General features: G+C 51.2%; 1 protein-coding gene and 1 long non-coding RNA gene across 4 annotated transcripts; one reads left to right on the forward strand and one right to left on the reverse strand.

Annotated features, from left to right (window-relative positions):
• Nucleotides 1-9745: 9745 nt before the first annotated feature.
• On the reverse strand, nt 9746-10879 carry LOC130683418 (uncharacterized). Its single transcript, XR_008997129.1, has 2 exons — nt 10227-10879; nt 9746-10176 (listed from the first exon to the last, which is right to left on the reverse strand). It is a non-coding gene; the product is annotated as an uncharacterized LOC130683418 (long non-coding RNA).
• A 211-nt stretch (nt 10880-11090) lies between these two features.
• On the forward strand, nt 11091-30105 carry EPHB3 (EPH receptor B3). 3 transcript variants are annotated; one of them, XM_036875279.2, is made up of 16 exons: nt 11091-11597; nt 19643-19707; nt 20909-21581; nt 23814-23969; nt 24761-25111; nt 25261-25385; nt 25565-25724; nt 25803-25911; nt 26259-26311; nt 27351-27473; nt 27596-27843; nt 28346-28561; nt 28673-28822; nt 28915-29108; nt 29212-29367; nt 29473-30105. In XM_036875279.2, exons 1-16 carry the CDS (start codon nt 11510-11512, stop codon nt 29579-29581), a joined length of 2976 nt encoding a protein of 991 aa, XP_036731174.2. In that variant the 5' UTR covers nt 11091-11509; the 3' UTR covers nt 29582-30105. The 3 variants fall into 3 exon arrangements, with proteins under 3 accessions (XP_036731174.2, XP_036731175.1, XP_057356729.1); XM_057500746.1 differs by lacking the exon at nt 11091-11597 and adding an exon at nt 11735-11942; XM_036875280.2 differs by lacking the exon at nt 23814-23969.
• The last annotated feature ends 39063 nt before the right edge of the window (nt 30106-69168 follow it).

A 69168-nucleotide genomic window follows, 5' to 3' on the forward strand; every position in this document is an offset into this window, starting at 1 on the left:
TTCAAATATACAATTCATTATTGTTATCTGTGGCCATCATGCTGTACATTATATCTCTAGGACTTATTTATCGTATAACTGGAAGTTTGTATCTTTTTGACCACCTTAACTCATTTTGCCCCCTGGCCTCTCCCCCAGTCTCTGGCAACCACCAGTCTGTTCTCTGTGTCTATGAGTTGTTTATTTTTTAGATTCCACATCTAAATGATGTCAGACAGTATTTGTTTTTCTCTTCCTGACTTATTTCACTTAGCATAATGCCCTCGAAAGTCCATCCATGTCACAAATGGCAGGATTTCCTTCTTTTTTGTCTGAATAATATTCCATTGTGTGTTGTGTGTATACATACACATATATATATTGCATTTTCTTTATCCATTCATCCATCAATGGACACTTAGGTTGTTTCCCTGTCTAGCTACTGTAAATTATGCTGCAGTGAACATAAAGGGTGCAGATATCTTTTTGAGATAGTGATTTCATTTCCTGTGGATAAATACTTGAAGTGATATGATTTACTGGATCATATGGTAGCTCTAGTTTAGTTTTTTGAGGAAGCTCAATCTTGTGTTCCATAGTGACTGCACCAATTTTACATTCTCACCAACGGTGCACAAGGGTTCCCTTTTCTCCATACCATCCCTAGCATTTATTCTCTTGTCTTTTTAATTATAGCCATTCTAACAGGTGTGAGGTGGTATGATAATGAATTGCATTTCCCTGATGATTAGTGATGTCAAGCACTTTTTCATGTACCTGTTGGCCATCTGTATGTCTTTGGGAAAATGTCTGTTTAGATCCTCTGACCATTTTTAAGTCAGATCATCTGTTGTTATCAACACTTCTTGAAATCTATGACTCTGTTAATGGAACTTTGCTCTCAAGGTTGCTCTCAATTTTTTATTATTATAGGTAATGCTGCTCCAGCCTTTTTTGGGGGGTACCCTTCTGCACACACATGAGAGTTTCTCAAGGGTGTACACCCAGGATATAAATTGAGCTGAGGGCATTGTGCTCCTCAAATCCACTCCTCAGTTTATGTATGAACAGCGTGCAGAGTTTCTGTTGCTCTATGCCCTCACCCCCACTTAGTATTGCCAGATTTTACACGTTCAAGTCTACTTTCTTGTTCTGTGTTTAATAACCTTTGTGGTAAGAACAACAGAAGAATTGTTACAAAGAAATGCATCTAGACTATGTTCTTAACTTTTGAGTCCTCAGCAAAGTCTGGATGGAGGTTGCTAAGGCAAGCTGTGCCATTATTAGTTCAGAACATCTTGCTATGAAATATGGAGCGAGAGACAAGAAGCACACTAGGAAATTGGACAGGCTCGTTGGCTATCTCCACCAACAATCTGCTCCAAGGCATCATTCGTTCATCTTGACCTTTTGTTCTAGGGAATCAAAAAGGGGCCCAGACTTCTAGTTTATCTGGGGTGATCACAGTTCATGACAGTCATCTCAGTGAAATCACCAATCAATCAGACTGCTCCAGGAGGAGGGATGACTCTGGCACCTCTGACTCGTCCTTGTGTTCAGGATTGAAGGACAGATTATGCAGTCACCCTAGGCATGAGTGACAATTCAGATCAATTTCCTTGCAGAGTAGTCACATTTCTGATACTCTGCTGTGGTCAGTGTGGTATGACTGAGGGCCAGAGAGCTGTGTATTACAAATCACAGGGGAAGAATTGTACTTGTGCCACAACAACAAGGCTTAAGTTGGCATTTGGAACCCTCAGGAACTCTCAGACAGTCAGTGGACAGCAGCCCAGAAACCCTTTCCCTGAGAAGTTCTGGTGCTCTCACTGTGAAGTCCTGGCTATGTTTCTTGGTCACTACCCATGGGACAGCCAGCTCCAAGGCAGGTGGTGCCAGGTAGCCTGGCAGGTATTCCCCCTCCCAGGCTCCTCAAGGTCAGAATCTGTTCCAGGCCACCAGACAGTGCTCCCTGCCAGCCCTTTCATGAAAGCAGTTCCTGGATGGGCTTCATGAGCTGTGCCAACTCCTGTGACAACACCTCCTGGAATAACAAAGGGATCCTTTGTGGGCAGCTGGCTCCAGCTAACAGCTTGTGGATGGTGGGACTCCCTCTGGCACTTTCTTTGCTAGACAGCCTCCACTCCCATCCATTCAGTTCAAGACAATCTGGGATCCTAGATAGATAATGGGGCCATTTGATAAACCTGAAGAGGTAGGTCAGGGCAGCCTTCCAATGTGAAAACTTCCGGAGGAAATGAAGGGCACAATGGGCGATCTGCTGTGGGAGACAGCTCAGCGGGTCCCTGCCAGCATTGTGGCACCTCCTGAGTGGAGGCCTCTGCTCAGCAATGTGCCCACACGACAAAAGTTCATCCTTAGAAATAAGTCCATGCTGGGCTTCCAACTGAACAGTCTCAGCAGCCTAGCCTCTTATTTTAAAAAGCAGGTCTGTTCAGGATTACTCCTACCAGCGGTGATTCAAGACTACCTTGGGGGTCACCACCTCCACGAAGTCTTTGCTGAGCTGTCCCCACCCATGCCTTGGCCCAGATGATCGTGCACTCTCTTGCTTTTGTATGATCCATTGTGAGTGTGTATGTGTGTTTGTGTACATGCACATATCCATGCCTATTACAGCACAATTACTCCCTCAAGGACAGTGGCAGTTTATTACTTATTTAATGCACTAGGAGATCAATAAAAGTTCGTTAAATGAAGAAATGAATCAATCCTTCACCTAGAAGAGGTTAGTCCCAGAAGCAGACTGGATAGAGGAACTCAAATGATATTGTCCAGTCTCTTTGCTTTCTGTCTTTTTTCTCTGTCTCATTTTATGTTATGCAGACAAACTATCTCCATGTTTGGGATGGATGGTCACCAGCAAGCCCCAGTTCATAGCATTTCAGCTCTGGGAAGTAAAGTCAGCTCCATGGTCTCCCCCCTAGTCTCTGGACCACCCTGGGGGCTACTGAGTGGGGCACACTGACTGGAGGGGGATCTGGTAGAGTCACATGATTGGACTGGTTCAGCTCCCCAAAGTGGGGGGATTAAGGTGATCCTGAAGAAGCAAAATGTCAGACATCCAGAGCCACAGCATTGAAGTTTGAGGAATTTCTAGGAAGGCAGATTCTCAACTGGAGACCAGGACTGCTCTACTTGGAGGGATGACTCTGGCCTCTCTAATAACTGCAGGCTGAGGAGTTTGGACCCAGCCAGGTTTTACAAGGACCATCTCTGCATGAATGGCAAGTGGTTATATCTTCAGACTCTGAACATCACTAAGAGGGTGTTTATTAAGGACCTACTAAATGCCAGGAACTGTGCAGGCCTGGGGTCATTCATCAGCAAACCAGATGCAATCCCTCCCCTGAGCACAGCCTTGCCTGACCTCCCATGCTTTATAACATTGTACATTTATTCTGCATACATTGTAAGAACTGAATCATGTCAAAAATTATTTTCCCTGCCAGATTGGAAGCTCCATGAAGGCTGGGACCCTACCTATCTCGCTCATTGTTGTATTCCTCTAGGAAATGGAAATCCTCCCACTCCCAGCTCTTTTCCTCACTCCCTGCCCCCAGGGATGCTCATTTGCTTAATCTGTTTCCAAGGTCCAATGGGGACAGGGTCACTGTATATTCAATCCCACCTACATCCCTGTGCCCTTCTTCTCTGTCCTTTGCATGAACCACTGGATCATTAAGACTGCTAGGCCCTCCCATGCAGGCTGACATCTTCTCCTCTCCTGTCTTTCCATCTGAGCACCAGGGCACTTGGAAGAGCCCCTCAGTTGGTTAGGGGTAACTGTCTGTGCTGGGTAAGGTTCCAGTCTGTGCTGGGAGGCTGAAAAAAGTGCCCCATCTGCTCAGAGAAGCCTGCCTTGGGGGAGTCATGCACTCACCCAGCTAATAATAAAGTGGCATGTTGGTTTTTCATTTATTTTTATCCTCACAGCCTTGGGAACTTTATGGAAAGAGGGATAACTGGAGCGCAAGGTTTGGCCATTCCTATGTCCTCTGGTCAATTCCATCTGCTGGACCTTTCACCTCATTTAACTCTGGCTCAGTGAATAAAGGAAAGAAGGAAGGAAGAAACGTACAAGCCAGAGCTGACTTCTACCCTGTAGTCCTGTCCATGATGAAGGTTTGTTTCTGGGGGATGTATAATAGCACAGTAAAAGATGGTGCAAACCCTTGCCTTTGTTCTCCTGCGCACAGTCCACACACCGTGCACTGGTTACTGTTGTCACTGCAGTTCTGGGCTTCATCTTGATGCGCTTTGAAAAGTCCCTATCAGTCTGCAAGTAAGTGGTGGTGTAAACTCCCATAGTGGAAGGTGAAGGGATGTCAGGTGTGCAACATTTTCTTGGCCCACAAGTAGTCTCCAGATCTAATAAAAAAATCTCTTAAGCTGCCCATACACTGCATTCACAGCAACTCTACAGGCTGGGCATTGTGCCTTCTTATTTTACCAAAAGGGTACACTAGAAATTGTGTAATTTCACAGAGCACCCAGCACTAGTAATGGTCATAATTAACATAAATTAATAATAGTAAACAGCACTGCCATTTATTGAAGACCTACTTAGAGTGTGCTAGGTACTCCGGTTGGCCTTTCACACATCTCCCTAACTTCATACTCCCAGCTGTCCCATGAGGTGTTGCTGTTTTACAAGTGAGGAAACTGAGAATCAGAGAGATGAGGTGACTCGCTCAAGGTCGCAAAGCTGATGAGGGGTGGGGGATCCCTCATATTGGAAGCCTCGCCGAAGCTGGTCCTCTCACACTCTTCTCCTTCCAGCTGGGAGCAGGAGGTGCGTGGAGGATCCTGTGAGGAGCAGTAGGACCCAGACAGGTCTGGCAAAATGCATTCTGAGAGGGAAAAAGTTGTTAGGTGTGAATCTAGCATGGTAGCTTCAGAAAACAGGGAGAAGAAAACGCCTCATTTGTACTGAGCCTAGGACCGATCAGGTGCCATTTTTGGCTGGGCTGGGAATGAAGCCTGGGATGAAACTGACCAGAGCCAGTCCCAGAGCAGCTGCTGGGGAGTGGGGACAAGTGCAGAGAAGGGGCGGACTTTCTGAGGACCCTTCCCCTCCTGAGGCAGGCACAAAGGCCCCGCACTGCCCAGAGACTGAGGCAGGGCCTGGAGAAGGCCTCTGGCTCTGCAGAGGAAGGCAGAGCCCCCGGCAGGACCCGCTGACCCTGGTGGTCCTGACTGGGCCTCTGTAGGGGTCTTTCTATGTCAGGTGAGGAGGGGAGGAGAGGGCGCAATGCTAGACTAGCAGGCATTGTTTTAAAAAGCAAATGTGACTTATTCTTCTGTTCAAAACCTTAAAATCCATCAGGGGCTTCTTATATACCTCTCGCTAAACTCCAAACTCCTTAACATGGCTGGGTAAGCCCTATGCAATGTGGCTACTGCTGACCCCACCAGGGACTCCTGGACTGTCCTCCCAACACATATTTTATGATCTCCCTATCTCCTCCCAACATTAGACCCACCTGTTCTTTTAAAATACATCAGTGCCCAGGCCATGCCCCAGACTCTTGGGGAGGCACCCCTCATTTTCAAAAATTCCCCAGTGGTTCCATTGTGCTCCTAGCACCAAGAAGCCCTGCTTTTCCCTGTGTTATCTTCTCCTGGCCCCGCTGTGGTCTCAGATCAGTGTTTGCCTCATTGGGAAGCCTTCTGTGACCCCTGTCTTGGAGTTCCCCTCAGCAGGGTGGGCCAGTACCTGTCTGTGCCTGTGGCCTATGGCACATAGGAACTGTCCAATAAATGGGCTGAAATGTTAAATAGTAGGTGAAAACCTGTCTCCCCAAACATTTCCTGTAGTCCCTGATATTACCTCCTTCTTAACTAAATGTGAAATCCCCAGTATTATCCATTTTTTAACTTTCCCCAAATGTCTGTGGGTATTGGTTCTTGATTAGCACTTCTGGATCCCCCTGGATCCTCACTGTCCCCTGAGCAGGAGCTGGCTCTCTGTTCCTGCAAACATTAGTGTTTCCCCAAATAGCTCCTAGAAAAGGAAGTGCGCTGTTCCACAAGAAAAGACAGTTTGCAAACAAGAGCTGTGCACAGGCTCAAAGGCAACTGAAGCGTCCCCTCAGTGGGAGATGTTTAAAGCGCCTCCACTGAAGATCATAGAGAGGTTTAGTCAATATGTCATAAATTTCCTCCTCTACCCTTCCTCGAGGGAAGCCGGAATCCAGCTCTTGTCAGAAGCCACTGACTAGCTGCAAGAGAGTGGTGGGGACGGTCCAGGTCAGACCAGAAGATGATGATGGTGAGGAGCAGCCGACAGGGCATTAACTGGCTTTGGAAGAGCTAAGGGCCTTGTCCTGGTCCAAACAACCTTTTGGAGGCAGTTTCCAAAAGCAACTGTGGAGGAAGAGGCCTGCATCTTTCTCACCTGTGAATGGATGCCTCAGAAATGGTGGAAGGAGCCAGGAATCCGTGGGGCATCCTTGTCCCACCAAGTGCGCAGGGCCTGCAGGGAAGCCATGCTGCCTGCCTCCTGGGGCTTGGGAAGGTGTCCAGGTGCAAGGAAGCTGCATTTCCCCGGCTCTGCCTCATGGAGAGGGGGTGCTGATGCCTGGTGGGGATCCAGGAAGAGGGGTGGCTGCCAAAGCACTGGGTGGGGACAACTAGGCTTTATTGCATTTCTGGCTCCATTGACTTTCCATCTCTGAGCTCAGTTTTCTCATCTGAAAATCAGACTTTTGTTGGACCAGGTGTCAACTAGCCTTGCCTTCTGGGGCTGGTGAGAATACGGGGTTAACAGAGGGAGAGAAAAGTGCAAGAGTGGTTGTGACTCAAAGAGAAAGCCAGGGACTAAAGGCTCTGTTGGGGGGTCTGGCATGTCTGCACATGGCATCAGGTTCTAGACTGGAGGGCCAACCCATCAAGGAGGGGCGGAAAGACTCCTCTGCGCCTTGAATGAGACCCAGATGAGGAGCTTTAAAAGTCTCACAAATAGGTTTCACTTCATGTGCCAAACATGATAGATAGACAAGGTAGACAAGGGCCGTCTGCAGCCTCACACTGAGGAATTAGCTTATAATCGATGAATGATGTCTGCCACAGGCTTGGAAAGAGGAGGTGGCAGCATGAATAACATATATTTGCTATACTCACTGATTCATTCAGTAAATTGTTATTGAGAGACTCCTTCATGCAGGGCACCAGTCTTTAAACTGGGGATTTAGTGGTAAATAAGACAAGCCTCTGTCCTTAGGAAGCTTACATTTTAGAAGGGGATGCAGGCAATACACATGTAGACAAATCACATAATGCTAAATAACAAGTAATAATTACATAATACTAAATGCTAAGTATAAGGAAAATAAAATAGTGCAATGAGATAGACAGTGATGGTGTAGGGGAGAAGGGAGGAGTGGTCTGGGAGGTGACATTTAGGTGGGGACCTAAATTCTGAGAGGAGGCAGCTCTGTAAGAGCTGGAAGAGCATCTAGGCACAAAGAACAGCCAGTGCAAGGGCCCTGAGGTGGTACCTCCAAGGGACAGAGACCACAGCTGAGGTTGCTCAGATGTCAGGGAGGGGGTCAGTAGAGGAGATGTGGGAGTGGTGCAGTCTGCTGTCTGCACAATGAACCCATTTGGATATCTGACAGACCTCCCACACTTAACCAGTCCAGAATGACATCCTCAGTCCCCATCTCCCATGCCCTGCAACCAAACTACTCCTCCCCAACTCTTTACTTCTCTTCCCATAAATGACCCCCTGCCCTATTGCTCAGACCACTGTGCTACAGCTGAAGCCTGTCATTATCAACTCTTGCCTGTGGCCTCCTCACTGGTCTCCTTGCCTCTATCCTGGTCTTCAATTGAAGCCCCAAATGCACTCATCAAGCCAATCCCACAGTAGCTTACTGCCCCAAAGCTCTCTTTTCCAAGTCTTGTCTTTCTTGAAACTACTCCCAGCCCACATATTTATTATCTTTTGAAAAGATAAGGAGATTAAGCCCCAGTGCAATTCATACTCATTCCCCTAGTTGTACTCAGACTGACAGTGTTTCCAGGGAATTTCTGGGGACTGGGCGTTAATTATAAGTGGGACTATTTATCAGGTACCTGCAGAGCTCCTGCTGCTGTGGGCAGAGCAACATAAGGGCTCTGCAAGGGAGGCATGATTATCATTCCACCTTCATCCCTGCAGACATTTGGACTCAAAAAGGTTTAACTTCTTATCATAAGTCCCCCAGCTGGTAAATGGCTGAGCCAGGATTTGGATGCAGGTCTCTCTGATGCCAAAGCCCAAGTTCTTGCTTCGACATGAAACTTCTTCCTTGGATTAAATGGGTGAAGGATGACAGTCTCACAAAGGGGCACCTTGACCTCAGTCCAGATGTGTTCCCTTCTATCCAAAGCAAAGAGCCTGCTCCCTGTGTTCTTTGGCTCCTCCTAGTCTGGAAAGATAAAAGGGTTAGGATCATGCTGCTGACTTAGCCCTGAAGAGAGGGAGGTAGCCCAGTCCCCTAATCTGGCCTGGCTCTCAGTCCTTGTCTCTCCACCTGCTCCCCTCTCACATCTGTTCTGTTGCCTGGTGGTCACCTTCCTGCCCTAGGCCGTGGTAGCCAGTAGGCAGGTGCCTTTCAGCCTGTCAGCCTCTTGACCAGGAAGCATTCCCGTGGGAACCATGGTGGCAACGTCTGGCGAGTTTGGGCCCTCTGTTACCTGCTGGCCCTGCTGCCTCTGCTATCAGTTCCAAGAACAAAGAAGCTCGGTGCCTGCCGTCCAGCAGGCTGTGTTTGTCCAGGGCGAGGCCTAGTCTGGCACTGATGCTGAGCAAACAGGAGTGCCAGCCTCACAGATCTGCCTTACAATGATCAGGGCTTCAACTGGGAGGTGTTGTTGCCAGGCCACCTGCCGAAATATACCTCACCCAGCTCCAAACAGCACCCCAGGCAGAGGGAACCGTAGGGCAAGCAGTCTCGGCCTTCTGGGCCCCAGGCTTTCCAGCTCTACAATGGAGGAGTTGAACAAGGTAATCTCTAAGATCCCTTTTGTGGTCTAGAGCTTTGAATGATGTTGCTGGAAGTCTCTAGGGCTTGAACAGATCTGGAGGCTGAAGTGCCTGGGCAGTGGGGATGGAATCTCTGTCTCATGGCACCCCCTCCACCACTCCAGCCTCACGTACCCACACGTTCCTCTGTCTCCAGCCAAGAGGATCGATGTCTCTTAGAGCAATGTCCTCAAGTACTGGATCTATGACCTCCCTTACCCTAATGGAGTTTCCAACAGTGGAACTAGGGTACTTCATGATCAGAGAATAAGTATGACTGTCTTGTTTCTGAGAACACCTAGAACCTGATCCCTCACTCTCTGCCCACAGAAATCTTAGGGTGGCTGGGAAAAGCTCAGAGGGATCATGGAGGGATGCTTCTCCAGTTAGGATAGTGAGAGGCTTCATGGTGATAGTGATTCTCAGATATTAGGGTACATCAGAGTCACCTGGAATGCTTATTAAAAATGCAGAACCATGGGCCCCGTAGTGCAGAGATTCTGCGTCCCAAAATCCAAGGTGGGGTGGATACTCAGGATTCTGAGTTTTTAACAAGCACCTAGGTGTTCCTTAGGGCTCTGGTGAAATTGAATGAGTGAGTCTAAAAACTATTAGGTCCTGGATTCAAATCCCACTCCTGCCACTTATTAGCACTGTGACTTTGGGCACTAAGATGTCAATTTTGCTTGTAAAATGAGGCTATAGAATTTACCTTTTAATAAATAAGACCTATTGTTTCATCGTGTTTATTGTGCTTTGTGAATGTTTGTCGAACAAATGGGGGACAAGTCCATTTGCCCAATCCAGAAGCTTGGGGGATTCTCCTTCATGTCTCCATCTACTACATATCTATCAACTGTTCATTCACAAACCTCATGAACCCTGCCTCCTAAAACATCGTAGACCTGCCACTTCTGTCCAACCCCACAGCCGTCACTCCAAGCCAAGCTGTCACCTTCCTCTGCCTGACCACTGCACAGCTTCCTCTTTGATCTCCCGTTTCCACACTTGCCTCCTCCCATTATCCTTCCCAGAGCAGCCATGCTAATCTGATAAAATAATACCTCTGCTTCAATCCCTAATTCTTAGGAAGGTGTTATGCATCTTTAAAAAATTCCTTTGGTCCCCTACACCTACTTCTAAGCCTTTCAGTCCCTTTCAGCCTCTAACTCTACACTCAAGATATTTTGAACTTATTTCAGATTCCTCCAACAAGTATCAGTCTCTCTTGCTTCTGGGACAAAGGTGTGAGCTTTGCCTGGAACAGCCACCCACCCTCCCCAAACATACATTCTTCAGCTACTGCTCTATCATATTTCAGCTTCAATGTCATTTCCTCAGGACAAAACATAGCCGCCCCTTACATGTGCTCTGGCAACTCTGTTATTCCCCCGTAGTAATACCTGTTACACTCTGCTGGGATGACTTCATGCCTGCCTCTACCACTAAGTAGCTCCAAGAGAACACAAACCTCTGTTTTGCCATTGCTGTAGCGCCAGCAGTTACTAGAGTCTTTGACTCAAAGAATAATTAAATACACGGCTGAATGAATGAATAAACACATAAACCAGCGGGAAGGCCCTGGTCACAGGATATGTCGCAGAGGGCGCTTCCCTGGTAGCACCTAAATTGAGTTTAGGGTCTGGACGTTCCTGGAGAAAAGACAGCCACACGGGGAAGACCCTGGGCACGTACAGGCCACACGGGGGCGCCCCAGGCTCGTTGTATGTGGATGGTACCTCCTCGAACTGAGGTTCTTTCACTAAAGGCCAATGGGCGACAGGAGGAGGGGTTCTCCCTCTGATGGACAGTATAGCTCCGCCCAATCTAATTCATCTTTTCCGTGGCCCCGCCCACCGCGGGCCTCGGGACCCTGAGGATGGGTCTGACAGAAGCACCGCCAATTGAACTCCCGCAGAGCGCTCTGGAGGCCGGACCAGTGCGCCCTGCTGACTGTGAACGGACGGCCAGGGGTTATGGGCGGGGCATCAGCGTTGACAGGCAGGCGTCCGGTCCCGCCCCTCTCGTCCAGAGCGGCCGCGCCAGCGCGGGAGACAGCAGAAGTGAGTACGTGAGCGGCGCCGCGAGATCTTCGCTCGAACCCCGGACGGCGCGCGCACCCGGAGCCCGGGATCCGAGTCCGGCCCGCGGCGGACCGCCGGATTACTGTACACCCGAACTACGACCACTTGAGCCCTCCCGCCCCGGCTCGCCTCCCCGAGTCCTCCGGCTGCAAGCTCTCCAGCGCCCAGGATCCTTCTGGACCGGTCCGTCCTGATTCCCTAGGGACCAGCCTTTCCGCATCCGCAGCACCGCTGGGCTCGCGGCGCTCGCTCGGACCCGGAGTCTCCCGCTGGGGATACACCGCCTTCGGCCCGGATCTCCCGGGATCGTGCGCGCGCCTCTCTCGGAGTCCCCGGAGCGGACCTTCTCCGGTGTCCGCAGCCCGCCGGCGCGGCCCGGCGCGGCCCGGCTCGGCTCCTGCAGTCGCCCGCCATGGCCCGAGCCCGCCCGCCGGGGCGCCTGCAGCTGTTCCCGCCGCTGCTCCTGCTGATGCTGCCCGCCGGCTGCCCGGCGCTGGAAGGTGAGCGGCGGGCGCGCGGGGCCGGGCGCACGTCGGGGACGCTCAGGTGCCGCGCCGCCCCAGGGCTCGAGGACGGGGTGGGGAGCACGTCCCCGGAGGCCCCAGCTTGCTCCCAGGCCGGCAGTCCCCGGGTGGCGCGCTCACGGGCAGCTCGACTGAGGTTGAGCGTCCCCGAAAGTCATGGCCCCGCCGTGAGCGTTTGTGGGAGTACCCCGCATCCCGGCAGAGAAGCGGTGCCCTCGGCACCTCGCGAGGAGGGAGAGAAGTGTGGGCGACCTACCGGCCAAGACGGGGGTGCTGAGGCTGCTGCGGGGCTATGGCGGTGGGGGCGAAGCGGGACCCCAGGTTGGGGGACGGTGTTGGCTAACCCGTTGGAGTTAGCCGAGAGTGCGAGTGCGAGCTCCCCGCTTTGTCAGGGGATGGCTGCGGGGGTGGAGAAGCGGGGGCCTCTGACTGTGTGTGGCTTACGAGCGCCAACTGCGCACAAGCGTTGCACATTGCTCGGTGGCTCTCCTCCGCCTGCTAGCAGGACTCCGGAGCGCCCGGGTCTCCCCTGAACCCCTGAAGTTGTGGCGTTTGTCCCGGGTAGCTCAGAAACCGGTTGGGTTTGCACACCAGAGGGGAAAGGGCCGGTTTCACAAAGGGTTCTGTGAAAGCTGTGCCAACGTCGTGTTGAGGGGGTAGACCGACTTCTAAATAACTGTACTTGGATGAACAGCCCAAGTGTTGTTGGCCCTGATGGGAGAGCTCACAAACATGCCAACTTGACATAAGCCTTTGGGGGACAGGCTCTGACAAGGATCACAAACAATAGACACACACACACTTCCAAAAACTGCCATTAAATGAAAGAAAGATCTTCCTTAATGTGGAGGGAAGGACATCATAAAAATTGGGGGAAATTGGAATATAGGCAGTGCTTATTTTTGGCATCTACAACAAATCTAGTCACTGTCTTAATTTAGAAACAAAAACATGAATTCTGTGTAACTTGGTTTGTTCATATGTTCACAATCGGTAACCTTAAAGGTTGGAAGGAAAGAATACAGTGCTGAGGGAAAGATGTCTTCTGATGCTTTCTAATTTTCTCCAGGGGAAAAATATTCCTATGAGTCCCCACCCCCTTTTATCTTGGGGCCCACTGGTGCTGACAGACCAATTCACACGGGGTGGACACATGCAAATCTAGACAGACACACCAAGGTCGCGCCCACATGTGTGTGATAGGATCACAGGCGTGAGAAACCAGTGTGGGGCTTTGTTGTTGATTGCCTCCAGGGTGTGAGCCAGGGAGCCTATTGGAGTTCCCAGGTTTGTGTCTGTGTCTAAGCCCACAAGAGGCACAACAGGCACACGCGTTTATGGGGTTGTGTGTGCCAGGCCCAGGGCCCTTGTTGTGGGGGGGGCTGAGAGTGGGGTGGGGGTGTGTATGGCTTGGGTCAGGTAAGCAAGAGCTACCTGAAGAGGCTCTCCGTCCTCCGTCCCTCCCTTTCCTCCTACTTCACACTCCTCACTATCCGCTGGACCCTCTAGACCTCAGAGGGAGGCAGGCCCTCACTGGGAGCTGGCAGTCCAGGCCTCCTGGCCAAGGAACTGAGGGCTGACCAGGAGGCAGAGACTGATCAGCGGTAGCAACCCAGGAGAGACAGGGCTCTGGAGCTGCTCTCCAGCCAGGTGGGTGGTGGTTGGGTGGCCAGGCCAGTGTAGGGTGCTCTGAGAAGGAGGAGTGCCTCCCGAGTGTGACTTTCACCAGCTCCTTCACTGTTGCCGTACCTCACACCTCAGGGTCTTCAGTGTGTGTGTGTGTGTGAGAATGAAGGGAAGAAGAGAGATGCTTCAGGGCGCTGACCCCAGCCCAGAGGTGCACTGCCTGCCTTCCAGTCCTCCCTCACTGTAAGACAGGATGGTAATAGCGCCTACCTCTTAGGGCCAGCGAAGTTAATGGGTGTCAGGTGCTTAGCATACAACCATTGTTATTCAGGGATTAATTTATTATTACCCTGGGTCTCCTCCTCGGGGAGCTTCAGAACCAAAACTGGTGTGTGCTCTTACTAGAGGGAGGACTGGTGTGGAGGGAAGGTTGGTCTGAGAAGGAAGTTGCCCCCCACCCCACCTCTATCTCCCTTCAGCTCTGGAAGGGGAAGGGATGAGATGGGACGAAAGGGGAGCTGTCACTGACTTCTTCCTGTACCCCATCCCCATTCTGGAGCTTGAAAGGTGGGATGGATGGACTTGGAGGTCCTGCACTGAGACCAAGTCAGGGCTAGGTGGAACCCCCAACACTGAAAATTCTCTTCAGCCCCCCAAGCTTTAAAGGTGGGGGATCTAACCTTCCATTTGGCTTTGCCAAGATTTGGTTTGCTTTTGGCACTTCACATCTGGAGGGCATTATATTAAGGCCGAGGGTCCCTGAGCTGTGTGTGATGCCCCTCATGAAAACACTGGTCAGACACTGTCTAGCATTGCTTTTACTCCCTGCACACTTGGGGTTCACCAAGACTGCATCCAAGGATCTCAGCAGTTTTCCACAAGGATGAAGCCTGGGTGGGTCTTTGCTTATCTTCCCTGGTTGAAGAGCTACCCGCACCCCATTGATCCCCCTACCTGGGCCCTCCCTCCCTCACTGCTCCCCCTACACAAATTGCCCTCTGATTATCCTCAGTCACAGGGAAACAGGGGCACCTTGTTGCTCACTCCTTTTGAGTGATATTCCCAGTCCCTCAATCTAAGACCTTTCTCCCCTGAGGACCACGGATGGGTGTGGGTGTGGAAGTGGGACCAGAAGGTGAGCAAACCAGGAGGAAGGGCATGGGGGCCATCAGTCTCAGAGGCAGCAGCAGTGGCTGCAGAGTAGGTGGCAACTGAGGAAGACAATGGGCCCTGATTTCTGGGGCTTGCTCACTTGTTTTGATTTGCCTCTGGCCCGCCCCCTCCCCACCCCATCCTTGTTTATTGTGAGCTGACACTTCAGAGCTACCAGTGAGGGACAGTGGCAGGTATTTGGGGGAACCAGTTTGCTTGTCCCTGCCTTCCCTTTAGCCAGAACTGCTGCCACTGCCACTGTGGCCTCAGCGGCGGTGAGCCGAAGCTAAAGCTGCTGTGGGCAAGGTCTCAGCCACCCTGCCTTACACTAATTAGACAGCATGAAGAGGCTGAATCACCAGGCCTGCATAGTTTGAAAATTGTAACCCTGCCTGTTGTGCTGAGTCAAACTGGTTTGTCGGGATTGGGCAGCTGGGGGGTGGGGGAAGGGAGACTGGGTACAGCTGGGCACCTGACAGGGTAGGAGAGGCCCCCTGCCCCAAGGGTTGGTCCTGGTGCCGGGTCTTCTATTGCCTCTGTCCCCAGACTCTTGGCCAGACCCACTGTGGCCAAGACCCTAAGGATGGGCTCAAAGACCTCACGTAAGGGCTAGCTGTCCATCGGTCCTCCTGACTGGCTGGCAGGGCCAGGATGGCTGGGGGCAGGGGTGAGCACTGAGGCTTCTGGGCTCCCTGCCCTGTGCTTCTTCCTCCCTTCTCCTCCCTCTCAGGTTGATTTAATTATAAAACCCCATGATCTGAGGGGAAGAATGAAAAACAAAATGTGTTCTCTGTTCCAAGATGCTCCCCTCTCCTCCATCCCAGACATGAGAGCCACGGGGCCATGGGGCCACGGGGAGAGGACGGGGTGGTCTTGGGCATGTCAGGCCTCTCCAGGTCCCATGGCAGGGTCCCCAAGACCGCTTTCTCTTGGGCTGACCCCCCTGAGTTTGCAGGTTGGTGTAGGCAATACCCATACCGCCACACAGAGGAGGGCAGGCTGGGAGGAGACAGCACCAGTCTTCGGGTTGGTTGGCTGAGGTAGGGACCACACACAGGAGGAAGGGAATTGACTCGGGATGGCATGGCATTCTCTTCCTCTGTTTGAAGGCAGGGCTCCAGGGTGTACCTTCTTGCCTGGACCCAGCCTCTGTGTCCTCCTGTCCCTTTCTCACCTTGCTAGCCCAGCCAGAAGCATGACCTTTCCTGCCACCTCTAAGTCCCTGGTCTGGAGTTTGGGCTGGAGGCTTCTTGCTTCTGTCTCTAGCAGTTTTGGTTCCTGGGGTCTCACTGACAGCCCTGTCCCCAGGGTGGGGTGCTCTGTGTGCCCTGGGAGCGTATGGGGTCTGGCAGCTCCATAACGCTGTTTGTGTCTGGCCCTTCATCCGAGCAGGTGACAGGCTCCCAGGTGGTGCCCCTGCACTGGGGGTGCCCAGTGAGGCCCTCAGACACAGGCTGGGTGCCCACAATGTTCTCCTCCTGCTGGGCTCCCAGCTTATATGTGGAATTTGCTTCAAGCTCCTGGGGCTAAATCTTGTCATGATGCTGCTGCCTTCCCAAGGGCTCAGTGCTGGGGACAGTGTCATTGTGCTGGCAGGGAACTGGCCTGCTGTTTGGGCAGGGGCTGTACCTGGGGAGGCTGCACCCAGCCACACCCAGGATCGCCTTCCTGTCCCCCACTCCTCCCACAGCCTCCTGACCTGTGACAGCTCCTGAGCCTCTGGCGGAGACTGCCCTACTACCTTTGCTTTCTTAGCAGACTCTGCCCTCTCCCAACTCTTCCTCTCCCCACCTGCAGACTTATCTCAGAGAAAGAACACACACTACATGCCTGTAGTGTGTGTGCATGTGTGTGTATTGCATGTGCATGGCGGATGCACCTCTGAGGCCGGACATTGAGGCTTACAGTGTCTGTACATGCCTGTGTGTGTTTCAGTGCAAATGGGCATCTCTGTGTGTAGCTGATGGTAGTTGTGTGTGCCTATGTGAGAGCATATAGAGTCTGTACAGGCAAACTGTGTTTGTACTTGACTATACACAGGACTGTGACTTGCGGCTGGTGGTATAGTCTGCAGGTTGGTGTGTAAGGAGAAAATACTGGTGAGTGCACATGCCCTCTTTGTATGCCTCTGTCTCAGGAAATGTGCACATATGAAGACTGTAAGAGTAAGCCTTTGCCTAAGGCAAGCCCAGTCTGTGTTAGGAAAGATTCATGTATGTGAATGCCTAAAGAAGACTGATCGGTTGTACCATATGCATCCGTGTGTCTGAGAAAGACTGTGGCTATGTGTGAAGCTCTGTGTGTGTTTGCAGGCAGCTGTGTTTTTGTCCACCATAAGGTGTTGAGTGGTCACTCTTTGGCCCTAGTGGCAGGGAATGAACACACCACGGAGAAGTGGGTGGCATGTGTGCACATGTGTGTTTGTATGTGGTGAGGGCACACACCTGATGCCACATGGCTGCTCTCTGTGGAAACCTAAAAGGGGTGTTGCTTCACTTCTGATTATCAAAAAGCCCCATCCCAGAAATCTCCCAGGCCTGGGGCCACTTCTCTGCTCACTTTTGGAGGGACGTGGGGGCACCCTGGCCGACAGAGCCCTGTATCTGGGAGTGGCCATCCGCTCTCTGGTCTCCCTCCAGCAGCTACATGGTGGGACAGAGGAGGGTGGGGTGCAGTTGGCAGCTGGGGGCATTTGGAGATTGCTCACTGGTTTTTTCGTCGTTATCCCTTGTACCTCATCCTTCACCCTAGTGCGTGTATGCACACACACTACTCATGCATATACCACACACAGCACAGAAAAGGTGAGCTCTGTTGGGCTCGGTCTTTCCCTCCTAATACTACAGACAGATGATTTGTGGGCACCCCCAAAACTCCCCCCACCCCTTCCTGCCACAAAGTTCTCCCTGAGACTGGGATGAAGGCACCTCAAGGTCTCCCCCTTGCTGAGAGAGCAAGCCCCCTCCCCACCAGGGTGACCGGAGCCCTTCCTCAGGCACACATGACTCGAAATCCAAGTCCTCAACTCATTAATGGGAAAAATGTGCCGAGATTGAGCGATGGCCAAGGCTGAGTGATGGCCAAGGGCTGATCCCCGCCCCCTCCCTTTCTCGCTCCCCAGAAACAAAGCAGAAATGAAGAGCCTACCCCCCCTACCTACCTACCTACCTCCCCTCTCCCCCCTCCCCACTGTCCCCTCCTCTCCCTCCCTCCCCCCAGAGCCAGCACAGGGCTTGTTTTAAACTGTGGAGGAATCTGGCTGGAGGGGGAGGGGGCTGAATATTTGGGTTTAAACAGTTCCAGATGGGTTTGGCACAAGCTGAGCAGAAGGAAGTGAGGGAGAAGGAGGAGGGAGGCAGCTCGAGGGAGTGGTGGGAGCCCCTGCCTGCTCAGGCAGCGGTGGGCAGCGGGCAGACAAGCAGGCGGACTGGCTGGCCAGCTAGGGGGAGGGGCTGCGCTTGGCCGGCTGTCTCCCGGGGAAGTGGCCACTTGGCAACCTCCCCGTCTGTCTCCTTGGGCCTCCTTGTCTTTCCATCTCACTGTCTTTTGTAGTTCGCCGCTGGCTGTCCAAGCTGTCTGGTCGTCACCAGTCGGCTCTGCGCATCCCTCCAGCGCTGGGCTGCCTACATCCACTTCAGAGAGGCCCCTGCTCTGCCTGCTTCTCTCCCTGCCTGTCTCTGGGCCCTGCTTCTGCTTGCCTCTTCCCTTCCGTAACCCCCTACCCTGCCCCCACCGAATGTCTGAGTCTGTCTGTCTGTCTGCCAGGGGGGCCTGTCAGGCCACTGAGGATGAGGCTGGGATAGCTCACCCTGTAGCCAGGCCCTCTGGGACCAGCTGCTGCTGCAGGAAGCAGAGGCAGCCTCACTCCCTAAAATGAATGGCTGCTGCCTACTGCCCCCTTGCCTGGGGCCACAAGCTGAGGGTCTGGGGCCACAGCTGCCTCCTCTACTATCCTCGGCTCAGACCCAGACTGCAGGAAACCAGTGAAGGCCACAGCCCGGAGCCTGTGGATTTGGGTCTTTGTCTTGCTGGGTCCCCCCACCTGCCCCACTGTTGATGTAGAGGCCCCTAGAAGTTTGGGGGCCTTCCTGCCCCATTCCAACTCAGAGCTGAGTGGAGAACTGCTGGCTACCCTGTGTTCCCAGCCATAAGAGAGGAGTTGGTGCCTCTTTGCTGCTAGGTCTGATTTGGGGATCACACTGTCAGAGAGTAGAGTTGTCCAGCCATGACCAGGTTCCTAGGGGGGGTGAGTTTATGTCAGAAATATCAATGGGCCCTTCCTATGGCTGAGCAAGGGCAACATAAGAAACTGAAGCTCAGAATAGGTTTGGTCGTGTTGCAAAGCGCTTGGCCCTGGATGTACAGAGGAAGGCATCCCAGCCCTGCCTTGGGGGTTCAGGGAGTGCTTCCTGGAGGAGGTGATAGCTTGGTTGGGATGTAAAGGACACACAGGAGCTTTCCCGGTTTTCTCAGTTCTCCCTTTATAGAGGGCATATTGCAGTCATATTGCAGCCTGTTTAAGGGGTTAGTTGTGAAGTCAGACCTGAATTTGAGCCACCTTTCAAACCTTCATCCCCAGTCCTAGCAGGTTTACCTGACGCTGCATGTTTATCTGGGCTTTGGTTTCCTCATCTGTAAAGCAGGTACACCACAATACCTTTATCTGAGGGTTGCAGGAGGAATTAAACTAGCCGAGTAGCTAGTCTGGGTCTTAGGCCCTCACCCACCTTTCCTGCCTTATCCCCTGGAGGTAGTTGAGTGGACGTTGGGTGGGGGCTGGCTCTGGCCTGTAACTGCCCTCTGCCTCCCCTGGGCATGTGTGGGGCTGGGCCTTTGTGTTGGGAATGGAGTCAGGGGAGGCCTGGGCAGCAGGTTCTGAAGCACATGGCCCTTTGTTTCAGGATAAAGGCCCTGCCGCCCCTTTGTGTGGAGATTAACAGAGCTGTAGGTGTGTGAACTGGCCCTGGATTCTACCTCATTAACCCAGGCCTGGGGTCAGCAGCAGATACCCACACCAGCTGGCCTGACCTGATGTCTTTGGGGCTGTGGCCTGTGGGGACCGATGGCCACAAGCCTTTCTCCAGGGCAGGGGAGCTGTGGGCTTTGGGGGGCTGGGGATAGGGTGGGCTGGGCGGTGCCTGGTGGGGGTCCGTCTCCGGTGTTCTGGCCTTGCCTGGACAACTTCCTCTTTCTCCCCATCCTGAGCTTGGTGCCTGACCTTTTTTCTTATGTTGCTCCCCCAGAGACCCTCATGGACACAAAATGGGTGACATCTGAGTTGGCATGGACATCTCATCCAGAAAGTGGGGTAAGAATTCCCCACCATTTCTCTTGAGTGTTGGTTGCCAGTCAGGGTACTCCAGCCTCCAGTATCTATTCCCCTTACATTACCTGGGCTGGCAAAGGGCTGTCTCTGCCCCCTGCCTGTCAGTTTCACCTCCTGTGGCAGCTCCATCCTCTTCACCTGTCACCTTCTTTCTTTTCCTGATGGTCTATCTCTCTGGACATTTTTAATTTCTCACCCTTCAGCCTGCCTGTGTCCGCCTTCCCATACACACATCATCTTTGTCCCATTCTCCCTCTGTCCTCCCCTCAGCCTGTCTTCAATCTATTCCCATTCCACCCCTGCCCTGCCCAACAGCCCTTTGCATGTCTCCCCCACCACCTCCCTCCTTCCTGGGTCCCTGGGAAGAGTACTGGCTTGGGAACCAAGAAACCTTGATTCCAGGTCCTTGGACCTGGAGCAAGTGTGTGACCTTGAGCTGTGGGACCTTGAGCATGGCAGTTTACCTTTCTAGGCCTCCATTTCTTGACTGTTAAATCCCTGTAGTCCTGACATCTACATCTCTAAATATTCTGATTAACCTCCATAGATGGCCTTCCTCAACTGAATTAAGCTCTGGAACACTGGGGTGTGGAGTCACCGGGCCTGACTGTGTGGCCTTGAGCAAGTCCCTGACTTTGTGAGCTTTGGTTTCCTCTTCTTGAGACTGGGGACAACAGAGGCACCTTCTCATGGAGTTATGAAGGCTAAATGTGATGTTGATAGTGAATGCCAAGATGTATTGAATGCTTGCTCTATATCAAGCATTGTATAAGCGCATTACATATATTAAACTAAATTCCTCAGCCTCATTTACTGCCAGTCAGCCTCATTTTACAGATGATGCAACTCAGGTATAAAGAAAATAAATATTACTGCTGGTACTCATATAGTGCATATCTAGTGCCCTTTTCTAAGTGTTTTATTCACTTAAATTCATTTATTCCATGTACATCTTGATTCTCACCATAGTACAGATGGGGAAAGAGAGGCACAGGGACATTAAGCAACTTACCCATAGTCACTCAGCAAGCAGAGAACTGGGATTTGAACCCATGTAGTTTGTGAACTCAACAACTACCCCACAGAAGTGTCTCTGAAATAACTATAGAAGATCGGGCATGTGGTAAGCACCTGGCAAATGTTGGTGCTCACTCTCTGTCTTTTTCACTTGGTCCATGCACAGTGGGAAGAGGTGAGTGGCTATGATGAGGCCATGAACCCGATCCGCACGTACCAGGTGTGTAACGTGCGTGAGTTGAGCCAGAACAACTGGCTTCGTACAGGGTTCATCTGGCGGCGGGACGTGCAGCGGGTCTATGTGGAGCTCAAGTTCACCGTGCGTGATTGCAACAGCATCCCCAACATCCCTGGCTCCTGCAAGGAGACTTTCAATCTCTTCTACTACGAGGCTGACAGCGATGTGGCCTCGGCCTCTTCCCCCTTCTGGATGGAGAACCCTTATGTAAAAGTGGACACCATCGCACCTGATGAGAGTTTCTCACGGCTTGATGACGGCCGTGTCAACACCAAGGTGCGCAGCTTTGGACCACTCTCCAAGGCCGGCTTCTACTTGGCCTTCCAGGACCAGGGCGCCTGCATGTCGCTCATCTCTGTGCGTGCCTTCTACAAGAAGTGTGCGTCCACCACCGCAGGCTTCGCACTCTTCCCTGAGACCCTCACTGGGGCTGAGCCCACCTCTCTGGTCATTGCCCCTGGCACCTGCATCGCTAACGCTGTGGAGGTCTCGGTGCCACTCAAACTCTACTGCAACGGCGACGGGGAGTGGATGGTGCCTGTGGGTGCCTGCACCTGTGCTACCGGCCATGAGCCAGCTGCCAAGGAGTCCCAGTGCCGGCGTGAGTGGGGACTGGCCTGGGGAGGAGGCGGAGGGGAGGGCTTGGGCCACAGCCACCTACTGCTCCCTACCCACCGCTTCCTCCTTGCCACACAAGGAGGTCTGGCATCAGGTTTGGGGCAGAAGGAGGAAAGGGAAGGAGGGTATCTGGTGCTGAGAATGAGGTGCAGGGAGGGAGATGAGAGAAAATGAGGAGAGACACTGGATAATAGAGAGACATGGGGAACCTGGTCAAAGACTCAGGAGGCTGGCAGAGATGCCCATTTTATCAGGCGGTACTCTTGAAGTATTAGATGGGCCCTGGAGCCATGGGCACAGGGCCTGTGGGCACCTTATGCTTGGCTCTTAACCCTGGGGTCTCATCTGCTCCTTGAGAGGCAGCATTTATAGCATAGTGGTTAGGGGCCCAGTCCCGGAAGTCTAAGTGCTGACTCTACCACTTACCCACCTGTGAGGCCTTGGGCAAGTTACTGTCCTCTTTGAACCTCACTTTCCTCATGTGCAAAGTGGGGACGGTAATGGTGATCTCTTTATAGAGTTGTAGTGGGACTTAATTGAGTGGGTGAATGTGAAGCCCTTGGAACAGTGCCAAGCACATGGCAAGTGCGACCACCATGCAAGAGTTAGCCATGGCTCTTGGGAGCCTGGGGCAGGGAGATGGGGGTTATTCTCTGTTCCACTGAGGCTATGGTTAGGAGGCTTGCCTCTAGTGGCCTGCCAAGACTCATGTTCTAGACTCCCCAGCTATGAAACCCATTCATGTAAGGTTCTCTCAGTGGAGCCTCACCACAATCTCATGATTTAGATTTCCAGTTACCTACCCTATTTTGTGAATAAAGAAACTGATTCTCAGAGGGGCCTTACAGCTGGGAAAGTGGGAGCTGGGACAATAGCCTCATCCAGTTCTTTGCCATGCAGGACAAGGTGTGAGGGCGTTGCCTTCCATTCCCGCTGCCCAGTTTTCTCCCCTGCTATTTGCAGCCTGTAACTCTGGGGGATGGGAGCTGGGTCTTAGCACAGCCCTAGGTTTTGGGGGACTGGCAGCCCAACCTGGTTGTGAGGCCCAGTGCCAGGTGTTGGTCATGTGAAGGTGAATAGTGCCTTGCCCAGCCCCTCTCTACTTCTCTGTGGGAACCTGCCCTCAGACTTCCTCTGCCTGAGTGGAGAAAGGGGGTGGGGGTGATGAGCCTGACAGCTTGAAGAGGGGCTGACACTCTGCAGGTCCCTGGCAGGAAGTGCATGCTTGTTCCCATGGCAACCAGCCTGACCTGGTCTCTGCCCCCTCCCCCACTGGCTCAAAAGAGCTTGGATGGAATATCACCTTAGTGAAGGGAGATTAAACCCCACAGAAGGACATAGCCCCAACTCTGGGCATTCCACACTCCGCATGACCTCCCAGAGGTAGTCATGTATGGATAGGTGACCATGCTTCAGTGTGTCCATGACAATCCTGGTTTATGCCCATTATCCGAACATGATTGGTTCTAATGCCCCCTTTCACTCTCAAAATATTCTAGTTTGAACAGTAAATTAAATGGTCATTGTAGATATTAGGGATCTACAGAGTGCAGTGCCAGGTGCCTAAGTATAGATGGCAAGAGAGGAGATGGAGGAAAGGGGATGTTCAGACACCCAGCTCTGGGCTCACTTGGGGGCTGGGGGTTTCCCTTGTGGACATTTTGAGGTGAACTCTGGGTGAACTCCAGCCTTCCTGCCTGCTTGCTTTTCTTCCTCACCCTTCTTCAGCCCCCACCCCTGCCCAAGGCGCTAGAAAGGCGCTACTGCCCTGCTCCTGGTTGTGAGACTCAGAGGTCCCACCTCCTGGCTGTTCAGTGTGGCCTTGAGGGTCCTCAGGAATGATTTTCCTCAAGCTTCAGAGAGAGGTGGGGGCTTCCCAGCAGAGTACAGGGCGCTGCTAGCTGGGTAGTGGTCTCTTCCCCACTCCCTCTTCCCTGCCTCAACAAACCCAGGCCAACCAGGTGATGGGGCTGACGTCTTCATCCATGAAGCCCCACGGTTGGGGCGGGGGGCGCTGGGGCGGGGAGGAATCTGCTGACGTGGGGTTTCCATGGGGCACAGAGCCTTTTGTCACTGCACTGGAGTGAGGCAATCCCAGCATGGCCCCCACAGGACAGGGGTGAGGGGCTGAGACCTGTGCTGGGGAAGGGCCAGGTCCTCAGGCAGGTGTGTGCAGGGAAGGGCATGAGCATGTCCATCCTCTTCTCCCCCGCAGCCTGTCCTCCTGGGAGTTACAAGGCAAAGCAGGGAGAGGGACCCTGCCTCCCCTGCCCCCCCAACAGCCGTACCACCTCACCAGCTGCCAGCATTTGCATCTGCCACAATAACTTCTACCGTGCAGACTCGGACCCCGCGGATAGTGCCTGTACCAGTGAGTGAACACATGCCCGCGCACTCTCCAGCTCCAGGCTTTCCCTCTGCGTCCGCCTGGGCCTGAGAGGTCCCAAGGGATCTCGCCACTCTCCAGCTGGGGAAACTCACTGAGGCTCAGAGAGGTTAGGTGTTGTGCTCTGCATGGCACAGCTAGGATGTGACCAGACCTGAGCCAGAATCCACCTCAGCTAGCTCAGTCCTTCCCCAACATTTGATAAGCACCTGTAGGCTCCTACCTGGGCATCAGGAACCATCTGGGGCCCTCTAGTCCATTGCTCCTTCCTCTGACTAGAACTGCCATTCTTTTGGCCCAACTCTAACCACAGAGGAGGCGTCACATCCCTGGGGCAGCCTGGTGTCCTCCCTCCTCTGGCTTTTGGTTCCAGGCATTGTGTTAGGCATCAGGGATGTGGAGGAGAATAAAATATAGTCACTGTTCTAAAGGAGCCTGCAGCCTGGTGGGAGAAATAGATGTGAAAACAGATAATGACCATATAGTGTACTAAGTGTTAGGCTAGAGGCTGCCCAGGAATTTTGTTACAAGAGTGAGAGAATGGGGATAGGATGAATCAAGGAAGGCTTTCAAGAGGAGGTGATATCTCAAGTTGAGCCTTGAAGGCTAAATAAGAGTCTGCCTAGTGAAGAACTAACTGTAGGACAGGTATTCTGCTTGTTTAAGCAAAGGCAAAGGCAGGGAGGTGGGAAGCAGTTTGGAGTATGCAGGGACTCTGGCAGAAGGGTGGTCCTAGGGCCCTGGCTCACTGCCCTCTCCCCCAACCTTCCCCACAGCGGTGCCATCTCCGCCCCGGGGTGTGATCTCCAATGTAAATGAGACCTCACTGATCCTCGAGTGGAGTGAGCCCCGAGACCTGGGGGGCCGGGACGACCTCCTATACAACGTCATCTGCAAGAAGTGCTACGGGGGCCCTGGGTCCGGGGGCACCTCGGCCTGTTCACGCTGTGATGACAATGTAGAGTTTGTGCCTCGACAGCTGGGCCTGACAGAGCGCCAGGTCCACATCAGCCATCTGCTGGCCCATACGCGCTATACCTTTGAGGTGCAAGCAGTCAATGGTGTCTCGGGCAAGAGCCCTCTGCCCCCCCGCTACGCAGCTGTGAATATCACCACTAACCAGGCTGGTGAGGAGGGGACACAGGAGGGTAGGGCCTGGGTCATCTTACCCATAAAGAGCTAAGGTTGTCTGGGGCCTTCCAACAGACCACCAGGGCTCCATGGCAACTGGGTGCTTGGGAAAGATGTCATGGTGAGCCCCCTGCTCTTCCCTTAGCCCCATCCGAAGTGCCTACACTGCACCTACACAGCAGCTCAGGCAGCAGCCTGACCCTGTCCTGGGCACCCCCAGAGCGGCCCAATGGAGTCATCCTGGACTATGAGATGAAGTACTTTGAGAAGGTCAGAGCCTCAAGGGGCAGGAGGAGGCCTTGGGACAAGAAGAGCACCCCCAGATAACGTCAGGGGCCCCTGAGAGCAAGGCCTTAGGTTCTGAGGGGATCACGGGGTGGGCTGTGGGTGGGCAGAGGCTAATTGGCCTCAGGACCCACTGAGATGCCTCCTTCCTCCTGGTGTTCCAGAGTGAGGGCATCGCCTCCACGGTGACCAGCCAGAAGAACTCTGTGCAGCTGGATGGGCTGCGACCTGACGCCCGCTACGTGGTCCAGGTCCGTGCCCGCACGGTAGCTGGCTACGGGCAGTACAGCCACCCGGCCGAGTTTGAGACCACAAGTGAGAGAGGTACATACCCCTGTGCTGATGCATGTCCCAGCCCATACATCCCATCCCTCCGCTTACCAGTTCCCTCCCGGTTTGCAGGCTCTGGTGCCCAGCAGCTCCAGGAGCAGCTTCCCCTCATCGTGGGTTCTGCCACGGCCGGGCTTGTCTTCGTGGTGGCTGTCGTGGTCATTGCTGTCGTCTGCCTCAGGTACTCCCAGGCCCAGGCTGCTCCCATGGGCTGCCTAGAGTTTCCCTTTAGTACCCAGCCCTCGTGCCCCATAGGCCCTTCCTGGGCCCAGGCTTCTCTTGCTGGCAAGGCCCTCTCCAGTCCATACCATGTCCTCATCCCATCCTCTGAGTCAACTGACAGACCCCCTCAGGGGCTGAGTCCACGGAACCCCTTCCCCAGAGACCCAGGGGCTGCTGTAACCACTGACCGTGGGACCAGGCACTGGGCCATCCCCTGTGCTCTGTGCCGTCCCCGTGCACCCAAGGGTGCCCTGCGCAAAGGGACTGTCGAACTCATCTCAGGTCTCCCTCCCCGCTGCCCCGCAGGAAGCAGCGTCACGGCTCTGACTCGGAGTACACAGAGAAGCTGCAGCAGTATAGTGAGTTTGTCTCATCCTGACCTTGGCCCCTGCAGGGCTTGGAGACCCCTCCCTGCCGGGGGCTTCATTCCTTGCACTTGTACCCTGGGTCCCCATCCTTCTTCCATCAAGTGCCACTTCTGGGGCCCCTTCCTCACTCCTGCTATCCCCAGGGATGAATGAGATGTGAGCCCTGTCCTCAAAGGCAGTTAGACCTGTGAGAAAGACAAGATACACAGGAAACAAAGAGAGAACAATTAAGTGTTAAGCTGGGCATTCCTCTTATAAAGAGCAATAAGAGATCAGAGAAGAGGAAGGTTTCCTAGAGGAGGTCACCTTGGGCTGAGCTGAGCCAGGCAGGCTAAGCAGAGTTTAAAGAGGTGGAGGAGAGCATTCCTGGCTAGAGGAGCCTCTGCAAGGTAGTGGGTGGGGTGGGGAGAGTGCCCAGCTGTGGAGGCAGTGAGAAGACTGGTTTGACAGCTGTTGGGGAGCAAAGCTGGGTAACTGCGGCCAGTCCTTGGAGGGTCGTGAAAGGCAGGCAGAGGAGTTTGGACTTGACTCCACCATAGGTAATCCGAAAGGCTCTCAAGCTGGGGAGTAATACAATGAAAGTATTGTTTGAGGAAGATAGGTTTGCAGGATAGGTTGGTGGGAATAGTCCAGCGGCAGAGAGCCCAGCTGGGAAGCTATTGCAATAGTCTGGGTGTTGAAGGCCTAGACAAGGTCAGGGGCAATGAGGGGGGACATGAATCTGAGAGGTTGCATGGGCACAGCTTTCATGATGAGAGGAGAGAAAGAAGAATCCTAGGTGTCTAGCTTTTATGGTCACTATTTCACACAGAGGAGCCAAGCAGTGGCAGGGTGAGGAGGAGGCTGAGGTGGGGCTTCAACAGAGAGCAGCAGGAGCAGGCTTAGCAGGGCAGTTGTGGAATGTGCTCCCAGGTTGTGGAATAGGCTCCCACCAGGGGTGAGAGCCTGGGGCAGTGGCCTAAGGAGCCCCCTCACCATCCCCAAGCCCAAAGATCTGGCCCCCTCCCATGCCCACTCTTACTTCCTCTAGTCGCTCCTGGAATGAAGGTTTATATAGACCCTTTTACCTATGAGGACCCTAATGAGGCTGTGCGGGAGTTTGCTAAGGAGATCGATGTGTCGTGCGTCAAGATCGAGGAGGTGATTGGAGCTGGTGAGTCCCCTGGGGCACAGTGGGAAGGAGAGGCTGGGGGTCACCCCAGGGGAGGGCTAAGTTGGGCTGGGTACAGGGGTGATCCCAGAAACAGCTTACTATTCGTGCCCTCTGTCCTGCAGGGGAGTTTGGGGAAGTGTGCCGGGGTAGACTGAAACAGCCTGGACGCCGGGAGGTGTTTGTGGCCATCAAGACCCTGAAGGTGGGCTACACTGAGAGGCAGCGGCGGGACTTCCTAAGTGAGGCCTCCATCATGGGTCAGTTTGATCACCCCAACATAATCCGGCTGGAGGGCGTGGTCACCAAAAGTCGCCCAGTCATGATCCTCACTGAGTTCATGGAGAACTGTGCCCTGGACTCCTTCCTCCGGGTAAGAGCCAGCCCACCACCCCTTTCCCTTCCTCAGTGAGCTGGGTTAGGCAAACCACAAGACACATGGATCCTCCCACAAGACATAGGGATCCTATTCAAGTGCACACGTGATTACTAAGATGGCATGGGTCAGGGAAACAGCCAGGTCTTCAGAGCCAGAAAGGCCGGAGTTCCCATGCTGACTGTCCCCTCTTCTGCCTGTGTGACCTCAGGCTTTCCGTAACTTCGCTGGGTCTCAGCTGCCTTGGTTGTAAAGTAAGAGTTGTTAAGACCTATTTGGTTCCTCTCGGGTTAATTGGAATGTTGTATATTGGTGCGTGCCACACAGTAGGGCAGCTTACTTACTCTTGGTGCACTCTGAACATGGTCTCAGGGATAGATGAGGCATAGTCTGAGAGGACTTAGAGAGGTTGGGTGGATAAATAGGCAAGAAGGTCTTGGGCAGGCCCTGGGCTGGGAGGGAGGCAATGGGCCCACCTGAGCCTGTTCATTGCCTCCAGCTCAACGATGGACAGTTTACAGTCATCCAGCTGGTGGGCATGTTGCGGGGCATTGCTGCTGGCATGAAATACTTGTCTGAGATGAACTATGTGCACCGTGACCTGGCTGCCCGCAATATCCTTGTCAACAGCAACCTGGTCTGCAAAGTCTCGGACTTCGGTCTCTCCCGCTTCTTGGAGGATGATCCCTCTGATCCTACCTACACCAGCTCCCTGGTACAGGAAGCAGCTGGGAGGGAAACTGGGGGTGGGGCCAACCAGGCAGGGGCTCAGGGCTGGGGACCAGCCCCGAGTCATAGGGTGAAGGGCATGTGCCCCCCCAACCAGGGCGGGAAGATACCCATCCGCTGGACTGCCCCAGAGGCCATAGCCTATCGGAAGTTCACCTCTGCTAGTGATGTCTGGAGCTATGGAATCGTCATGTGGGAGGTCATGAGCTATGGAGAGCGACCCTACTGGGATATGAGCAACCAGGATGTGAGTGCGGCCAGCCAGAGTGTGGGGGTAGGTGGGAGCTGGCTAAGGAGCAGAGTGGTGGCTCACTCCATGTTTCTGTGCTCTTGGCCCAGGTCATCAATGCTGTGGAGCAGGATTACCGGCTGCCTCCACCCATGGACTGCCCCACAGCACTGCACCAGCTCATGCTGGACTGCTGGGTGCGGGACCGGAACCTCAGGCCCAAATTCTCCCAGATTGTCAACACCCTAGACAAGCTTATCCGCAATGCTGCCAGCCTCAAGGTCATCGCCAGTACCCAGTCCGGGTCAGTACCTCTGCCTGTGCTCCCACCCTATTCTTGAGCCAGCAGCTCCACCCCTGCTTCCTCTGCCATCAGGACTCACCTAGTCCCTCTCTTCTCCCCACAGCATGTCTCAGCCCCTCCTGGACCGCACGGTCCCAGATTACACGACCTTCACAACAGTTGGTGACTGGCTAGATGCTATCAAGATGGGGCGGTACAAAGAGAGCTTCATCAGTGCAGGGTTTGCATCGTTTGACCTGGTGGCCCAGATGACTGCAGAGTGAGTGTGCCTCAGATTTGGAAGGGCAGGGCAGGGGATTCTGAACTGGGCCCAGAGTGATGGGCAGGAGGGAAGTGACTGACCCTGGCCTTCATCCATCCGCAGAGACCTACTCCGGATTGGGGTCACTTTGGCTGGCCACCAGAAGAAGATCCTCAGCAGTATACAGGACATGCGGCTGCAAATGAACCAGACGCTGCCCGTGCAGGTCTGACCCCCAATTCCTACTGAGTGGGTACCCCCCAAGGACTGTGCAGGGTCTCTGACCAGCCGGCTGGACTTGTGGACTTTTGGATGCCTGGCCTTAGGCTGTGGCCCAGAAGATGGAGGTTTGGGGAGGGCCCAAGCTGGGACTTTTCCTCCAGGCCTGTGCTCACTCCCCAGGAAGTGTACCCCAAACCTCTTCATATTGAAGATGGATTAGGAGAGGGGGTGATGACCCCTCCCCAAGCCCCTCAGGGCCCAGGCCTTCCTGCTGTCCAGTGGGAGATCCCCACCACCTCAGACTTGGCTGTTCTTCAGTGCCAGAGGTCCTGGCAGGGTCAGTTTGGGGATGAGCCTGGGTTCCATAGGGCCCAGCCCTGGAAGGGGTCTGGCCCCCCAGGTAGGCAGAGAGCAGTCCCTCCCTCAGGAACTGGAGGACAGGACTCTGGGAATGGGGAAATGTGACACCTCATCCCGAAGCCAGCTGGCACCTCCAGTTTGCACAGGGACTTGTTCTGGGGGCTGAGGGCCCTGCCCCACCCCCGCCCTTGGTGCTGTCATAAAAGGGCAGGCAGGGGCAGGTTGAGGAGCAGCCCCTTGCCCCCAGAGACTGACTCTCCGAGCCAGAGATTGGATGGATGTGTGTGTGTGTTTGTGTGTGTGTGTGTGTGTGTGTGTGTGCACGCACTGGCCTGCACAGAGAGCATGGGTGAGTGTGTAAAAGCTTGGCCCTGTGCCCTGCAGTGGGGCCAGCTGGGCCATCAGCGGAATAAAGGCAATAAGATGATTCTCTTGCCCTTTCTTATTCCACCTCCCAAGGCAGAATTCCCTGATGTCTTCGAGTTCACAGTCCCTCAGCACCAGCCCTTCAGAATCCACTTGGTCCTCAGGAGGCCAAATCCAGTCTTGTCTGGGCTCAAAACTGTCCTTTCATGCTTCAGCTTATTGCATTTAACTTGAAAGTGTGGCGATAATAGTAACCATCAAACTACCCCAGGAATTCTTCCTTCCAAGGCCCAGGGGTCAGGGCAGACACTTGAGTCTGGACGGTGTTTTACAAGTCCTTTCACACCCTTTGTATCTGAAGGAGCAGAGGTAGAGGGGGTTGGTCAGCTCCCAGGGTCCTGTGGCCCTGAACAAAGGGAATGAGAGCCCACTGGTCAGATGCAGAGGCTAGCTCCTTTTAGCAAGCATCAGCCCAGAAATGTGGCTACTCTTTATTGAGCGTTTACTATGCTCTAGGCACTGGACTAAAATGCCCCGTTTATACAGGGATTTTACTTAATCTTGCAATAACGCAGCCAGGGAAGGAAGTATTTTTATCTCTTATTTACAGAGGAGGAAAGGGAGAGGGTTAAGTAACTTGCCCAAAGTCGCTGAGCCAGTAAGTGAGGCCTGGGGCTGGGATTCCCACCCAGAGATTGCCTGTGCACTTGAAAGGTTCAGAGGATAAATAACAAGAACCAGGGAGAGGATTAGGAAAACAGCTTCTGGAAATGTCAAAGGAGAAAACACTGGGGCAGTGGAGAGGTCGCGCTCAAAGGCTCCTTGGATGCAGAAACACGTTGGGGGTGTAGTCGTTTTCCCAGTGTCAGGAGGGGCCCTTAGGTGGTAAACCTTTGCAGAGCGTGAAACGGGTTTCTAAGGCACCTGAATGCCCTAAATTATTGGGTCTTTGGCTGGACCTGGTAGGGGGAGGGAGCGTGGACAACGTCTCGTAGATCGCGGGCTTCTCGGCTTCAAGTGTCGCAGCCCCAGACGTTTCCAGGCCGGCCAGAGCGCCGCAGGGGAATTCTAAGGGGGAGGTGGCTAGGGGCTGGCGTTGCTGCCGGCCAAGAGGCTTGGGCAGCTGTTCCAGGTGCAGGGGACTGGCCTGTGAGAGCAGAGACGGTCCGAGTTGGAGGTTGAAGGTTTCGTCCAGCGCCCGGGCGGCCGGCTGCGCGGCGCACTCCGGCGGCGGCGGCCTGGCGGAAAGAAATGGCAGGGGAGCGGCCGCCCCTCCGCGGTGCGCTCCCGCGCTGGGGCTGCCCGCGCCGAGCCCGCTCCTTGGTATTCCCCCCACGGAGCCCCCGCCGCGCCGCAGTACCTGGCCCGGGGGAGGGGCGCCCCGAGCGGGAGGGGCGGGGCCTGCGCCGAGCCCTCCTATCTTACCTGGCGGGGTCTCTGCCGCGGGCGGGGCGGGGAGGGGATACGACGCGGGGGCCCCAGGTCGCCTTGTGCCCAGCGCCGGAGCTGTCAGCGGGCGCGAGGTGTCGCGGGCGGCGGGGGCAGGGGATTCGGTGCTAACTGGAGTCCCGCACACGCCGCGCCGCGTTGCCCGGCTGAGGGCTCAGAGAAGGGAAGGGCGCTCCCAGGTCCTGTTCAAGTGTCCACTTCCTGGGCCTTACGGGATGGGGAGACCTGTGGCTCAGGTCTCCTGGAGTGACCCTCTCACCGCCCGACCCCGTCTTTCCAACCATCTTAGCGGGAGTCTGGGATGAGGGCTCTGCCGCCAGAGGTAAGACCTCGCCCCCTACTGGGTCTGCAGGGAGGGCGGGGTGGTGGACGTTCAGCGCCAAGATAGGAGTGGGGGCCGGCAACCGCACAATGAGGGGGACACTTGGTATGTACACTCCAGGCCGAAGATTTCGAGGGACGTCTTGAACCCAGAAATCCGGAGCGCATACGGTACTCTGGTGTGCCTGTGCAACAAGCCGTACACATTTCCCGCCACGAGTGTCCAGATTTGTACTTCCCTGCATGCGCTCTCGCCTTACCCAGGGAAACAGCAGACAAGGGCACACTACTCTTACCCCACCCACACGCACACTGTGTCACCTTCCTCACTCAGGTTCCCACGGCCCCAGTTTACAGGACCCTCCTTGGCCTCACCTCCCATCCACGCACCCTAAGAGCTTCTCTTGACTGAGAAGAGGTGGGACAAGGAATGCAAAGAAGGAAGGAAGAAGCATCCCCTTCTTTGAAGGTGCCTCCCCGCCAGTGCATTTCTACCTGGGAGGCCTAACCAAGCTAACCTGTGTCTCGGGGGTTCGGATGAGTCCTCAGAAATCCCTAAGCAGGGGTGCAAGGAGGCTGGGCGTGGTTAGGGCAGGGAAAGAATGAGGGTAGGGAGGAGAGGTCTGGCTTTCCTTGGAGATAAGGAATAAGAGGTAATGAGGTCTTAATCTGCCCAGTCTTGGTTATACACTACTGGGGGCAGAAAATTAGATCTCCCAAGTTAGTGCTTAAAAAGGGAAGCCAGTGGGAGGGAGGAATATTGAGACTGGGAGAGGGCAGCTCCCCCTCACCTCTCATCCCATCTTCCTCAGAGGGGCAGTTGCAGCCCCAAATTATCTATTTCATGCCCCTCTCTATGCCTGAACTCAGACAGTAGGGCAGGTAGGTTGAGTAAGGGTGTTCTAGGCTGTGTTTGGTCCCTGATAGTATTCCCCATCCTATAGGGCGGCCCCAGGGAGAGGGACCTGGACAGCAGCTCTGAGATCTAGACCTGGTTGGCCAGACCTTGGATTAGAACCTGGAAAAAATGGGGCGACTAGCATGGTGCAGTGAGAAGGGCTGCAGATGCATAGGCAGACCTGGGGTCAAAGCTCAGCTTCCTGGTCTGTGACACCTTGGGCAGGTTGACCTCTCTGTGCCTCAATGCCCTCATCTGTAAAAAGGTGTAGTAATCATTCCTACTTCATAGGATTGACAAACATTAGATCAGTGAGTACATGTAAAGTATGTGCTGGGATCATAGTAAGTACTCAAAAATGTCAGCTGCTATTTTTATTAGTATGATGTTTAAATAAAATATAGGAACAGATATGAAAATGCTGAATAGTGCTTTGCTCATAGTATGAGTTGTATAAACCAAGGCACTTGGGGAAATCCACTAACTCCATTCTACCCACAGGGATATTGGACATTTTGATGCAGGCTTAGCCCAGGCCCTGGCCCACTTCCTGGGATAGAGCTGCTGGGGGCTGGGTGGTTTGGAGGCAGTGAAGGTGCAGAAGCTCATTAAGGGGTAGAGAATGCAGCAGAGACAGCTGCTGCTTCAAAGAGCTAAGTCTACTAGGGACATGGATGCTATTCAAATAATCTTATGAAGAACTGTGTATAATTACAAGTTGAGGTACACGTTATGGGTGTGAGACCTGAGGTAGTCTTGGGCAAGGCTGGAGGTCCTCTAACCAGTTACCTGATACCCAGGAGAGGGGCTGGGGCCCCCATTACCATCCAGATCCCTTTAACCTTTTGGTGTCTGACCCTGAGTATATCTTCATTCCCTCCTCCCCTCACTCATTCACTTATTCAACATACCTTCATTGAGCCCTTCCATATGCTATTCCCAGGGTAGGGGGCTGGGATGTGGAGGAAGCAGAGATGAACCAGCTACAGCTCCCACTCCTTGGAGGTACATACAGCTCAGAGGGGGGACACTGATATATAAATCAACTAACACAATGTGGTGAGGCAAGCAATACAGCTAGGTAAACACCAGGTGCTGTTAGGAAGGGACCCAGGCTGGGAATTCTGTCAGAGAAAGTTGCCTGAGAAGGTGACTTGAGTTAAGCCTCGGAGGCTGTTAGCAAGAGGGGAGAAGGGAGCACTATGTTCCGAGGTCCTGCAGCATGTAAGAAAGAGGAGGGCAGTCTAGGGGCAATCAGGCTTTCCAACTCAGGGTGAGGAAGGAACCAAGTCCTGGACATATGACCCTGAGCCTTCCTTTCCTCATAATTCATCCCCTGCTGGGCCATCTACTTCTCACAGCCAGAGAGCCAGTCTTGGGTGCCTGGTCCCAACAATTCTACACCTCCACAGTGTTCCTTGGGTACATTCTATGTTGCTGCTTCTATAGCCTGCTACCCTACCACTCTCCTGCTGCAAGGCACATTTGTCCACAAGTGTCCTGTATACATGACACATTTTATCCCTGTTTCTACAGAACTCAGAGAGAGTACACGGCTTGCATGAGATCACACAGCCAGTCAATGGCAAAGCCAAGATCTGAATTGGACCTAACCTACCATGATTTTGTGCTGTTCCCACTACATCAGGACATCTAGGAAGGAAGCTGAGGGGAACCTAGGCCCATCCTGGGTCACTTCAGAGTGACATTCTCCCTCCCAGGAGGGGGTTCTGCACACGTGGACGAGGGCTGCCTCACCTTTCCCTTTTGGGCTTGAGGGGAGGAGGAGAGCCAGGGCCCAGGTTCTGAAGGCACTTGTCAGGAGTCAGGTCCAGGAATGATATAGGGTTCCAGCTTTGGGGTGGGGCACAGGTCTGATGGGCAAGCAGATCTGTCCCTCTACTTTCCCTCCTTACTCCCTCTGTTTCTCATTAATTATTCCCATTTCATGGAGCAGGAATGAAAACAGACTCAAGATCTGGCTGAAGGCCTGCTGTGACATCAGCCTGAGGTGGCTGCCCTGACCCTGCCTACTGGGGGCTGGAAAGACCCCCTTCCCCATTCTGTCCTGGTCTGATAGGGCAGAGGGGCAGGAACAACTCTCCCTGAACCCCTCTTCCTTCTCTGGGCACTGAACTTAGGACAGGTGAGCTAGGTGGTGCTTGCCTGAGGGGACCAGGAAAGGGTGTGTGTCCGCAGGAATGTGGAGGGTCTAGAAGCTAGCTTTCCCCAGACACCACTGCCTCCACACACGCTGCCACGCCTTCTTCCACAGCCACCCTAGCAGCACTCCCAGGCATTGTTCTCCCAATATCCTCTCGGCTTACTTCTGGAGCTACCTCCACTATTGAAATCGTCCCTTATACTACCTTCTTCCCATCCTCACCTCCCTCAACCTTTCTGAGCCCCATGTTCACAGTCAGGCTTCTTCTGGGACTTGGTGGCTGGCTGATGAGATTCTTCTGGGCTCCAGCCTCTTGGTTTCACACTCACATGTTGACCTTTCACCTCCAGTGACCTCCCCCTTCATTCCCACTGGGACACACTTTGATCCTGATTATCACCTAGCCATCTCCTCCAAGATTGCAAGTCTGATACCCCACGTTCCCACCACTTCTTCCTGTCTGCCCAGTTTTGGAATTTCTGGTCCCAAAACCCTTTTTTCTTCCAACCTGGGGGCCTTCTGGAGTATACTTTTCTCCTTGTCTAACCTGGACTATTCCCACCCCACCATGTCTCTCTGAGCAATCCTGCTCTTGTTTTGCTAATTTCCAATAAAATTCCCCCACAGCAGCTGGTGTGGCTTTTCTACACTACTCAAGGCCCCAGCTGTACCCTCTTCCATTTGCAACTCCTACTTTACTAAAAACATGCATCCTCTCAATAGACATTTGCTGAGACTCCCTCTTTGCCAGGCATTGAGCCTCAGGCAATGGACATAGGTGAGCTGCTCTCAAAAGACCTACAGTCCAGTGAAGGGGCTAGACAAGTGTCAGCGTGACACAGAAATATTCCAGATATCACGGACAGATTTTGAAGAGGAGAGTGACATCATGAGAACAGCTTTTTTTTGGAAGTAGAGTGAGACAGATGTGGGATGGATTGGAGGACATAGAGATGGTGGCAGGAAGGCAGGGGAGGAGGTCATGGTCTAGGTGAAGGGTAATAAGGTCCTGGATGGAGATAAGGAGAGGAAGAGGTGCTGTAGAGATGATGATGGGGAGACAGGTGTAAGGGATCTTGCAAAGGTAAGTTCCAACATGCTTAGTGACCGACAGGATGGGGGAGAGACAGCAGATATTTGAGCCTGCGTGATTCTGAGGACTGGGCAGTCTTACCTTTGCACTTTCAGGGAGAGATGTCCAGTAAGCTACTAAAGATGTGGGTCTTAGATGAGAAGATGGACAAGTAGATGAATGGATGAGTAGATAAGTGGATGAGTGGATGGAAAGATAGATGAATGGTAGGATAGATGAATGGATAGACAATGGGTATATGGATGAAAGGATGAGTAGCTGGAAGATAATTAGATGATTAGATGAATGGATGAGTGATGTTTACATGGTTGATTGGATAAAGGAATAAGTTCTTATATTTAAAGCTCTAAAAGAGAATAAGAAAACCCACAAGTTATAGCTCCTACCTTTTCCCCTAGATTATCTGTGCCTTCTCATGGCCATGTCTTCCACAGTGGTATATAGAACCTGTCCTATCCTTCTGCCCCTTCAACCCTCAACCATGTACCAAAGCTTGGTCCTCACCTGCCCACCCTCACCTCCAAGTATAAAGACATCTGACATGGAGTCCAACTGTCCTGATTTCTTTCCTGCCTTGATGTCCAGGGAAAATGCCTTCCAAATAACCAGCCTAGGAAGAAGGCAAGTGGTGACTGTGAGGGTTCCTCCCTCTGTGCCCTGTTGTGGTCTCTTTAATAGGCCTAACTCGGGCATCCCAGGACCCACGCAGATGCCAGAATTGGAAGAATATGATTGAAGTGGGAACAAATACGTGCCACAGAAAGTGTTAGGGATGCAGAGTCAGGAAGAGGGGTGCACTATTAGGATGGCAGGACAGCCATACCTATTTTCATTTGGAGAAAGGATTTTAGAAAGTAGCATTCAGGCAGGCTAGCAGAATGAGGTCTTACTGAGTTAGAAGACAGGATCCATCTCTGAAGGCATCCAACTGTAAGTCCTCAGCTCTATTATACATGACCTTGGACAACTTACTTAGCTTTATCTGTAAAATGAACTAATAACATCCACCTCACATGGTCACTAGAGAATGAAAGATGATGCAGAGGAAGTGTGCGGCACCTGGTAGGCCATTAACAAATGCTTTCAAGAAGTAACAAGGTGCATAGACTTCATTTTTGCTGAGGACAGATACACTAAGGAACCTCTACTCTGTGTCTGTTTAGGAAGAAGTGTGGGCTTAGGGGAATGATGGCATCATGGGCCTGGGTCTCTGGGCCCCAGCACAGCCCCATAGGAATCTCCTTGAGAAGGCTTCTGCTTCCTGTCTCCACCAACTTGGAAATTTCCGAGGCCTGAACAGAAAGCAGTAGCATCAGGGTGCAGGTGGCTAGGGTGCTAGCCCCAGAACCCCTGAGGAAGCCAGACCCTCCCCATAGCCCCTGAGCCTCCCTCTCTGGGCCAGGTGCCAGCAGGCAGGGCACCAGCTCTGTGCTTAACAAAAAAGAGCTGCTTGTTGTGGAGGATGATCATGGAGACCCTAGGAAGACCCTGGGAGGAAAGCAGGAGAGGGTTCCTTCGCAGACGCTGGAAGGGGCCTTCTCCCACGGCAGGGCTCAGTGTGGAGCACGTGGATTAAAGGAAGCCAGAAATTGGGATTTGTACCTTTATCCTTCCCCACTGTTTTCTTATACCTCTCGTCTCATTTTATCTCCACCACATTTATGTTTTCAGATGGAAGAAGAGAGGCTGGGAATCTTGCCTTGGGTTTCACAGATCTCTATAATATTAAATAGCTGGACTTTGGACTCTGTTGGGACACTTTCTCTTCCTAAACTGGGCTTGTATGGGGCTTAAACACAGGAAATATGAAGGGAGGAGAAAGGAACGACTATGTCTTGTACTAGACTTTCTACATAGTTTCACCCCCATAGCGACGTTATAAGGTTGTGAGGAGACATTGTTACTTACCCCATTTTACAGATAAGGAAACTGAAGCTCAGGGAAGTAACTTAGCCAAGGTCACATGCCTAGTAAAGGTTAGAGCCTGCATTTGAACCCAGAATGTCTGACACTTGATAAGAAGGGTGGCTTAGAGAAGAACATTCAAGTTAGGGACCCCACAGGGGTTGACCGGAAGAGTTGATGAGAGGCTCTAGTGGCACTGGGAAGACTGGGGTGCTGTTCTGTTTGACTCAGCACCAGGGCTCCTGACTCTGTGTGCAGTTCGCCATGTGTGAAATGAAGAACTGCTGGCCCACTGAACCTGGGCCAGCAGGGCCATACCCATCCTCATCCCACACGTGAGCGCTCAAGAAACGACACACCTGAACTGCAGAGCAGACTATTGGACCCATCTCCAGGATGGCCTCTGGTGGTGGTGGTGGGCAGTTTGCACATGGTCACTTAGCAGCCCCTAGGAGAGAGAAGGGCCAGGCACCCTGGCTGAGGACTGCCTTCCAGGCTGACCCAGACTGGGCAGTGTGGGGTAGTGGACACAACAGCCTAAGAGTCAGGAGGCTGGGGCTCAAGTCTTAGACAATTTACTAAGTATCTGTGGGCCTCATACTCCTCTTTTGTAAACAAAGTGAGAATTTTTTTCTGCCTACTTTCTGAGTAGAGGGCCAGGAGGAAGAGACCTCCTGTTCCATGGGGGTCTGACCGGGGTCAGAACAGTCTCCCAAAAGATGTAGGGAAACAGGATCTCTGCCAGACCTTTCTGTTGGCAAGGAGTGTTAAGAAGCATGAAACAACGCCCTGGGGGCTGCCTATAATTTTTTATCACAAGTCTGGCTGTGCAAAAGAGGCAGCTTCTTCTTGATACCCTTGCTATGGTATCTGAAACAGAGCTTTTCCTGCTCTCTGGGGCTAGAGAATCATTTTCAGGCACTCCCGGGATGGCTAGTAGGATGGGGATTTTCTCTGCTGGTAACTGAAGTGTGCTCTGCTCCAGGCACAGGCAGGGTGACTGAGGCCCCAGGGCACACCCAGCAGAGCCCAGGCTCCCACATCCTCAAGGAGAGGTAGAGCTCTAAGTGGCTACCTTGCAGGGCCTCCCTTTGGGGGTTGCAAGCTGTGTGGAGGCTGGGAGTGCTGGGGGGTTGGAGGAGGTGGCCGCTGTCACTTCAAGTGGAGGGGTCATCCCTCTCCTTCTGCACCAGCCATGGCTGAGGCAGCAGCTCAGGCAGAAGGGAGGCTGGGGGAGGGGAGGGCAGAGTTTTGCAAAGGAGGAGGCAGGAATTCTGGTTGGAAATCATTCAAATGAGGCTATGAAACCAGAACCCTGTCTCAGAACAAATTGGCCAGATTGGCCTGGAGGGGAGGGGAGTTACAGGGAAAATGGGGGAGGTTGGGCCCTGGCTGAGGGGAGAAGGGACAGGCAGGACTCCCTTGTGTGTACCCAAGAAGAGCCCAGGCCTGAGTGGCGAGGGGTAGAGGTGGAGGCTGCCTTCCGGATATAGGAGGGAGAAGCCACGAGTCCCAGCCACCCATCTGGTCTGTCCTCCATCACTGACACTCTCTAGGACTGCCCAGCTGTGACCCTGCCATGCCCATGCCCCAGTCCCTCACCCTGCTCTGCCTCTGAAACAGAGGAGTCCCTGTGACTCCCCATCTTACCAAGTATTCATTCAACATTTTCTGTTTCCCTTTTGAGACCCTGTTCTGTGCTAAGCCTGGGGTGGGGTTGGGGCACAAGGATGAACTCAGCTGCTGGCTAGGTGGAAAGGGGTTGATCATGGAGCCTATGAGGCATGACTTTAAAAATGGATTCTCATTCCTTGTCTTAACCAGGGAGGGCTCTGGAGGAGCCTCTCAGAGCAGAGCTGCCCTTGGCAGCTAGGGTGTGCTTGTCCCCAGTCAGAGCCAGGAGTAGGCATGGCTGGAAAGAAGGGGATGGGCAATGAGGGTTCACTGCAGCAAGGAAAACCAAGACCTTCAGAGACTCATCAAAGGAGATGCTGTGTGAAAGGGGCAACCTTGGAGGGGTCATCTGGGTTCAAGCTTTCAAGCTGCCTGGGAAGGAATGAAGGCCTAGTCTGACGAGGGGATGGGGGTGGGTAGCCGCCTGGGGCTGAGGGGGTAGTGACACGGTACAGGACAGTAGGCTCCATCCAGCACAGAGCTTTCTTCCAGGGAGAAGCTCTGTCTGTTTGTTGTGGTCTGAGCATCTGGGCCCTTCTCAGAAAGGAAATTGGGTTCCTCAGCTATCCATCCCCATGCCTCCGTATTTCTCCATACCTCAAGGGCCAAAATTAAGTATAAGAGTTAGATGTTAGCAGGACTCAGATACAAGCCATGACCCATCCCCCAGCCCTGCTTTCTGCCCTGACCCTTTCCTACTCTGATCCCAGCCCTGGGGTCTGCCTGGTTTGCTCCCCCTCCAACAGCCGCAGCCATCATGCAGGATCCCCTGCATCTGTCCTGCTTTTTGTCTCTATTTCCTCCCTTGTGACTCAAACCCCACCTCATGGAAAGCAAAGAAACCAATTGGAACCCTCTTTCCTACCCCCTGCCCTTGAGCTAACTGGCCAACTGGAGCACTTATTCCTTACCTATCTTCAGTGTGTGTAGGTCTCGCAGGCCTCTCTGCCCTTCACCCTCCCAGAGCCAATAGATGCTCCCAGAATCCTCTCTACTTTGCCCTCAGCATGGATTCCCAGGGTCTTCACTGACCTGTCCCCTCAGAGTGGGGTCTTGAATCTTGTTCACCACTTGACATCCCCACTCCACCTCAAGGAGCTCTCAGAATTCTCCCACCCCAGTGTGGATTTCTAAGTCCTGCTCTGTGTACCACCCAATGGGAACCTAGAAGAAAGATACTTCTGAGGGAACAAAAGAAGCCCTGGTTCATGATGGGAGGGGCCTCAGCTTCTGGCCCCTCCTTAGGGATCAGGCAGCGCCTAAACCTCTACTCACAACCCCTCTCTCAACTGAGGGGGCCACTGTGGTGGGTGAGTGAGCTGGAAGGGGTGGGAGGGGCAGGGGACGCGGGGGAACCAGCCTTGTGTTGTTCTTGGCTTGCAGCCCCCAGCTCCAGGGAAATCCTGACTCCATGGAAAACTGAGCAGGCAGGCAGGCAGGGGAGGAGGAGTTGGAAGAGGAAGAGGAGAAGGGGGAGAGGACCAAGAGCTCAGGGTGAGGTGGGGGTAGGAGCTCCGCTCATAAATCAATCCCACCAGCTCTCAGGCCTGACAAAAACCAGAGACCCAGGGTCCCGTCGGGTCTGGGGCTGGGGGTGGGGAGGTGGGTACAGACCATCTGATGGGTTGCTGGGAGGAAAGGCTGAAATGAGGGGCATCATCCTGCTCAGAGGGCCCTGCATCAAGCCTCCGAAACCACAGGTGTGTATGTGGTGGTGGGGGTGTGTGTCTGAGAAAACTTCACAACTACAGGAGCTGAACCAGGGTGGCTGTGACAGATTGAGGGGGTGGGGAGTATGCACTGCTGGTCAGCAATTCAGGAGCACTTTTATTGCCCTGAATTCTGGCCTGGTTCAACTCCTGAGGAACTGTGTGAGTTCAGACAAGTTCTCACCTTCAGGCCTCTGTCTCCTCAGATGCATGAGGGTGCAGGATCTGTCCAGCCTCATTCTGGCATTCCCTGATGCTGCACTACAGCCCTTCTCAGTGCTTGGCAGAGGAAAGAATATTGCTCTAGAGCTGGCAGGACAACAGTTTAGAGTCTAGGCTCTGCCATTTAGTAACTGTGGCAATGAGCAGAGCGCACAACCTCTCAGAGCCTCAGTTTCTGAATCTGTCAAATGGGCATAATAATGCCTCCTGCCCTGGCTGTTATGCGAATGAATGAGACAATGTGTGTAGAGTCCTGGCGTTGCAGATTCTCAGTCCGAAACTTGTTTATTTTGTGTCTGGCTCTTGGGTATTTGCAAGTCTCTCAGCCTTCCAAGGATTGCCTCTTTCCTTCAACATTCAAATATTAATAATAATCAAGTGGCCCCAGCTTCCAAACCCACAACATAGAAACCCTCACAATTCACCTCTCAGTATTTGGAAGGACCCTTGAAATGCCTATGCTTCTCCTGCTCCTATTCACCCCTCCTGCCATGGCTGATGTCTCCTGGACTGTTGCCCCACTTGGCCACTGCCTTGTGCCTTGTGGGCCATTGCCAAAGGTCTGGGCTGTGGAAAGAGGACACAGCCAGCACAGAGCAGCCAGCCACGTGCACTTGAAAATCAGCTGCTTCTGTCGTAAGCCCCCAGTCTTGCCGGACACTGGGCTCTTACTGTAGAGGCACAGCACGGCTGCTTCCCAGCCCTCCCCATTTAGGCCCTTCTCAACACATCCCCCTCCTGCCTCTCATGCAACCCTACCCAGATCCCTGTGCTATTGGGAGAGCCCCCCAGCACCCCTTTAGGTTTCAACCAGACTCCTGTGATGATACATGGAGATATTGCAACCAGCAAAAGGGGCTGATTTTTTGAGGTATATTCAAATATATCTCAGGTTCCTCTGAGAGAATGCTGAAGGACAGCAGTGTGTTTGTTACCTAAAAATACTGTTTGCTTTACAGCTACACTGTATTATTATTTCCCAGGAAAATTGCTTTGACCAACCCATCATCTGCCCTAAGCTCCCCTCCCAACCCCAAGGTTCATCTCCTCTAGGTCTGCGGAAACCCTACAGTGTATATGTGGGTGGTTAGGGAGTGGGGAGGCATTGGTCCTGGGTACATCGGGTCCCTACTCTTGGGTCTGAACAGCCCACTGGCCTGGGCCTTGCCAAGGGCACAGGTTGGGGTGAATTGGGAGGGGTCTGGTCTGATCCCGCTGGAAACCTCTAGCTGGGGAACCCCTTTCCCCAGAGGCCTTGCTTTCCTCTGGGATTTCATACCCTGCTGCAGCCTCAAAGGTCCATGCCCCAAGAGGCAGGCACAATTAGAGGCTGAAGAGGGTCTGGCCTTTGCCGGCTGCTTTTGCAGGGCCCAGAAACACTGTTGTCTGTGGTGGGGGCTCCCCATAGTGAAGGGAGTAGGAGGAGCCTAGAGGAGAGGGGATACTAACAGGTTCCAGGTTGTACCTGTCTCCTCCACTAGAAGCCAGGCCCTCAGGGATGGGGGCAGTGTGTGCATGCTGTGGTGGTACTTTGGCCCTCCAGGCCCCTGCCCTTGTGAGGCCTCACTCTCACTAGGGCCATCCCAGAGCTGTGAGGAGTGCAGCCAGGTCAGCTGAGAATGTCTAGAGAGACCATTTCTCAGAGAGCAAGGTCCCCACTCTGCCATGACAGGTGGTCATCCAGTCTCTGCTTGACCCCTCCTAGGAATGGGGCACTCAGTACCTCACAAGGCAGCCCCCTCTGAGATGATAGAAAAGTTAGAAATGGAGAACCTAACAAGCATTTGATTGCTGTCCCTCTGTGGGCATGAAGGGGAGTCAGGGGACACAGCTGTGATGTCCCTGTGAGGGAGGGAGGTTAGGCAGGGCTGCCTATTTAGGGTGAGACTCAGGATCCTGGAGAAAACTCTCCACTCTGGTAAGTAAGGGATGGGGTTTGAATCTTTGCTCTGCCATTAGCTCACTGTGTGGCCTTGAGGGAGTCCCTCCCTTTCCTGGGCCTCAGTTTCCATAACTGTAAACTTTATAGGCTGGGCTTGGGGACTTTTGAGGACCTGAGCCTGGCGACGGATGCTCTTCCATGAGTCCGTGAATAGCTGGCACACAGGGATCAGGTCCTGGTCCACAGGGGCCAGGCTGGCTTGAGAGCACTCAGAGAATGGGCCCTGTGTGGGATGGGACAAAGTTTCCTTTCATTTTGTGAGGCCTCGGCAGCAGCCCAGGGCCCACAGACTCTCCCTCCCACCAAGGTCAATCCGACTCTGACCTGGGGGGGCACAACTGCCTGAGGCAGTTGAGGTCAGCAGCTAGCAACTTGGGAGAAGGAGCCCAGCACGGAGGGTCAGATTCCTGTCCTCTGCCTCTGAGCAACTGCAGCTGTGTGCCTTATGTTCTTGACAGTGACCCAGGGCTCTACCCCAACCCCCTACAGTTCCGGTGGTCCCTTGAAAGACCTCCATTGGTCTTGGTGGCACACAAGCCTGGTATAGAATCCAGACCTGCCACTTACTAGCTCAGTGACCTTGGGCAAGTCATTTCCCCTCCTCATCTGGAAGTCAAGGACCCTGATTTCTACCTTGCACAGTTGCTGGGAAGATAAGGTACATGAGTAAGCATCATGTCCACAGCATGTACTCCATAGACCATGGCTGAGATTATTATTATCAGAGGCCCAGCTAAGCAGAGATGGTGACAGGGAATCAGAACAAGACTGGACTCTCTTCCTGCTGCCTCAGCCTTCTGTCTCTTGGTCTGTTTGTCCATCAGGGCATCGGGGGCTTCCAATTCTCAGGCCCTAAAATCTGCACAATTTAAAGCAGTCAAAACATACCCTCCACTGTACTTATGCTGAAAGAGAACTAGGGCCTGGCCAGGTGTGGGTTCCAGGGTTCCATGTGTGCTCTGTGCCCTGCAGCAGTCAACCAGCTGCGGTGACTCTGACTGTGACTCTCCCGGCTGGCTGGGAAGGCTCAACTAGGCCAGACCTCTGCAGCCTGAGAGGAGTGGAGAGCTGGGCCAGGCCCCACCCAGTGTGGGACAGGAAGCTTGTGCTCAAAGAGGCTGGGGTTCAGAGTTGGGAGGCCCTGAGCTCATCCCCAGCAGCACACCCTGGGGGTTTCCCAGACTTCCCTCACCCTTCTCCCCAATTACTCTAGACAATGTGTGTCCTGTCCTGACCTCAAGAGGTTCTGGAGTTGCTGGGATGATATTCATAGACCTGTAAAACTCCTTCTCACAGGAGGTCTACTGTGGGAGTGACCTCCCAGAGAGGCTCAGGGAACCAGTGGGAGCCCAGAGGGCATGAGTGAGGTTTCTCTTAATACCATTATATATTAATTATCATGTTATATAATCAGAGTGATGGCCATCATTTATGAATGGTGAACCATGGGGCAGGTACTGTATTTGGTGCTTTCCATACATGAGCTCATCAAATCCTGACAGCCATACATGGCTACGGCTCATGTTATTTCAAAGAACAGAGAGGGGACAGGTGGTGCAGGGATATCGAGAGCCTTGCCTGAGGTCATACAGTCAGAAACTGGCTAAAGTGGGATTTGAGCCCAAGGCTATTGATCTCAAGGCAGAGCCTGTCCAGCCTTTCCTTAGAGAGTCAGGGAGAGTGTGTAAGTGTGAGTGTGTAAGGGAGGGCCTGGTTAGAAGGCAAAGCAGGCAGGGACTTCTCCCTGGAGTGATGTCAGAGGCTCACACACCCATCAGCTGGGCGTACTGCCCCCTGCTCCAGACCTAGCCTTTGGCTGCTCCCCATACTCCCAAGCCCAAGCCTTAGTCCTGCCTGACCTGCTGCCTTCTTTCCCAGTCTCCTCACTGCCTCTGGACGGCCTTCCCCAGTCCTGAGCTGACTAGCAGAGGGAGCTGTTGGCACTGGAGCCACCATCTAACCATCCCACTCCCGTCCTTATCCGCTGGCCTGCTCCCCCACCCCCTGCCCCAGGGCTCCCCGGGAAAAACTGGGTGGTCACTGGTAGGGGAGGATTGGAGAACATCCTAGAATTGCAGGCGGTGTGTGGCTATGACTGCAGGTGAGGGATTGCCTCATCCCTGTTTGGGTAATTATTAATAATAATAATTTTTAGCCTCTATTGTCTCAATAATCAGCCCATACATACTTCTTACTGTTAGAACTTCTCAAAGCACCTAGAACCTTCCTTCATAGCACTGATTTGTAATTATAAATTTATTTACACATCTATTTGGTCAATCCTGCCTTCCAGCTAGACTACACGCTCCAAAAGGGCAGTCTGCTTCCTGCTGTGTCCCCAGTGCCCAGTGCAGTGTTGGCATACTTGGCACATGTTTGTTGAATGCATTTATGGATGAATTAGTGAAATGGAGTTGGTGGGAAGCTAGGGAAAGGTGGGACAGGACCACAGAAGGAGGCCAGGAAGGCAGAGGTATGAGGATGAAGTGTTTGGAGCCTGTCTGTGGAGCTGAGGTAGAACTGCATTGTGGGCCCTCCTGAGAAGCCGGGTGTGGCTCTGGGGTGGGGCAGCCAAGCAGCAGGGCCTCTCACCTACCTGGAACTGAACCTTTTGCCTGCCCCAGGTAGGAAGTCAGAGGAAGCCTTTGGATTAAGATCCCTCTTGTATCTCCAGACCCTCAAAACCCAGAAGGGCCACCAACCAACATTTTTTCCCCCTCGCATTGGCACTCTCAAAATGGACTTCAAGAAGGACCTCAGTATTTGGGCCACTTCGGAAAAGCCATGGAGAGATGATCTAGACTAAAGTTGAGGATGGGCCTTTTCCCGGGCTTTGTCTCCTTCCCCTTGTGTTTTGATCACCTCTGGAACTGTTGAGTGCATGCCACTCTCTCCATCCTTCAATCTCCACTCTTTTGCCCCAATATTCTAGGTGTGTAGAAAGGAAAGTTGTTAGGAAGATCTGGATTCAAAGCCAGCTCTACCACTTTCTAGCTGGGAGAACTTGGGAACATTTAGCTTCTTCAAACCTCAGCTTTCTCATCTCTACAATGGAGATGATAATCTGTATCTTGCAGTGTTGCTGAAGAGCAACACAAGATCATGTGTGTAGAGCTTCTAGTTCAGGGCATCAAGCAGGCACTCAATGAAGGCCTGAGCTCTCATTCCTGCTCTGCTGCCAACTAGCTGTGTGCTCTTGGGGAGGATGCATCACCTTTCTGGGGCTCAGCTTCATCTGTCAAACAAGAGGGTTGGATCAGATCATCTGGAAGGCCCCTTCCAGCTCTGACTTGCTTGGTCTATTCTGGGCAGGGAGCCCCACCTCTGGGACAGGGGCAATAGGAACATTCTTTCAGCTCAGTTGCAACCCAGGCACATGCCTGCCCAGCCTCATCCCGCAAATTTAGCCTGTAGCTGTTGCCACATTGGCCACACCCTTGGCATCTATGCTGTACCCCACTCCCACCACACTTGCCAGGACCACAGGTGGGTGGCTCCCTTCCTGTGGGGCTGAAGGAGCCTGGGAGGACAAAGCAAGAGGATGGAAGAGAAGAGGGAAGAGGAGAGGGGCTGGAGAAGAACAGTGAGGGCAAAGTGCAGGGCAGGCCTTGAGCCCTGTGGAATCCTAGCCCTGCCACTTTCTAGCAGTGTGCGTCCTTGGGCAAGCAGCTTCAAATGCTTAGCAGCCTGTTTCCTCATTTATGAAGTCATAACAATTTAAAATGCCCATTAGATTGCTGTGAAGAATAAACGGAAGAACGGGGGTCAAGCGTCTGGCATTCTGGAGTTCTGTCCTTTGGCGGGGCAAACACCCCTCCCTCTGCCCCCAGCTAGGGGAAGTTCCATGAAGGCCCAGGGAAGACTTGGGCAACTTTCTCTCAGGCCTACCGTACTCACCCTGCAGCCGGAATCGCCTCCCCCTGCGCTGGCAGCCTGGGGTCCTTGGCTGGGGAGTCCCAGCCCACAGAGAAAGGGGGAGGCTGTGGCCCAAGCCAGTCCCGCATCCCCATCCGCACCCCCTTTGCCTCTGTGCTAGTGTCTTTGATCTGAAACCTTCCAGGGGTATTAGGAGCCTGCGAGCCCCTCTCCCCAAGGTCCCTTGCTCCCCACCGCCCTCCCTCTGGGCTGACCTCCCAGTCGGCCGCCGGGCTGGGGGCTGGCTCCGCCGCCGGTGGTCCCCGCCGCGCCTCCGGGCAGGCCGCTTGGGTTACAGGGCAGCGGCGGCGGCTGGAGGCTGGCAGAGCCCCTGGCTGGGGCCCTGGGGGGCGGGGCGAGAGGATGCGCTGGGGGCGACGGTGGCGGGGGATTGGAGGAGCTGTGCCCCGGCGCCTTCTGGCCATTTTGGCCGGGGAATCTGTGTAAAGTGTTTAAAAAGAAAAACTCTCTGGAGGAGGACGTAACCTTTTCTTAACATCTGGGGCTCAATTAGCTAATGACAGCAAAGCCTTCTCCGGTGTCGCTGACCCCTGGGCAGCAGCCCCGCTCCCCCACCCCCGGTATTTATACAGCTGCGGCCCCTCGCTGGGACGCGGGGCAGGGGGCTTGGCTGGGTTATCTCGGCGGAGATCCGCCGCCCACCCCCAAAAAAGAAAGAAAAGGCTTAGCGCGCGGTCCCACCCTGCGGCCCCGCAGCCTCCTCGCCGCTGTTCACCCCCGCCCTCTCCCGCTCCCGGCGCTTCTCGCCGCCTCCGCCTCCCTCCCCTGGGCTCCCCTCCTTGAGCCCTTCTTCCTTTCTCTTCCTCTCTCTTCCGTCTCTGCTTTCTCCCTTTTCTCTCCGCTCTCCTTTGCCTCGTTTCTGCCCATCTTTCTCACTGCTCCACCCGCTCTCCCCTCTGCTCTTCCGCTCCTCCCCTTTCTTGCCCACCACTTCCTTGTCTGTCTGTCCGTCTCTTTTCTCTCTCCCCAGCGGCCTCCCCTTTCTGTCTAACTCTGAATAGCTCCCTTGTTCCTCTCTGGGTTCCTGTCTGTCCCTCTCATTCTGGTGCTCCCTCCCCACCTTTGTCTCTTTCTGTCTCAACCTCTGAATGCCTCTCTGTCTGTCCTCCCTGGCTGCCCGGGTACCCGCAAGGGGAGCAGGCCTAGGGCTGGGCCATCTCTGAGCAATGCATCCTTCCCAATGCAGAGCTGGGCAGGCCTGGGGCTGGTCACTTACAGACTGACTGGTCCCCCGGTGTGGGAATTGTGGGAGAGCTGTGTTTAAGGCATCAACTCTGCGGGGTTAGAGCTGGAGGGGCTCCCCTGATGCCCTGGCCCTCCAGCTCCTGGACTCTCACATTCCCTGGAGGCTCCTTCCCTGACACTCCACCCACCCCCACCCCACCTCAACACCCTGCCTGCTATTTTGAACCAGTATACAAATGCAGACACACACTTTATTCTGTTTTCCTTCAGTATAGTTAGAAAAGGCTGAAATCTTGAAAAGAAATTATTAATACTAAGAAAAAAGTGGTAAGTGCAGACACTACAAACAGCGCCAAATAGTCATGTCCAAAGGCAGTGCAGAGTAGCAAAGAAGAGTCCAGGATTTGGAATGAGGAGCTGTGTTCAACTTGGAACTCCGTTGTTAAAACAGTTCTGTAATTTGGGGGAATCATTTGAGCCTCAGTTCTCTCATCTATAAAATAGGGATAACTGATAGTTATTAAACAATAATGAAGTTTATTGCCTATGAGACCCCAGTGAGTGGAAGGTGAAGTTCTTTAATTAGTGAATTAGTTTTTTGTTTTCCTGGAGAAGATTCTGGAGTCATATGATTTTTCCAGGATAGTGCCACATTCCAAAATTTTACCTCTTATTCTTCCAAGATACATTTGAAACTCTACCACCCCTTGGAGACTTGTCTATGCAAGGGTGATTGCTTCGGATCCCTTTAACAGAAAAAAACGCAGATAAAAGCTGATGGGTAACGTTTGCAAACAGTGGAGGCTGGAGGAGGTTCCCAAAGCCCTTTGGGTTGACTGGGCAGGCCCCTCGGCTTGCTGTGTGTTGGGCACTGCTGCGGGTGCCTGGCATGTAAGATCATGAATCCTCTGGAGAACCTAATGAAGAGGGTACTATTGCCCGGGGAACGGGAGCAGCAATTGCCCAGGCATCATGCTACGTTGAGGCAGACATGGAACTGGAACTCAGGGGTCTTGCCCCTACAGACAAGAAAGTTTTTCGCTACTGGTAAAGGGTAGAAGGCAGAGCGGTTGCTTGGACACCTTAGCCCGAGTGGGGCACAGGGGAACAGCTGCCATTCTTGCTGGAGCGGGGGTAGGTGGGGTGCTGAGCTCTTGCTCTGCTAGGCCCTCACGGCGCCCCCCGCTCTCCAGGCTTGCTGCCCGCCGGATGGCAGAGTGCTGCTGCCGGGGGTCTGACAGAGCTTCTCCCGCAACCCTCCCGCGGCCCCGGCTGGACGAGAAATTGAGATGCAGCGAGCAGAAACTGGAGCCCGGCGCCGGCGCGGCCGCAAGGGGCCGACGCCTTTGAGGGGCTTTGCTGCCTCTTGCCAAGGTCAATCAAACCCTTTCACGTTCGGGAGGTGCGCGCAGCGGGCTCCCGGCAGCCGGGGACGAAGGGCCGGAGGCGGGCGGGCGGAGCAGGGGCCCGGCCTCTGCGGAGCTCTCAGCCTCGGGCAGGTGCTCGGAGACTCCTGGGCCTGGGGTAGGCGGCGTGGGGCAGCTGCGACCAGAGGCTGGGATCCAGGCGGCGGGGTAGGACCTACCCGGGCGGAAATGGAGACTAATTCGGGACGTTTTACGCTAATATGCACCTGGCTGGGCTTTTCTAGGGTAGAGGAAGGGTGCAGAGTCGAGGGAAAGGAGTCCCGGAGAGCCGGAAACTTACGGAACCCCTTGATTCCACGATAAAAGACAACTCAGCTCTACTGCTCACCCGCTGCGTGGCCTTGGGGAAGTTACAAGGGGCCTTTATGGGCTTCAGTGTTCTTCCCTGAAAAAGAGGGACCGCGGGTCAAGTTTCCGCCCAAGCTCAATCACTGTCAGCGAAGAGATGGAAGTCCAGCCCCCAGGCTGCTCTTAGAGGGGTGGAGGGGACCGGCTGCGGGAGGTGTGAGGAGGAGGTGTGGTCAGAGGAAGAATTCTGGCCGATGCAGAACATCCAGAGTCGCAGAAGCCAGTAGCACTTCTCCACGGCCTATGGCTAACATCCTCCACTACTGTCCAGAGGTCAAAGTGACGGGGTCGGAGGCGCAGGAGGGGAGAGGCTGACTGCAGGAGCGTCAGCCAGGAGATGGTTTGATGGTAGAAGAAGATGGGAGATGGGGTGGGGAGCAATGTGGAGGAGTGAGTGTTTTGTGGTGCCACCCACCTGAGCTTAATTGTAAGGCTGGCCTACCGGGGAGGGATGGGTTAATGGTGCTGAGTGAAAGGGGAGATGACTGATGGGGTCAGGTCCTGAAGAAGGCTGAGGGGTGAGGGCTAGGGCACAGGTGGGAAGGAGCAGGAGACACATTGGGATGGTGGGGTGTGGGAAGGAGAGGATGTTTAGGTCCGGAAGGAACACTTTTCATTGGCCAATTCGTTACTCAACTCTGCCTTTGAAGGAGGCCTCAGTGTTGTCCTGAGTGAGGAATAAGAATAGCCTGGGAGAAATCCACCATGTAGACCAAATCAGGAGTAGGGTAGGGAGGGATGAAGGGCTAATGAGCAGGCCAGCCAGGCTGGATTATAGGAATTTGAAAGCCAAGTAACAGAAACCTCTGTGGAGACAGGAGAGGGTTGGCATTTACTGAGACTGTCTTGTACCCTTCTATATGTTGTCCCACTTGATTCCTATCACAGTGTGGTGGGTGTTATTAATCTGATTTTATAGGTGAGGAAATGGAGGCTCACAGTGGTAAGAAAGCTTGCCCAAGGTCACTCAGCTGGTAAGAGATGAAGGCATAATTTGAACCCGGTTCTGGTTGCCTCCGAGTGGAGGTTACGTCCATGGTGCTCCACTGGACAAGAGCCCTGACCCTGGGGCCTCAGCAGTCCTTCCTTCCCCAGGTGTGGCCATCCTGCGGCACTGACCCATTTGGCTGGCAGGAAAAGGCTGGACCTTTGACACAGTGCAGCCAGTCCTGGGCCAGCTTGAACTTAGCAGGAAGCCTCCACCCAGCTAAGAGGAGGGGGAAGCTTCTTTTTCCTTTTTCTTAAATAAGATCAAACCATACATGTTGTTCTGCAACATGCTATTTTCTCTTAACATTTCTATACTTATATATATAGGTGTATTTAATATTTTGAAAGTTGTATAGTACTCCTTGTAAAGATATTCCACTTATTATTTATCTATTCCCCTATCACCAAACATTTATATTGTCTCCAAAGTTTTGCCCCCAAAACAGTGCTTCAGTATACGTCCATCCTTTAAGAATGGTATTTCAGAAAGAGATATTTCTGTAGGATAGATTTTTAGCATCTATGGGTCAAGAATATGCTTGTTTTAAATTCTTCTAGATAGGACTAAATTTCCCTGCAAAGAGGCTAGGTCAATTTATACTCCCTCCTTCAAAGTATAGTTGTACCCATTCTTTCACACCCCCACCACTGGGTATCATATGATATATACATATTTGCTAACCTACTGAGTGAAAAAAGTTTTCCCCGAGTGTACAGCTTAGTCAAAAGTCCATTAGCTGAAGAAAGTATCATTTGTGAAGACCTGAAGAAGAGCTCAAAAATGGTAGCAGAGATTTAGGGCAGCTCTGAGGAAGAACTTAATGTCTGTGAATGCTACGAGGACCTAGATAAGGGAGGCAGCAGAATTCCTTTCTCTGAGCACATCCTATGTTCTAGGTGGATCAGATACCTCTAGAGCATTGAATGAAGGCTGGTTACCTGGGATCTTGAGACCAGCAGTCAGATACCCACTGGGTGAAGCCTGACTCTGCAGGGGTTACAGGAACAGGCTAACAGGCTGCATGGAGTAGAGGAGGGCAGGTTCCTGAAAGAGCCAGGGAAGATGAGAGTCACCAGACTCTGGGTGGTAAGTGAAAATTGGGAGATCCATAGGCTGAGCAGGTGAATCATGGGAAGAGAAAGGGACTCCACACTCAGCACATGTGGGGGTGGGAATAGATGGAGAAAGGTGGCAGCCCCCCTCCCCCCATGTGCACATCTATCCCCAGCCTATTAATAATAACAGCTGGTATTTTTGAGTGCTTATTATATAAGACATTGCTCTAAGTGTTTCAATTTATTGAATAATTTTATCCTTCCAATAATTTTATGAGATAAGTATAATTATTATGCTCATTTTACAGATGAGGACGTAGAGGCATAGTGTTAAGATGCTTACCCAAGGTCATACAGCTAGAAAGTGGCTATGCTGGGATTCAAACTCAGGCCATGGGGCTTCAGAGTCCATGCTTCCAACTAGCACACACATGATTTTTCATGGCCTTCCTTAGCCAGTATAACAATAATGACTACCGTTAATTGAGAGCAGACCAGGCACACTATGTTTTTGTCTTCTAATATTACAACAAGCCTATGTAATAGGAAATGTTACCCTTAATTTAAAGATGAGAAAGTGAAGCGCAGGGAAACAGAGAACCTTGGCTAAAAAGAATTTGAGTCAGAATTTGTACCCAGATCCATAAGAATCCAAAGCTCCTGCGCCTTCCACATCACCGTGGGGCCTTTCATAGTGCAAGGAAAGGAGAAATCATATCACCACAGAATGATCAGCACTGGAACAAACCTCTGAAACCGTCTGATCCAAATGTTTCACTATAGATGAGAAAGGGGGGTGCAAGGAGGGTACTTGTCCAAGGTTACATAGCACATCTCAGAACAAGGTGCTTCTCCTGGGCTCCCAGTCTTTTACTTAAATGCCTGGCTTCACTTCTGCCGAGATGAGCGCACAGGTGAGTGCACCTATAGGGGGAATCTACGTTGAGTGTTGAGGAGGCAGTGCAGGGGGCTGTATGTGATGCCGGGGAGAGCCTGCCTCATCAGCAGGGCTGACTGGGAAGCGGAGTGGTAGTTTGGCAGGGGAATCTGGGGATGCCATCCTTTTCCTGTACTGGAAAGTGGAAACTCCTCTTCTCCTCCCCCTTTCTCCCTCTCCACCCCTGACTCCCATCCCCTGTATAAGCGTGTGTCCTGGACAGAGCTTCTTTTGAAGGGTTCCAGCAGCCTCCTGCCATCCTGGTTGACCCAGAGACTGCCATTTCACCTTACAGCACCACCTGGTACATTGCTCATTGTCCATTCCAAGGGTACACGTCGAAATGTAAATTACAGTGGAAGCTAGCAAGACAGTGAAAAGGATATGTCAATCATTCACACCTTCCTATGAATTAGTTCATTAGCTAGAGCAGTGTTTCACAAAATAGGGTATCTGTCCTCAGAGTTCCTAAGTTTACTGAATATTTTTAAAATTTGGATTTCATTGATATTAAAATATTTTAGCAGTTATAAAGAAAGAACTTTTAGCAGTCAAAAAATTGTCATAGACTAGGACTTCAGGTCCTTAAGTCGGTGTTTTACAAAAACAGTCTGTGAACTGCTGGGAGCTCACAGACAGGGCTATGAGAATTGCCTTTCCTTTCAAGAGGTCCCTTCATACACAAGTTTGGAGACTCCAGGCAAGGATTAGACAGGTGTGAGCTCTGTCACAATGGGCCTTTCAGTCCTGGCATCATGTCTGCAAATGCGCTGGGATCCCAGAGTCTGGGCGGTAATCTGGCCACTTAATCACTTGGGGCCTCAGTTTCTTTGGGTGTAAAATTCAGTCCCTCTTCACCACTTTTGCAGTATCCATCCTGCCAACCTTGTGCTGGTTGTTGAGAGAGATGGGAGGTGAATGAGTTTCAAGTCTATGAGTCCAGACAAGCTGGGGAATGCCTGAGCCTGTCTGACTTTGTGGCCGAACTGGCTTTGAGCTGGGCCTTGATGCAGGGCTGTAGCAGGTGAGGGTTCTGGCCCTACAAACAGAGGATAGTTGAAGCAGGTTGAGTGAAGTGGGCTGTGGACAGAGTCCGGGTGTGAAGCACATTTAGGGGACTGGACTTAAGCTGAAAAACTTCAGAGATCATCTTGTCCAACTGTCTAGGGCACAAGGAAATGTGGTTCAAGAGCCTCCCCAGGATCACATAGCTAGTTGGGGCCTTGCAGATAGCAAGGCAGTAGGCAAAACTTTTCCAATCTGGAGCTGAGTTCCTAGCCTCAAGAATGTTTTCAGGGAGTCCACCCCAACTGGCAAACCCCTCTTCCACCACACACTCCAATAGCCTACCACAGGCTCCAGCAACCCCCCTTTCCACCCCCAGGGCTCCCCAGGCACCCCGGCCCACAGACCACTCAACAAAATAGCCACATCCTGGCAGAACCCAAAGTGAAGGGAGGCGGGGGGGGCAGTCTTTAGCCCACCCTTCCCAGACCCTAGTTCTTGGACTGTAGTAATAAAAATCAGGCTGGAAAGGTGTGAAAGCCAGAACCCACAAAAGGCCTCCCCAGACCCCAACTTGTACAACTTCCCAGTTGAGGGGACTCCAAAAGCCTTCAGCTAACAGGGGCTCTTGGGCACAGATAGGCTGCTTCCCCTTGGCCTGGGAGCTGGCTGGGGGAGACTCTCAGGCTGTGCCTACTCTTTGGGCTACAGGAAATCATTGCCTCACTCAGGTCTCCGGCATCCTCAGCCACCTATCTTATCTGGTCGGGGGCTCGCTGCCTCAGGGCTGACAGCATTGAATGAGGCTGAGCCCAAAATGGCCTGGAGTCTTGTAGCCACTGCTTTCAGCAAAGATGTGGAAAGAGTGGGCTCAAGTGGGTGTCCGGCACAGATGTCCAAAAGGATGTCAGTGAAACCCAGATTTACCATGTCTAGTCTAGGCTTGGTTGCTGCACCAGGACCACCACTGGGCTATTTCCATTTCTACTCCTAGCACTGTGTTTCACCACCATTAACCAGTGTCTACCACAACCGCTGCCTCTGTCTCTGCCACCACCCCACCCCCACCCCACTGCCATTACCTCCCTCTCACCCCCCACCCCACTGCCATCACCACCATCACCTCCATCTCCAACATCTCCACCACCACACCTACCTCCGCCCCCACTGTTGCTGTCTGTAACTCTCGCCATCATCTCCACTACAACCACCACCCACTGTTAGCATTTTCCTCTCCCTTTCAACCTTCACCTCCGTCTCCACAGCCATCACGTCTACCAACACCACCACCTCACCACCTCCTGCTCCCCACTGCCATCACCACCATCACCAACACCTCAACCTCCTCACCTCCCCTAACACTTCGGTCACCCACCACCACCAGCTCACCACAGTTACCCACCATCCTATCTCTGCATGTTTTAATCCATCCATGCTACATAGAACATAAAGAACTATTTGGGTTAACCCTTCAACCTCTTCTCATTTGCCCAACCCAGAAAGGCCAACGATAGTCCCGTTTCCCCAGTTTTTCTTCTGAGACTTCTCATGGAAGATGAAATTAAATGTCGTGCTCTTAAAGTCAAGGAAGGTTATGTGTCTCTTGCTGTTCCTGATTTACCAGGCCCATCATTCTGTCCTGGAAGGAAATTGGATTACTCTGACAGAATGTGTTCTTTGGAAAGCAGTGCTGGTTATTACCTAATTCCTTATGACCTAGTGTTTGCAGATTGATTTTTGACGACGTGTCCCAGTAGTTTTCTATTATAGCAGCTCGGCTGATGGGCCCGGCACTTCCAGAGGCATCTACTTTCCCCCAGGTTTCAAGAGAGGCAGGGACAGGCCTGGGTCTCCCTCTTGTCTGCAGGCCCCTCACTAGTTCTCCATAAATCCCCTTAGAATGAGAGCTAGTGATCTGACTCCACCTTGGGCCAATTCCTTAAGTACCTAAGCATGTAAGTCATCAGGGCCTGTGGATGTGAATACACAAGTTCTTTTCTCATTCCCTCTTGGCTTCCTGCCTTCTCGTGATCCCATGCAGTGCCTCTTTCAGTTTTCAGATCACAGCTGACCTTTTTAGGCTAAGAAAAAATGAAAAGCCTCTGCTTTTTTAGTGTCATTGTTTATAGGCCTTCTCTCCCCAACTCCAAACGAGCAGCAATCTCCTTCTTCCTTTGTGTTGGCCTGTAACAGTTAGACAATGTTGTTCTCATTCTTTTGCTGCCTTGTGCGAGTTACATCTCATTTCTTTCTCTGAATGACTATTCTGATTTTATCTCCACAGCCTTTTGTTATTTTTTTCTATGTACCCCTCCTTCGTAACCTGGCCTGATTTCCACTGTCTTTGGCATGGCCATTTTCATTTCAGTTCTCTGGGAAGCTTTCTGCATAACTAATAAGTAATCTCTGGGTCCCTTTAGCTGTTTTGTGCATCAGGAGTGTTTCATTCTCTTTTCTTAATTTCGTTGCCTTATGTGGAAATGTCCAGCTCTCCTCAGAGAGTGTCTTTGGTTCTTAAATTCAGTGTTTGTGCTTTCCATCTTGGTTCCCAAAGCTCGGTGCAGAAAGCTTTTAGAAAGGGCCCATTTCTGAATCTTGTCTGAGTTTCTGCCTTTCTTCCTTTCTCCCAGGCTTTGGTCACCTTTCTTAGTACCCTTCCATTTTCCAGCGCCTTTAGTGTGTGTGTCATACCTAATTGGTACCTGCTCCCAGGGCCCATGCTGGGGGTAGCCATAGGGGGAGGGAACTAGCACCTGGATCTGGTCACTGGCACCCAGAGTATGGATGTGGACAAATACCAGGAGTGTTTGGTTACCATGGAGGGCTATCTCCATGCACAGACCCATTCGTTCATTCTCAGACTCCCTCATTCTCTCTAGAACCTCTGTTTTTGTTTGGGGCCCTGCCAGCTGCAAGCTTACAGGGCAAATGAATCTTCCTGAAAGTCTGGTTGATAGTGGCCTCCAGGAATGCACGTGAAAGGTGGCAATCCCAATGCATGAAGACAGTGGTGCGTATGTGATGTGCCCTGTCTCTGTAGTAGGACAGGCTTAGCAATATTTGAGCAGGGTCTTCAAGGTTAGAAAGAAGGGTTGTTTGTCAGGAAGGGGGATATAGAAAGACATTCCAGGCAGAACGGGATATGCAGAGGCAGAGTGGGATGTTTGGCACTGGTCGTGTGCTGCAGTCTGAGCCTCTATGAAGGCCCATAATCTTCACAACCCTCCACTGGTCTGAACAGATCATGTCAAGAAACTCTGCCAAGGCCCCTTCCAGGGCCTTCCTAGGTGGTGCCAATGCTCCAGGTCATAGGTTGTCATCTCCAAACTTGCCTTCTCAGCAAAGACTTTCTCCACCCGACCTTACCAGCCACTGTCCTCTCTTGTGGGAGAGGAGGCTCAAGCCATTGTCCCTTCCCTTTCTTAACGGCTGTGACAGTAGGGATTCCATGAAGCCTTGAACTCCCCCAAGGCAGGGCTCTTTTCTCTTCCAGAATCCAGCTGAGCATCCTATGCTCTAGATTAAGTTTTTGTGTGTCCAGAAACACTAGAAAACATAGATTAGCACAAATTTCTAATAGTTTCAAAAATCATACATAACCCCACCATTCAGAGTTAACCTTGTTGAAATTTTGATGTTTATCCTCCCAGATGTATGATTTCCTTTAAAAAACCGTGTTGGTAACATGGTCATCTTTTAGAAGTACCTACATTATTCTACTTCATTATTTTAAGCAGTTCCATAATACTCCACTGTTTAATTGAACTGTCATTTATTTAAACCTGGAAGCTTGGTGAATGGTGCTAACTGACTGAAAAAAGAAGGAGGAAGGGCCTTTATAGATTCTCCACATTGCCCATGTTCCTTTGGAGTTCAGTAATTCGAAGGCTACAGAAAGAGCACCGGTTCTAGAATATTAGGAGATGTGAGTTTGAATGCAGTCTGTCTCACCCACAGGGGTGGGTCTTGGATCTAACAACACATCTCTGAGCCTATTTGATGTTTTTGAAGCATTTAATACAACTAATCACTCTCCTTGAGACCTCCTTCCTTCTGTGGGGCTCTGATGACACCCTTCACCCAGTGCTTCTCTTATGCTTCACCTTTTCCTTCATAGTTTCCCGGACTGATAGCTTTTCTTTTGACCAGTACATACATACTGGTTCCCCAGGCTCTCCTCCTTCCTGCCTCTGCCCCCCTCTTCCTACTTGATTTGTTCCCTTTGGATGACCCAGCTAATTCCACGTGATTGAGGACCAGATTCTCTCCAGCCTGTCTCTCTTTCCTGAAATGTAGATCCATGTTCAGTGGTCCAAAGAACATGTCCCTCACAAACTCAGCATTTCCACATATGAACTCATTTCTCCTTACTCCCAACCTGTACCTCCTTTTGGAGTCTTTGAGTGACTGATGCCATCCATCCCAGAGGGAAGCCAGAACCATCCCGAGGGCTCTGCCTCCCGCACCCCTCCCAATTCCCAAATCCAGTGCTGCCAACAGCCTCTTTTTTTGGCCCAGCCCCTCCTCTGCTCCCACACCTTGCCCACTTCAGGCCCAGGGTTTTCCTGCTGGATTATGCCTGCAGCTGTCTCACTGGTTCCCTACCTCCAAATTCTCCTACCATCCACCCACTAGGATACTTATTACTGAGACTTTTTAAAAAATTGAGGTATAACCTGCATATGGTAAAATGCATATATTTTAATGTATGGTTTGACAAATTTTAGTAAGTATATTATATCCACATAACCACCACTCCAGTAAAGATACATAAAATTTCCACTAGCCCTACAGTTCCTCAGGATCATTTTCAGTCAATCCCCTTTCCCATGGGCTATCACACCTGTGATTTCTTTCATCACAGATTAGTTTTGCCTATTCTATAGAACTTAACATAAATGAAATCATATAACTTACATTCTTTTGTTTAACAAAATGTTTTTGAGATTCCTTCATGTTGTCATGCTGTAATCATTTAAGAGTGGGTATTGATTTAAGTCAGTCTCCTGCTTGAACTTTTCAGTGGCTTCCCATTATCCAGATTCCTGGCCCCTGCGTGATCTGGCCTCATCTCACATACTGCCTGTCTTTTAACTCCAACCTTTAAGAATACTGAACCATTTGTTAACCTGCACAAACAGCTTTTCATGGGTTGAGTTTGCTCATCTCCCACTCAGTTTGCCCAGTGAACTCCTACTCATCTGGAAGTACTCTCTTCAGGCATAGATTATGTGAGGATTTCTCTGACCTGTTCCCACCCCCCAGAACAAGGAGTCTGTCAGCTCCACTGTAATAGACTGTGTCCACTATTCTAGTCACCCCTGAACCCCTGCCCTTCATTGATTGAATAGATTCCTTTCTTAGCCTGACTTCTGTATTATACATTATTTATCATTGTTCCCATTATACTATATGTGTTTATGTACTTGTGTAACCCCTTAGCTATACTCAGATGGATAGAAAGATTCATTCTGTTTCCAGGAATTCTTCCCATGCAAGGCACTCTTGTTGCCTATGCAAGAGCCACATCCCCTGCAGTTTTTTTTATACAAACCTTCATCTTATGTGAGGGAGTGATTTTGGAGCTGTGGCATCTATCTGCGACCATGAGGCAAAGGCCAAGAGAAGCACAAAGACATGGATCCAGCACCCTGGCAATACTGAGGAACTAAACAAACTCTAGATCTCCCTAACTTCCAACTTCTTTTTTTAAAATTTGTTTTTATTTTTATTTTTATTATAATGGTATCATTAATCTACAATTAAATGAGGAACATTATGTTTACTAGACTCCCCCCATCTCTAAGTCCCCCACATATGCCCCATTACAGTAACTGTCCATCAGTGTAGTAAGATGTTGTAGAATCACAACTTGTCTTCTCTGTGTTGTATACCCCTCCCCGTGGCCCCCTCCCCACATTACACATGCCAATCGTAATGCCCCCTTTCTTTACCCCCTCCCCTTATCCCTCCCTTCCCACCCATCCTCCCCAGTCCCTTTCCCTTTGGTAACTGTTAGTCCATTCTTGGGTTCTGTGAGTCTGCTGCTGTTTTGCTCCTTCAATTTTTTTCTTTGTTCTTATACTCCACAGATGAGTGAAATCATTTGATACTTGTCTTTCTCTGCCTGGCTTACATCACTGAGCATAATACCCTCTAGCTCCATCCATGTTTTTGCAAATGGTAGGATTTGTTTTCTTCTTATGGCTGAATAATATTCCATTGTGTATAGGTACCACATCTTCTTTATCCATTCATCTACTGATGGACACTTAGGTTGCTTCCATTTCTTGGCTATTGTGAATAGTGCTGCGATAAACATAGGGGTGCATCTGTCTTTTTCAAACTGGGCTGCTGCATTCTTAGGGTAAATTCCTAGGAGTGGAATTCCTGGGTCAAATGGTATTTCTATTTTGAGTTTTTTGAGGAACCTCTATACTGCTTTCCACAGTGGTTGAACTAATTTACGTTCCCACCAGCAGTGTAAGAGGGTTCCCCTTTCTCCACATCCTTGCCAACATTTGTTGTTGTTTGTCTTTTGGATGGTGGCCATCCTTACTGGTGTGAGGTGATATCTCATTGTGGTTTTAATTTGCATTTCTCTGATGACTAGTAATGTGGAGCATCTTTTTGTATGTCTGTTGGCCATCTGAATTTCTTCTTTGGAGAACTATCTGTACAGCAACTCTGACCATTTTTTGATTGGATTATTTGCTTTTTGTTTGTTGAGGTGTGTGAGCTCATTATATATTTGGATGTCAACCTTTTATTGGACCTGTCATTTATGAATATATTCTCCCATACTGTAGGATGCTTTTTTGTTCTGTTGGTGGTGTACTTTGCTGTGCAGAAACTTTTCATTTTGATGTAGTCCCACTTCTTCATTTTTGCTTTTGTTTCCCTTGCCCAGGGAGATATGTTCATGAAGAAGTCACTCATGTTTATGTCCAAGAGATTTTGCCTATGTTTTTTTCTAAGAGTTTTATGGTTTCATGACTTACATTCAGGTCTTTGATCCATTTCGAATTTACTTTTGTGTATGGTGTTAAACAATGATCCAGTTTCATTCTCTTACATGTAGCTGTCCAGTTTTGCCAACACCAGCTGTTGAAGAGGCTGTCATTTCTCCATTGTATGTCCATGGCTCCTTTATCATGTATTAATTGACCATATATGTTTGGGTTAATATATGGACTCTCTATTCTGTTCCACTGGTCTGTGGGTCTGTTCTTGTGCCAGTACCAATTTGTCTTGATTACTGTGGCTTTTTAGTAGAGCTTGAAGTTGGGTAGCGAGATCCCCCTGCTTTATTCTTCCTTCTCAGGATTGCTTTGGTGATTTGGGGTCTTTTGTGGTTCCATATGAATTTTAGAACTATTTGTTCCAGTTCATTGAAGAATGCTGTTGGTATTTTGATAGGAATTGCATTGAATCTGTAGATTGCTTTAGGCAGGATGGCCATTTTGACAATATTAATTCTTCCTATCCAAGAGCATGGGATGAATTTACATTTGTTAGTGTTTTCTTTAATGTCTCTTAAGAGTGTCTTGTAGTTTTCAGGGTATAGGTCTTTCACTTCCTTGATTAGGTTTATTCCTAGGTATTTTATTCTTTTTGATGTAATTGTGAATGGAATTGTTTTCCTAATTTCTCTTTCTGCTAGTTCATCATTAGTGTATAGGAAAGCAACAGATTTCTGTGTATTAATTTTGTATCCTGCAACTTTGCTGTATTCAGATATTAGTTCTAATGGTTTTGGAGCGGATTCCTTTGGGATTTTTATGCACAATATCATGTCATCTGCAAATAGTGACAGTTTGACGTCTTCTTTACCAATCTGGATGCCTTGTATTTCTTTGTTTCATCTGATTGCCATGGCCAGGACCTCCAGTACTATGTTGAATAACAGTGGGGAGAGTGGGCATTTCTGTCTTGTTCCCGATCTTAGAGGAAAAGCTTTCAGTTTCTCACTGTTAAGTATGATGTTGGCTGTGGGTTTGTCATATAGGGTCTTTATTATATTGAGGTACTTGCCCTCTATACCCGTTTTGTTGAGAATTTTTATCATGAATGGATGTTTAATTTTGTCAAATACTTTTTCAGCGCCTATGGAGATGATCATGTGGTTTTTGGCCCTTCTTTTTGTTGATGTGGTGGATGATGTTGATGGATTTTCGAATGTTGTACCATCCTTGCATCCCTGAGATGAATCCCACTTGATCATGGTGTATGATCTTCTTGATGTATTTTTGAATTCGGTTTGCTAATATTTTGTTGAGTATTTTTGCATCTATGTTCATCAGGGATATTGGTCTGTAATTTTCTTTTTTGTGTGGGGTCTTTGCCTGGTTTTGGTATTAGAGGAGTGATGCTGGCTTCATAGAATGAGTTTGGAAGTATTCCCTCCTCTTCTATTTTTTGAAAAACTTTAAGGAGAATGGCTTTTATGTCTTCTCTGTATGTCTGATAAAATTCAGCAGTGAATCCATCTGGTCCAGGGATTTTGTTCTTGGGTAGTTTTTTGATTACTGATTCAATTTCTTTGCTGGTAATTGGTTTGTTTAGATTTTCTGGTTCTTCCTTTGGCAGTCTTGGAAGGTTGTATTTTTCTAGGTAGTTGTCCATTTCTTCTAGGTTTTCCAGCTTGTTAGCATATAGATCCTTATAGTATTCTCTAATAAGTTTTTGTATTTCTGTGGAGTCCATTGTGATTTTTCCTTTCTCATTTCTGATTCTGTTGATGTGTGTAGATTCTCTTTTTCTCTTAATAAGTCAGGCTAGGGGCTTATCTATTTTGTTTACTTTCTCAAAGAACCAGCTCTTGGTTTCATTGATTTTTTCTATTGTTTTATTCTTCTTAATTTTATTTATTTCTTCTCTGATCATTATTATGTCTCTCCTTCTGCTGACTTTGGGCCTCATTTGTTCTTCTTTATCCAGTTTCAATAATTGTGACTTTAGACTATTCATTTGGGATTGTTCTTCCTTCTTTAAATAGGCCTGGATTGCTATATACTTTCCTCTTAGAACTGCCTTCGCTGCATCCCACAGAAGTTGGGGCTTTGTGCTGTTGTTGCCATTTGTTTCCATATATTGCTTGATCTCTGTTTTAATTGGTCATTGATCCATTGATTATTTAGGAGCATGTTGTTAAGCCTCCATGTGTTTGTGAGCCTTTTTGTTTTCTTTGTACAATTTATTTCTGGTTTTATGCCTTTGTGGTCTGAGAACTTGGTTGGTAGGATTTCAATCTTTTTGAATTTACTAAGGCTCTTTTTGTGGCCTAGTATGTGGTCTATTCTGGAAAATGTTCCATGTGCACTTGAGAAGAATGTGTATCCTGCTGCTACGTCCATCTGTTCTAGTGTGTTGTTCAGTGCCTCTGTGTCCTTATTTATTTTCTGCCCGGTGGATCTATCCTTTGGAGTGAGTGGTGTGTTGAAGTCTCCTAGAATGAATGCATTGCATTCTATTTCCTCCTTTAATTCTGTTAGTATTTGTTTCACATATGTTGGTGCTCCTGTATTGGGTGCATATATATTTATAATGGTTGTATTGTCTTGTTGGACTGACCCCTTTATCATTATGTAAGGTCCTTCTTTATCTCTTGTTACTTTCTTTGTTTTGAAGTCTATTTTGTCTGATACTAGTACTGAAACACCCACTTTTTTCTCCCTATTGTTTGCATGAAATATCTTTTTCCATCCCTTGACTTTTAGTCTGTGTATGTCTTTGGGTTTGAGGTGTATCTCTTGTAAGCAGCATGTAGATGGGTCTTGCTTTTTTATCCATTCTTTTACTCTGTGTCATTTGATTGGTCATTCAGTCCCTTTATATTTAGGGTGATTATTGAAAGATATGTACTTATTGCCTTTCCAGGCTTTAGATTCATGGTTACCAAAGGTTCAAGGGTAGCTTCTTTACTTTCAAACCATTCAACTTAGCTCTCTTATTAAGCTATTATAAACACAGTCTGATGATTCTTTATTTCTCTTCCTTCTTATTCCTCCTCCTCCATTCTTTATATGTTAGGTGTTTTATTCTGTACTCTTTTGGGTTTCCTTTGACTGCTTTTGTGGGTAGTTGATTTTATTCTTTTGCCTTTAGTTAGTATTTGGTTGGTCTGCTTTCTTTGGTGTGATTTTATTTTCTCTGTTGACATCTATTTAGCCTTAGGAGTGTTTCCATCTAGAACAGTCCCTTAAAAATATCCTGTAGAGGTGGTTTGTGCGAGGCAAATTCCCTCAACTTTTGTTTGTCTGGGAATTGTTTAATCCCTCCTTCATATTTGAATGATAATTGTGCTGGATACAGTATTCTTGGTTCAAGGCCCTTCTGTTTCATTGCATTGAATATATCATGCCATTCTCTTCTTGCCTATAAGGTTTCTGTTGAGAAGTCTGATGATAGCCTGATGGGCTTTCCTCTGTAAGTGACCTTTTTTCTCTCTCTGGCTGCCTTTAATACTCTGTTCTTGTCTTTGATCTTTGCCATTTTGATTATTATATGTCTTGGTGTTGTCCTCCTTGGGTCCCTTGTGTTGGGAGTTCTGTGGGCTTCCATGGTCTGAGAGATTATTTCCTCTCCCAGTTTGGGGAAGTTTTCAGCAATTATTTCTTCAAAGACACTTTATATTCCTTTTTCTCTCTCTTCTTCTTCTGGTACTCCTATAATGCGAATGTTGTTCGATTTGGATTGGTCACACAGTTCTTTTAATATTCTTTCATTCCTGGAGTTCTTTTTATCTCTCTCTGCTTCAGCTTCTCTATTCCTGTTCTCTGATTTCTATTCCATTGATGGCCTCTTGCACCTCATCCAGTCTGCTCTTAAATCCTTCCAGAGATTGTTTTATTTCTGTATTCTCCCTCTCAACTTGGTCCTTTAGCTCTTGCATATTTATCTGCAGGTCCATTGGCTTGGTTATGACCTTTATTTTGAATTTTCTTTCAGGAAGATTGGTTAAATCTAATTCCCCATGCCCTCTCTCAGGGGTTGTCTGGGTAATTCTGGACTGGACCAAATTCTTCTGCCTTTTCATGGCAATAGAGGTAGCTGTAGGCATGTAGCACATGTGTCAGCTGGGAGAAAAAGTCCTTTCCTGCTTGTTGGTCGCCTTGCCCTTCTCTGCTGCCTGTCAGTTACCCACACACCTGGAGCAGCCTCCAGATTAATCCACTAAGCTGTCATGGGCGGAGTGGCAGTCAGGGTAGCCCAGAGCCCTGTGGAGAGTGGCAGTTGTGCCAGCTATGCTCTCCTGTGAGAACGGCACCCCTCTGCACCTTGCCCTGGTTTCCTCTGCCTGCACCAGGCAGCTGTGCACCAGCGGCGGCCTTTGGTCTGGCCCAGCGGCTACGTGCCAGGAGGAGATTCTGGGTGGTTACTGTGGGTGTGGCTGCTCTCCAGCTGCTCCACTGTGGCAGGCGTGTGTGGCTGCTCTCCAGATGTTTCGCCGCTGTGGGCACGCACGGCTGCTCTCCGGCTCTTCTGCCGCTGTGGGCGCGCACATGGCTCTCTGGCTTCTAGACCACTGTGCCAGGGGCTGCACCGGCTGGGGGAACGACTAGCAGGCTGCTTATCACTGTGAAGGGATTCAGGGCTGCGTTGCCACCCAGGGGCCTGGGGCACCTGAATTTCCTCAGAATTCCCAACCTGCTGGGCTGAGTGTGCCAGGATGCTTCCATCCAGCTGTGAGGCCTCTGTCCCTTTAAGACTTTCAAAAAGCACTCGCTTTTCTTTTGTCCCAGGGGAACCAGCTGTGGGTACCCGCTCTCAGATTTTGCTTTTCCATTTCTCTAATGTCCAGCACACCATACACTGTGTGTCTGTGCTCCCGGTGCAGATTACTAAAGCTAGTTGTTTAGCAATCCTGGGCTCCCACTCCCTCCGTGCTCAGACTTCTTTCTTCCTGCTGGGAGGCTGGGGTAGGGGGAGTGCTCAGGACCTGCTGGGCCACGGCTTGTATCTTACCCCCTTCATGAGGTGCTGAGTTCTCACAGATGTAGATGTAGCCTGGCTGTTGTACTGTGTCCACTGGTCTCTCTTTTAGGAATAGTTGTATTTGTAGTATTTTCAAAAATATATATGGTTTTGGGAGGAGATTTCTGCTGCCCTACTCACACCACCATCTTGGCTCCTCTACCAACTTCTTTTTATGTATGGTAATTTAAATGACCCTACTGCTTAAGGCATAATTAGTTGGATTTTCTGATATTTGCAGCTGAAGACATTCTTAACTCATAAATTTTGTGAATAAACCTTTTATTTTGAGATAGTTATTGACATTTTATATACATTTATACATAAGCACTTAATGTCCACATGGTACAGACCCAGGCTCTCAATCAACTCTATTTAGTTTTCCCTCATTGCAGCTGGGGAGACTTTCATGTCTTAGATTATCTTCTTAACAACTCACAAAAAAAGGTATCATTACCCCATTTTGTTGAAAAAAGTTGAGAGCCAGATTAGTAAAAAAACCTTATCATGATCACACAGTTAATAAGCAGAGGAGCACCACAGTGAGGTCTGCCCAAACTCATTGTTTTTATGCCTCAACACCTTGGCTCCCTTGGGCTTAAATACTGTCAGTATTGAGCAGCCTGGTAGTGCCACATTACTTTGGGTGGCAGCCATGAAAATGTGCCACTCAGATCTCCTATGAGGGGAGTGAATTCACCAGGGGCCCTGGCTGTGTGAGTTAGTGCTGAGGCCACACTTCCCATAGGCTGCTCCCCAATGAACAGTGAGCTCAGCAGGGTACTAAGATGGGCCCATTCCTGAGAGATACAGGCCTCCTTTGGGGATAGCTTTTGCTCAAGGACTTCCTATTGGCTTGGCTGAAACCTTCCTTCTCTGCTTCAGTTTGAGACTCTGCCTATCCTTCCTTCCCTGCCTCCTTCACAAGAGTCAGACCCACATCATGGTCTGAGAGTTGCATGCCTCCTCTGACTTACTCCCCTTTTTCTTTTATGGATTTTTCTGCAAATAAATCTCTTGCATATCTAATCCCATTTTAGGCTCTGGCTTCTTGGAGTCCAGCTAAAGTGCTTTCATTTTTTAAATCCCAGAACTTAATCTGGCAACCTATATTTAAAGCACCTGGCATGTTCCGGTTTGTTCCTCTTCTCTTTCCCTCTCAGAGTGTGTGAAGGGGTTAATAGTAGTCATGCAGTGATGCTGTTCCTGTGTTCAGTAGGAGCAATAGAACCATCCCATGACTAGGAAAATATGTGCATAGCTGGGAACCATATAGCCTGACTTCACAGAGGCTGAGGTGCTCACCCAAGGGCACATAGCTTATGCCTGGGGACTCACACAGACACACCATGGTGCACAGAGTGGGGAGTCAAAGTCAGAGTGAAGAGACAGGGTCAGGATGCAGTCTGGAGCAGGCAAAGGGCTTGAGGAAAGCAGCCCCTTCCTGCCCCTCCCAACTGACTTCCCACCACTGGTCTGTATGTTTTGGTGCCATGGCAACTGGCTGTGAGGGCTGCTTGTGGAAAGTGAAGCTTAACCTTAGGACTCTGGGGAGCTAGATGGGCCTGGAAGATACCAGATCCATGACCCCCTGGCTTTCCAGCCTTGCTCCAGCCTGAGACCCTGCCCAGCCCAGCCTTGCCCAGCCCTCAGTCATCCAGAAATGCCTTTTACTGTTCACACTCACTGACTCTTCACAGTCTCCTGCTTGGCCTTACTAGCTCTGATTCTGGAATGCTCTGTTCTCTTATGTTTGTCTAAATCCTCTCCATCTCTCAGTGCTGAGTTTCAATCTCACCTCTGCCTGGAAGCCCTTCCTGATTTCCCCAGTCCCTAGAGCCCATTTCTCCCTCTGAACTTGTCTAGCAGTACTATCTGCAGCATTCACATTATAATATTTGGACTTTGTCCCGATCTGATTCAACAAGCTCCTAATGTGTGCTAGACACTGTGCTAAGTGCTGAATGCTCATGTGGGTATCTTGGGGCTAAGTCTGCCCCAGGCTCATTAGATCTCAGACAGGAGGACAGACCATCTAGCACCTCTGGCTTATGACCAGGAAAGGCCTCTGTTGGCTCCCAAAGCAGGCAGGACAGAGGGTATAGGTTGCAGCTTATTAGGGCCTTGCATCCGAGTCCAGACAGGTTACTGTCTGAGTCTCATTTTTCTCAGCTATAAAAAGAGGATGACAGTACCTACCTCATAGGCTAGCTTTGAGGACAAATGAGATAATATATGTAAAGTACTTATGGAATTTTAGTTCTTTGCTTCTCTCTCCATGCCAACTCCCTACCCCTGCATCCCCTAAAACTACCTAAATGAAAACATTGTATTCTCTTCCCCTCAGAACTGTTGAAAGAACTCACTGTCCTGGGCCATAGAGCTAAATAAGGGAGAGGCCTGTCCTCTAGGATCTCATCATCTGGTGCTCCCATTCATTCCTCCATCGGCTCTGGGATGGGAAAGAGTATTCTATGTCAAAGAAGTAGGATTCTACGTCAAAGACGATAAAGCCAGGACTCAGAGCTGAGCCCCACCCCAGATCTCAGAGCTCATAAGCAGTGGGAAGATGTCAGTTCTGTCCAAAGAATTCTATAAACTCAACGTGGCACCATCAAAATCACAACAGGGTTT

Source organism: Manis pentadactyla, chromosome 1 (genome assembly GCF_030020395.1).
Source record: "Manis pentadactyla isolate mManPen7 chromosome 1, mManPen7.hap1, whole genome shotgun sequence".
Lineage (NCBI taxonomy): Eukaryota > Metazoa > Chordata > Mammalia > Pholidota > Manidae > Manis > Manis pentadactyla.

What these genes read in the sequence shown, in the direction of transcription:
- EPHB3 (XM_036875279.2), top strand. Translation starts at nt 11,510, where the DNA reads ATGGCCCGAGCCCGCCCGCCGGGGCGCCTGCAGCTGTTCCCGCCGCTG. An exon ending in CGGCTGCCCGGCGCTGGAAG is followed by an intron (nt 11,598 to 19,642) that starts GTGAGCGGCGGG and finishes TTGCTCCCCCAG; the next exon opens with AGACCCTCATGGACACAAAA. An exon ending in CTACCTACACCAGCTCCCTG is followed by an intron (nt 28,562 to 28,672) that starts GTACAGGAAGCA and finishes CCCCCCAACCAG; the next exon opens with GGCGGGAAGATACCCATCCG.